The sequence below is a fragment of the Trachurus trachurus genome (genome assembly GCF_905171665.1).
Source record: "Trachurus trachurus genome assembly, chromosome: 2".
Classification (NCBI taxonomy): Eukaryota; Metazoa; Chordata; class Actinopteri; order Carangiformes; family Carangidae; genus Trachurus; species Trachurus trachurus.
Window position 1 is genome coordinate 2,950,997 of NC_139914.1, and position 56,411 is coordinate 3,007,407.

General features: G+C 44.0%; 3 protein-coding genes across 4 annotated transcripts; all 3 read right to left on the reverse strand.

The window, feature by feature from the left end:
• Nucleotides 1-1,141: 1,141 nt before the first annotated feature.
• Nucleotides 1,142-36,886, reverse strand: LOC310999635 (ATP-binding cassette sub-family C member 4-like). The gene is made up of 29 exons (XM_083990153.1): nt 36,763-36,886; nt 35,862-35,972; nt 35,142-35,262; nt 34,136-34,450; nt 32,958-33,121; nt 32,460-32,585; nt 30,320-30,569; nt 28,966-29,073; nt 28,790-28,879; nt 27,798-27,989; nt 27,619-27,713; nt 27,268-27,354; nt 26,623-26,719; nt 25,906-26,124; nt 24,886-25,023; nt 24,734-24,771; nt 24,508-24,626; nt 24,242-24,388; nt 20,220-20,299; nt 19,963-20,113; nt 19,105-19,224; nt 18,890-19,000; nt 10,131-10,231; nt 9,364-9,555; nt 9,091-9,246; nt 5,965-6,054; nt 5,080-5,252; nt 4,903-5,008; nt 1,142-1,648 (listed from the first exon to the last, which is right to left on the reverse strand). Exons 1-29 carry the CDS (start codon nt 36,837-36,839, stop codon nt 1,475-1,477), a joined length of 3,948 nt encoding a protein of 1,315 aa, XP_083846279.1. The 5' UTR covers nt 36,840-36,886; the 3' UTR covers nt 1,142-1,474.
• A 3,882-nt stretch (nt 36,887-40,768) lies between these two features.
• On the reverse strand, nt 40,769-51,235 carry timmdc1 (translocase of inner mitochondrial membrane domain containing 1). 2 transcript variants are annotated; one of them, XM_083984728.1, is made up of 8 exons: nt 51,176-51,224; nt 49,769-50,117; nt 47,924-48,089; nt 47,717-47,805; nt 45,705-45,772; nt 44,508-44,586; nt 41,612-41,722; nt 40,769-41,526 (listed from the first exon to the last, which is right to left on the reverse strand). In XM_083984728.1, the coding sequence occupies exons 2-8, from the start codon at nt 50,101-50,103 to the stop codon at nt 41,370-41,372; spliced, it is 1,005 nt and encodes a 334-aa protein (XP_083840854.1). In that variant the 5' UTR covers nt 50,104-50,117; nt 51,176-51,224; the 3' UTR covers nt 40,769-41,369. The 2 variants fall into 2 exon arrangements, with proteins under 2 accessions (XP_083840854.1, XP_083840853.1); XM_083984727.1 differs by having other exon boundaries at nt 40,813-41,526; nt 51,148-51,235.
• A 230-nt stretch (nt 51,236-51,465) lies between these two features.
• On the reverse strand, nt 51,466-56,097 carry poglut1 (protein O-glucosyltransferase 1). Its single transcript, XM_083985867.1, has 11 exons — nt 56,023-56,097; nt 55,486-55,576; nt 55,217-55,360; nt 54,976-55,111; nt 54,757-54,878; nt 54,577-54,636; nt 54,165-54,264; nt 53,945-54,003; nt 53,601-53,768; nt 53,435-53,491; nt 51,466-52,878 (listed from the first exon to the last, which is right to left on the reverse strand). The coding sequence occupies exons 1-11, from the start codon at nt 56,093-56,095 to the stop codon at nt 52,722-52,724; spliced, it is 1,167 nt and encodes a 388-aa protein (XP_083841993.1). The 5' UTR covers nt 56,096-56,097; the 3' UTR covers nt 51,466-52,721.
• Nucleotides 56,098-56,411: the final 314 nt, after the last annotated feature.

A 56,411-nucleotide genomic window follows, 5' to 3' on the forward strand; every position in this document is an offset into this window, starting at 1 on the left:
CTTTTTCTTAAGGGACCCATATTTTTACCATTGAAAACTTTGGTTTGATGAAAAATGAAAACAAGATAAGGAACATCATAACTTCTTTTACATGAAATACTTTATTATATTTGAGTAATTTAATAACAGCATGGAACAAACAATCAGGAGAACCTGTGTATGATTACAACATATTTCTTCAGAACTTGTACTTTTAAAAACATAATTGTGTTTTTAAAAGTACAAGTTCTGAAGAATATGTTGTAATTTTACACAGGTTTTTTCTCATTGTTCCATGCTGTTTTCCAAATTCATTGTGACTGATATTGCCCTGCTGTATATTACGTATTTAATGTTTTAAAACTGTTTCAATCATCTATTGATATAGGCTTATAATTTATTTGTTTATCTATTTAAATACACAAATAAATGTTTAATGTGGCCCTTGAATTTAGTTGATTTTATCACATATATGAATTAAATGCTTAGCCTACTCATTTATTTAACATTTTAATTACATTAAAATTATTAAACCCCTTAAAATCAAGAGGGCTTCGCGACCCCCCCTGGATCTTTGGCGCCCCCCAGGTTGGGAACCACTGGTCTAGAGGATAAGCTCCTGTCTAAGGACTCAGAGGTTGGAGGTTCAAAACCAACTCCAACCAAACCAACTCCTACTGCAGAGTGATTGTTGTATGTTGTTACTTTTTCATGTCATGAGTCAAACTGTTCTTCATCAACATGTTTGTCTTTGTCATTTTGCTCAAAAACAATATTATCAACAATGACGATCAAGTGACAGAAGAAAAGTACAAGACACACATATGTACATGAACAAAGATGCTCCTGAGACTGGATGACAGGAGGACAGCTGCATATACATTTACTATTATTCATTTATTAAAGGCCGCTTCTCGTCAGCACACATAACGGTGTCATATCTTCACTGTCCTATCTAACGGAGTCAAACATGTCCCCCAAAAAACTTTGAAAGAAAAAAAAACAAAACAAGACACTGAGTCAAAATGTAAAACTTTTATTTATAAACCAATGAAATGTGCTTCAGTCCATCTGTGTCTTCTAACTCAACAAATACTATCATCAACTTAACAAAAAAAAACATGGCAAAACATGACAGCTGGTGCCAGAGCAGGCATCGCCACAGACACTGGTTTCATTTGGTCTGCTGTGAAGAAAGACAAAGTCTAACTGAAGCTTTATAACTTGATTGTGGAAGGTTTGGGGGTGTGGACATGTCAACAGGAGTTTTCCTCTGCAATGAAGCAGTCCAATTAGTAGGAAGTAAGTGAATAATAAAGAAAGAAAATGAAGAAAGATAGTATTGAAGTAATAAATAAAGACAGAAAGTAAGTAAGAAGCAGAGGCAAGAGGGAGTAGAGGGGGAATGTACAAAAACAAAACGATGCTTATTGCGAGTTTGACATTAGTTGTAGTCACAGACTACTTACAGGTGCAGTGCTACACAGTAGACAAATCAGTCGCATCCTGCTGCTCTGTCAGGACTGGTGTGGTGCTGCCTGGCCGCCTCCAGCAGGGCTGCTGCCTCGGCCGGGCCCATCTGTTGCACCATCTTGTGGAGGGCGCCGTCTTTGTTCTGCAGAAGGGTGAAGGGGCGGTCTAATTCCTGGATGGTACCACTGTCCAGCACCTGGGAGCAGCAGAAAGAAGCGACAACAAGCATCAAGTTCACCGTTCAATATACAGATGGTAACAGACCAACACACTGAACTAAAGAACTAACACTGAACTATAGTTTGTTCACTTTGTACGTCACAATAAACCGGTATGTTAACCACTCGTTTTTAATATTGCCTTGTTGAGATTTATATTCTAGTAGTAGAGGATCTGTTATCAAATACCTATTAGGATTTTAGTTATATGATACGTTTCACTACACAACACTCACACCCTTCCGTGTTAAGAAGGTCACTGAGTGGTCTTCAGCCTGCTGTAGGAACCATTTTGGCTTTTATTTTGGTGTTTTATTTTGGTAAGCTTCTGTCAAAACAGGAAGTCATGTAACGCACAAGGGGCACAGGGGTTTATTTGAACAATTGGCAATCAGTGCCAGGTATTGCTGATCGAAGCACACAAGTTTTTGACCGTGCTGTGTCATGTCGTGCCTTAAAATAGACATTGGTTTGTTGTTTTATTAAGAAGTTGGATTTTGTGTAGTTTAAGATCATGAATAAAAACATATGTGTTCATCAGTGGAACCTTGTTTGGACATTATACGTTGATCAGCAACCATGACTTTCTTTTTATTTGGGTTTGGGAAGAGGACGGTCACTACATCTGCCATCCCTGAACTAAGATAGGTGTCAGATCCCTTAACAGCAGAATTCAATTCTTAAAAGGTAATAGAAAAAAAGGGAAAAAAATCTAGAGTGCTCAGAAGGTTCAAAACATGTGACGAAGGTGCTCTTTGGTGGAAACATTGGTCAAAAAAGGAAAATCCATGAACATTTTGCCTAGATTACTCTACAAATTTCAAATGATTCCAATCCTACTAAATAATAATACTATTAAGACAGTAAATAGTTGGTTACGAACATTTATCTGGAATCATAAGAGACCTCGACTTAAATTTGTAAAGTTGCAATCACCATCACATCAGGGAGGGTTGGCAGTTCCTAATATTAAATTATATCAGTTAGCCTGCCAATTTCGGTATTTGGTAGACTGGATTCGGAATGACCCGGACTCTGTCTGGATAGATATTGAAGCATTTAATCTGGGCAAGCCACTAGCGCTGACTAGTCTCCCTTTCATTCTGAATCGGAAAGATTCAGAGGTTTCAGATGGTAATTTAATTGTTAAACTCACTTTAAAGGCTTGGGATATGATTAAAAAATGGGAAAAGAGATCTAATGTGCTTTCGCCAATTACCCCGATACTAAGAAATACAGATTTCCCCCCAGGGATGACAGATAATGGGTTTTGTATGTGGGAAAATGCAGGTATCAAAACTTTGAAGGATCTATTTGAAGGTGATAGAATGATGTCATTTGACCAGTTGAGGATGAAATATAATCTACCTCGAACACATTTTTTTAGGTTCCTGCAAGTTAGAAGTTTTGTTCAGAATCGTGCCGGGCATACATTTAATTTGGAAATGTCACCAATTGAACATTTACTTAATAAAATACGCAGTAATCAGTGGCGGCCTTAGACATCCGGGGGCCCGTTTCAATATTTCATATGAGGCCCTACCCTGTTAAACATGAAATTATTTGCCAGCCATGTGCCCATGTGTCGCTGATGCTTTAAACCCTGAAAGGACGCAGTAAACGCACTATCCATGCATCCCAGGTACGCACAACACATTACTGTAAGTGTTAAAATCACTATCAGGGCAAGAAACCAGGACTTAGCAGAAAAACGAGGACTGAAGTTGGTTTTCATCAAAAAGCAAAATCATTATGTACATTTTCAGACAAACTACATGCTTTAACAATATTCTGAATTTAAATTGGCAACAAAAGTAATGAGAACAAAGTGCTCCGCGTTATTTCAGCACCACGACCACGGACAAGGAAGGGACGAGACATGCGGACAGACAGACGTCTACAGGCGCTGATCCTGTCGGTGCTGCGGTGCTGGAGCAGCAGACAGACAGCTGTCTCCTACATTATTACAATCTGTAAATAAGCTGCCAATAATATCACATTTTAGTTGTGCTCTCGCTGTGTTTTATTTCTCTGTTAAGTTAGGACGTACTCATAGATCGCCTTGGAGGCATTTTAACCCGAGGAAAAAAGAAAAGAGGAGGAAAGTGATTGACAGACGTCAATCATCAGGCTACGCAACTGGGCGCACGTCAGGAGAAAAGCAGGAAAAACAAAAGAAACGCTAAGAGAAAAGGAATAAAACTGCGAGAAGGAAAACGAGGGTCTATTGATAGTTTGCGGCCGTTTTCAAAGCCTACGTTGTTATTGATATTTCCTGCCGTGTTATTAATTAGGAGCGATTAGTGCCGTCGCGGTGTGGCACGATACGCACATCAGTGGTTGTAGAGCGGATCCGGGGTCGAGTGTGTGACCGCACGGTGGACAGAGCTGTTGGTGTGTGTGGTGGATGTAGGCCTGTGTGTGTATATAAGGTGAAACGTAACGTGAAAATTATTGTACTGTCTTTTACTTGGTGGCTGGCAGCTGGGGGCCCCCCTGGTGGCTGGGGCCCGTTTCAATTGAAACGGTTGAAACATAGGTAAGGCCGCCTATGGCAGTAATAGGTTTATAGCAAGACACTGCTATGATGCCCTTTATAAGTCCAGTAAAGCAAATGACTCAGCTTTGCAAATGTGGGCCCAAGATCTTGGAGTGGAGATAGATGAAGCTACAGGGATTGGTATATGGGAATGCGCTAGTAATATTTCTATATGTAATAGAGCAAAGGAACTGCAATTCAGGGTGCTACACCGTCTTCAGATATCATCTCAACTTTTACATAAAATGGACCCGAGAAAGTCAGATATGTGTGTTAAGTGTGTTAAGGAGATTGGCAGCTATATACATACTATATGGAGCTGTGACCATATTCAGGATTTTTGGGTAAAAATAGTCTCAAAGCTGAATCTAGTTTTCAATAAAGACATGGATCTGGATCCTTTATGCCTTCTTCTAGGAGCGCCACACCCACAAATCAAGGGGACTAATAGAAGAAAATTGCTGTATATATTAACATACGCTGCACGCAAAAGCATACTGTTAAAATGGATCTCAAATAAGCCACCAACACTCTCAGACTGGCATAAGATCATATTTCCTCCCCTACACATGTCAATGGCACAAAAACTACAACAATTTGTGTAAGAGACTTGTGCAGGATGCGTTTGATCCCTGTGCAGTGGCAGTGATCAGATCTGTTGGTTTTGTGGACGACATCGCTGAGACGACTCACCAGGATGCGGTCGCTGTCGATGATGGTGTTGAGGCGGTGAGCGATGGTGAGCACGGTGCACGCTCTGAACTTGTCCCGGATGGTTTTCTGGATCAGCTCGTCAGTCCTGCACACACACACAGAGTCAGTCAGCAGGAACAGAGACACCACATGGCTCCTGGTTCAGGTCGTCAGTACCTGGGGTCCACGTTGGCCGTGGCCTCGTCGATGACGAGGATGCGGTTCTTCCTCAGGACGGCTCTGGCCAGACACACCAGCTGCCTCTGCCCCACGCTGAAGTTAGAGCCTGACTCGGCCAGAACCGTCTCCAGCTTCCCCGGCAGCTCCTCCACCACCGACTTGAGCTGCACCTGCACACACACACACACAGACACACACACACAGAGGCTCAGCGAGGAGAAGATGAGGAGCTTTATATCAAAAATGAAAACCTATTTCTCTGCCTATTTACGATTCTCAACGATAAACTTTATTGTCCCGTTCAGGGAAATTTGTCTTGGACTCTGTACAGTAGCTGCGCCATAAATGCCTTGATGGCCACAATAACAAAAAACAATACACCTCAGCCATACCAACCCTATTTCACGGCCCTACCGGCAAAGAAAAATAAAATCCTTGAATTTCAGAGCGTTTACTGTAGATTAACTGTATCATCCCACTGTTTTACTGCTCTTTGTCCTCTACTAGGGATGTAACGATATCAAATTCTCACAGTATTACAATACCTCAGTAGCAAGCCCATGATATTTATTGCAGTATCGTAAGGCATCATGATATAAAAATCTCACTATGATAATACCACAGTAGTTCCACAGTACGATATGTATTCCACTATCCATAAGTCACCAACAAGAACATTTTGGTCAAAAATAAAATCTTATCTGCCTTTCTCAATCTCTCCCCTTAATCCTTACAGCACAACTTTTAAGACCCAGATATCAAAATTCAAGACTTTTTCAAGTCTTTTTAAGGTATTATTTCCAAATTCCTAAATTCAATGCTTTTAAGACTTTTAACGACCCCACGGCAACCCTGTCTTCATCACGCTGCCGGGACACCTGCCTCATCCAGAGCTCTCCACAGGTCTTCATCAGAGTGCTGGTCGAACGGGTCCAGGTTCTTCCTCACGGTGTCGGTGAACAGCACCGGGTCCTGAAGCACAGAGGAGGTCAGACACACACACACACGCTGCGTCTCAGTTCAACTCAAAACACAGAAAACATCAGAATTAAAATGGTAAAAAGAGTGGAGAATAATTGTGTCTGTAGCCAACACCACAATAACAAGCTGTCGGCACACACACACACACACAAAAAAAACCCACGACAGAATGTCCTGTGGAAATTTACAAGGGATTGTTGTGTCCTGGTGGTGAAGCGAGGCAGAACCACCGGAGCTGCCATATTTTGTCTATTGGTATGTGTTTGGGAACTATAAAGATAGTGAGCCTGAGAACATTTTCAGTTCTCTCACCCACTGACCGTGTGCTGTTCAGTTGTATGTGTGTGACTCTGTTCATGAATGTTTATTAAAACTCAAGAAAGACAGCCGACGTGTGAAGCTTTTCTTTTTAATACTTCACTTCTTTGCCACCACAAGACGTATCACAAACATTAACGGTGGTCGATATGGTGACAGGAAAGAGGAGAGGAGCTTTCCTAAATTTGAGTGTCTGATATCTGCGACCTGAAGGTATTGGTTGAGTGGGTGTGTAGAGATAGCTAAACGTCTTATGGATCTATTGTTCAGTTCTGTGAGGTTAGGTGAGGGAAGACCTAAGATTTTGGAGGCAAGGTGCGTGACGCGTGTTCATTTGGTCCGGTGATGGTGACTGAAAGCATGGTGTAGAAGCATAAGCACAGATAATATACAAAGTCAAGAATAATTTACTCCCTAATAATATTCAAAAAATGTTCAAGGAAAGAGAGAGGAGATATGAACTAAGAGGGAAACTTAAAGGTCCCATATTATGCTGTTTTTCAACTATTTCACGTGGTTCTAAGTTGTCCAAACATATAGTATTCCTAGTGTATTGTCCCCAAATCAATCTGCAGCTCTACATCTCAGTAATCTAAAAGTGGCTCTCCAGAGCTCTCCTGCGAACGAGCCGTTTCTGTGTCTGCACCTTGAAATGCAAATAAGATGTGTAAACCACGTCCACTCCACAGCTGTCATGGGGAGAGGGTGTGGTTTTCACTACAAGTACATGTGCCAGTGTTGACATTTGGACAGGGGTCGGGCATTGATTTCCGAAAAAAAATAAAAATAAAAATAATTCTGAGACTTTTTTTTACTGTGGCAGAGGAGAAACATGGAGAGACTCCTACTACCATCAGAAAGTTCTGTGTGAAACTGTCAAATAAAAAAAACAAGTGAAACTGAGGAGCGCAGCACAAACTGTGCACTGTTGTATGGACTGATGAGAAGTTACCGGAGAATATTGACGTGGTTTTGCGCCGGGAGAGGAGACTTCCTCGTTCAGATCTCTCATTCCGTGATGAGGACCGCTGCGCTGATGAGAAGCGGTATCATTCCAATATTCTCTGATCCGCGATTTCATTTTTAATGACAGGCAGCTGTTTTTCAGTCAATGATTCAAAAGGATCATCTGGCGGCCGCGGTACCGACTTCTCCTCCCGTATCTACCGCTTCATGTCAAATGACGGACGGGGAGAGAGAGAGCGTGCGTGTGTGGATTGGGGGGTGGGGGGGTCGCGACTGTCGCTGTTACGGAAATGTCTCAGCGGGCGGAGCTCACGTTTCTCCAGACTGGCCCAGGGGGAGTATAAGGAAGTACCGGGAGGTGGAGTCACTTGAGTTCAGCGCATCCTGACATCAAGTCTGCCAGCACTTCCAATTCGCCCGTTTGGAGACACGATCTCAAAAAAGTGTAGAAATCAATGAAGGGAGTGAACAGACTTTTTTCACCTCCAGGCGTCATAGAAAGGCCACGGGAACACATAGGACCACTACAAAACCTGTAGAAAGTGGATTTTGCATAATATGGGCCCTTTAACTTAAAACAACCAAGAATAAATACTACATTAAAGAGCATGTGTATTTCTGTGGTGGGAGTAAAACTGTGGAATATCTTGTCAGAGGATCTCAAACAATGCAAAAACATAACACAATTTAAAAATAGATTAAAACATAGTATGATAGAAAGCTATAAACAGGATTGAATAATTGGGTGTTGACTGCAACTGTAATGCTGTTAAATTGTCAATTTCTTTTATTTTACACACTTACTACACTTGTTAATTATTGGATAATTATTTCTTTCTATGACTCTGATTGCAACTATAATACTGTTTAAAGCAGAAGTAAGCGATCCGGTCGTTTTGGCTAATGCTGCGTTCCAGGCCGGCTTTTGAAACCGTAAATTACAGCTTCAAGTCACAACTTACGACTTTGTAGCGTTTCAGGCAACCCACTTGTGTTTTTCCGACCTGTTTTACCTGTAAAAGTCACTATAACGGCCACTCGTAACTTCCGACCCGTGAACTCGTACCGGATTGAACTGGTATGACTTCACAGGTCGGAAAAACACGAGTTACGAGTTTCCTTGAATGCACCATAACAGTCCTCGTCCCTACGTCACCACATTCACGGCGTTCCTTGGCTGCACACACAGCCCTGCATGCCGTTCTCTCTCCTCATTGGATAAAAACTGTAGGATACGATAAATGTTTTCTCCTCGGCTCAGAGCAGAGCAGAGTAACTGACAGACCCGTGTTTCGGTCCAAACACTCTATGTAAGTGATTGCTGTCGGAAGATATAACTATTTAAGACTTATATTAACACAAATATATCACTTACTTCTGCTTTAATTATCTATTTATTTTATTTTTGGCTACATTTGTTAATTACTGGATACTTGTTTCTTTCTGTGACTCTGAAATCATGAAGAGCTCTAATGGATTTAATGGAAAATTGAATTAAAGGGTAGGCATCTATAAGCTAGATAGCTTCAGCCTGCACCTTTTCGATCTATTTATGAACTAGTTGAACGAATGATGGTATTATGGAAGGTTGACGGACAGTGATTGATGCTCAACTGTAAATCATTTTGTGTTAAAGATCGAATAAACTACTACTACTATAATGCAGCAGTAGAGAAGGATTGGGTGAAGAACAAAAAAAAAAAGCCTGGGTCGGGTCTCGGGTGATACACGTCACATATCTACCTGAGGGATGATGGACATCTTCTGGCGCAGGTCGTGGAGGCCGATCTCTGAGGTCAGGACGCCGTCGATGCGGATCTCTCCCTGAGGCTCCGCCAGGCGGAACAGAGCCGAGACCAGGGAGCTTTTCCCCGCTCCCGTTCTCCCCACGATCCCGACCTGTTGGTGGAGGAACACAACACAACACACAACACACACACACAAGAGTTCAGTCATCACCTCCCGCCAGACAAAACCCCACAGCTCTGCGCTCGCCGCCGGCCCGACGCTCCTCACCTTCTCGTGGGGACGGAAGGTGGCGCTGACGTCTCTGAGCACCAGCGGTCCGTCGTCGCTGTAGGAGAAGTTCACCCTGTCGTAGGACACCAGCCCTCGGCTCGGCCAATCGGGAGACGGCCGCGTCTGGGTTTCCCACGGCGCTTCGCTCTTCAGCTCCGTGTACTCCACCACCCGCTCCACGGAGGTCATCTGAGGAGACAGCAGCGTCCGTGACTTCGTGACTTCTCAGACTGAACAGACTGAGTATAGAGAGCCTCAGCGGAAGCAGGAAGTAACGTCGCCATGGGACCTCAACTCGGAAAAAGTCTCCATGTAAGTGAACGGGAGTCAAAGTTTTATTTCGTGATCCGATTGAATTGTGTCATGGGAAAAAAATATGACCTCTACCTGTTTAAAACATCACGTTTCATGAAGACAAATCAGCAGTTTAGATAGATAGATAGATAGATAGATAGATAGATAGATAGATAGATAGATAGATAGATAGATAGATAGATAGATAGATAGATAGATAGATAGATAGATAGATAGATAGATAGATAGAAACAAACTGCTGATTTGTCTTCATGAAACGTGATGTTTTAAACAGGTAGAGGTCATATTTTTTTCCCATGGCACAATTCAATCGGATCACGAAATAAAACTTTGACTCCCGTTCACTTACATGGAGACTTTTTCCGAGTTGAGTTCCCATGGCGACCGTTACTTCCTGCTTCTGCTGAGGCTCTCTATTTGACAGCAGGTCGGGGGGCTCGGCTTCTCACCATGTTCTCCACCTCGGCGCTCTGCCGCACAGTCCACTGGAAGTTTCCTATCAGTGTCACAGCGTAGGTCAGCACCAGGCCCACCGCTCCGGCATCGAGTCCTGACACACACAAACACACAGACACACACACAGCGCTGCTTTTACCACAACGACTCCTTTCCCCAACATCCTCAGTGATAAACTCAGCCTCAATCAACAGAAAGGCTCAGAAATATCCTTAACCCTCCTGTTGTCCTCCTGGGTCAAGGAAGAAAGGAAGTAAGGAAGGACGGAGAGAAAGGAGGAAGGAAGGAAGGACAAAGGGAAAGATGGGAGGACAGTAGGAAGGGAAAAAGGAAGGAAAGATAGAAGGAAGGAGGGAACAGATTGGGTCAATTGAGTCAAAAAGGAAGGAAGAAGTAACGACGAAGTGAAGGAAGGAAGGATGGGAGGGAAAAAGGATTGTGGAAAGAAGGAAAGGAAAAGGAAGGAAAGAAAGATGGAGGGATGGAACAGAATGTCCAAGGAAGGAAGAAGAAGGAAGGAAGAAAGGAGGTAAGAAGGAAGGAAGCAAGGAAAGAAGGAAGGGCAAAAGGATTGTGGAAAGAAGGAAGAGAGAAAGGAAGTAAAGAAGGAAGGATAGAGGAACAGGAACATCAACATCATCACCACCGATCATTAGCGGTGGATGTTGGCCCTCATTTTGCAGCTAAAGAAGGAAAATTAATTTCCAGATCGGCGTCTTAACCAGAGTAGTTAAATAAAACTAGCAGTGAAAAAATAATTTAGTCAACTGAAATAAAAATGACAATCTTAGTTTTAGTTTCCTTAGAGATGTCTAAAGTTGCAGGAAGAAAACGCCACAGCTCAATATTGGACGACTTTGAGTAAGTGTAGTGGAGACACTAGGTGTATGCAGCTGGCACAGGGGTTATCACTGAGTTCACTTCGGTGTGTCGGCCAGAACACCACTTTAAGCCGAATCTTCAGAGACTGAATAAAGAGGAGGCCACTGACTGTTTCTGATCCTGTTTATTTCTCTTCTTACAGGCGATTGTTCTGTGGTTCTAAACATAAAATGACAAATAAATGAATGAGTAAATAATCATCAATAAATCAAACCACTTAGCTCGGATTCAGTAGCACTTAGCACTGACACAATTAAAGCTAGGTAAATAGCTTAGCTAACCAGAACTATCAGAGAAACATAATATGAACACAGTCATAAATCCCTCTTATAATTAACACAGTACACTGCGCAACAGCGCGCTGAATAACCAGCATGATAACGATCAATATAAACACGGGCATATCACGTGACACTCGTTACACTCGCTCGTTAATTAAGCTAGCGGACATTAGCGTCCACAACGGCCATAGCATGGCGAGTGCTACAATCACAACATACAGCTCAAATGTTCACAAATGCACTAGCATACATCCAACACTCTCATAACCCATCCAGACATACTTACATGCTTCATTCACGCACAGACAGTCGCCATAGCACGAACAGGTGGCCCGACAGTTACTCCTCACTCCTCACTCACTGCAGCCAGAAAACACCGTCACATGAACGAGTGCGGCCAATTACGTCATAATACCAGCAGGGGGCTCCTCTCGCACATCAACCATCTAGCGCTCTAACACATCATAACAACAACAAATACACAGTAACTTTGTGGCCTTTTCTACAGCCGCCCCCAAATGTACATAATACATTTGCTCATCAATAAAGGCAACAAAGTCTATGGCTAGGCCGTGGCCATAGGAGTAGAATTGTCCTCGTCTTCTCCAGACGGAAGTGCAGGGAGAACAACCAGCCTAGCAACCGGCCGGGTGTAAACCCTTTCTCTCACTTTCACATCCGCTGACCGAATGTGACCATCGGGGCTCGGATGAGTCTTGATCACTCTCCCTATGGGCCATAGGGCTCTGGGAAGGTGTGGATCAGCGATCATCACCACAGAGTCTTGAACAATGTCAGCTGGTGACGCCTGCCACTTCTGGCGGCCTTGAAGACTCGGCACGTAGAGTCGGATGAAACGGGCCCAGAAGTGATCCGCCAGAACTTGCGAGTGCTTCCAACGGCGGCGACTGATGAGCTCGTTCTCTGGGTAGACGACTTGAGGCAACGACCCATCCGGCCGCCCCATCAGAAGAACATTAGGAGTCACTGGGTCCGGGTCACTGGCATCGGAAGACACATATCCCAGGGGCTTGCTGTTGAGGATCCCCTCCACCTCCGTGAGCACTGTGTGAAGAACTTCTTCCGTGACTGGTTGAGCTCCCACGGTGACGTAGAGTGCACTCTTAACGGAGCGTATCTCCCGCTCCCACACCCCTCCGAAGTGGGGGGCTGCGGGGGGATTAAAGTGGAAGGCGATCTTCTGTGGTGCAAGGTGCTCCTTCAATGCAGGAGAGATCCCAGCGAAGGCCTCCCGGAGCTCCCTCTCTCCTCCCTTGAAGTTTGTCCCCTGATCGGAGAACAGCTCTGCAGGTGTTCCTCTGCGGGCGATGAACCGACGAAGGGCCATCAAGAAGGCGTCCGTATCAATGGCGGTCAGGAGGTCCAGGTGTACTGCCCTGGTGGTAAGGCACTTGAAGATGATTCCCCATCTCTTCTCCCGCCGCCGGCCTACCTTGACTTCGAAGGGCCCGAAGCAGTCCCTGTAGAATAGAAAGCAGGCTTGAAGAGCCGCAAACGGGCTGATGGAAGGTCTGCCATCTTTGGTACGGCTGGTTTGGCTCTCCAGCGGCGACAGTCTGCGCAGCCGTACTGGTGCCGCCGAACCGCCTCACGCCCTCGCAGAATCCAGAATGAGCGCCGAAGCTCTGCAAACACCCGCTCTGGACCTGGGTGATGGAGTTGAATGTCAACATCTTGAATCAGGAGCTTAGTAGCTGGATGGCTTGGGTCTAGGATGAGTGGATGAATAGCGGTCGGCTCCAGGTCCTCCGATCTACGGAGACGTCCTCCAACACAGATGAGCTCTCCACTCTCATCCAGCTCAGGCGATAGAGTGAGAAGTCGGCTGCTTCTTAAGACCGGCTTCCCTACCTTCAGCAAGCTGTACTCTTGTGGGAAACTATCCTTCTGGGCTCTACGGAGGATCAACCGCTCAGCCTGGCGATAATCTTCGGCAGTAGGACCACCTTTGGAGTCGGCCGCCCCATGAAGCTCCCGCGCTGTCGCCTCCAGCAGCTCCTTCCAGGAACTGTATTGGCTCAGGTCTGGAGCAGGCTGACTCGAGGCAACTGTAGTGACCCCACAGAAGGCAGATTTGCGCAGCTCTGATGCATCGTGGGCTTGGTCAACTGAGGGGTCCTCTGGCCATGAATCAGGACCCTGCAGGAGAAAGGAGGGTCCCTGACTCCATCTGTTGGGCTCAACCAGCTCTCTCAATCCTTTCCCTCGGGTCACATCATCAGCAGGGTTCCTGGCTGAGTCGACATATCTCCAAACCTGTCCGTCGGTCAACTCCTGAATCTCTGCCACGCGGGTGCCGACAAAGACCTTGAATCGGCAGGATTCGGACCTCAACCAGGTCAGCACCGTCGTCGAGTCTGACCACAGGATCATCTGGTCGATGCTGAGCGTGAGTTCTCTTCTTAGAACCTGTGCGAGCTGTGCCCCGGTAAGGGCAGCACAAAGTTCTAATCGGGGAATGGAGTGGGACCGCTTGGGAGCGACTCTGGAGCGAGCCATCAGGAAGGAGAGATGCACTCCGCCGTGCCTGTCAGTGGACCGGAGGTATGCGACTGAGCCATACGCTTCTTCAGAGGCGTCGCAAAATATGTGTACCTCTCTGTGAAGACTGCAGAGGTCCACTTCCTTAGGCAAGTATGGTCGGGGGAGGGTGACCTGTGGTAGGACGCTCAGTTCTTCCTCCCAGGCTTTCCACTTCTGCAAAAGCTCCTGGGGAAGCAGCGGGTCGTCCCAGCCCCGGTGCTTATCCCAAAGGTGCCGGACCAGTACCTTAGCCCGGGTGGTGTAGGGCAGGATGAACCCCAGCGGGTCATACTGACTCGCAAGAACCTTGTATATGTTGCGCATTGTGGGGACACCATAATCAACTTGGCGGTGCTTGTAGCCGAGGACGTCAGTGTGGAAAAGCCAGCTCAGCCCTAGCGTGGACTCCGGAGTGTCCGTCTTGTCCTGTGCTAGCCATAGCTCCACGCTAGGCGAGCGGCTTTCTTCAGGCAGGTGACCTATGACCCCTGGTTCATTGCTGGCCCATTGACGTAGCTCGAACCCAGCAGATGCCAAGAGGGTTCGCAACTTGTCAACCAGGTGCCTTGCTTCAGCGATGGTGGGCACGCTCTGGAGACAATTGTCCACATAGAAACATTTCTCGACAGAGATCCTCACATCTTCGTCTGGCTGGCTGTGGTCGTTGACGTGGCGCTGTAAGGCAAACGTGGCGCAGCACGGGCTACACGTCGTTCCGAACGGTAGTACCTGCCACTCATACACCGCAGGAGGCTCCTCTTGACTGATGTCACGCCAGACAAAGCGGAGGAGGGCACGGTCTTCTGAGAGGAGACGAACCTGATGGAACATGCCCTTGATGTCTCCACTAATTGCTACTGCATGTTCTCGGAAGCGTAGCAGGACTCCCAGAAGTGAGGCTCCCAAAGTCGGCCCAGGCAACAGGTAATCGTTGAGGCTCTGTCCGCGGTACTGGTGGGAACAGTTGAAGACCAGTCTGTTCTTGCCATTATGGCTGACCATATGGTGGGGGATATACCAAGCCTCTCGACCTTCCTCAGCTGGTGCTTCAGGACCACATTTGATGACGGAGCCTGCTTTAATCAGTTTCTCCATCTCCACTTTGTAGGCAGCAGCTTGTGCAGGATCTTTGGCCAGTCGCCGTTCCACGCCCCGCAGAGTGGGCATGACCGCTTCTTTGGTAGACTGGAGGAGAGGCATGTCCCTCCGGCGCAGCAGGGGGGTGGCATAACGGAGTATGTCGTCGACCTCTACTCTGGTGGTCTTGGTCTCCAGGATGCTGATGGCCTCCTGGTCTTGCTTTGAACGAGTGACGAGCTTCTCGCTCCTGAATGGGACGGTATCGACCTGCCATAGTCTCTCAACATGCCTCATCAACTCACTTTCTTGGGGGGCTACTGTCGTGAAGAAGCACTGCTGTGGTTGAGCGAGGTGGCGGACTACACTAGCAGGGCCCTGTAGGGTCCAACCCAGCTTCGTGTGGATGGCAGCAGGTCCTCCTGGAGGTCCCAACCTGACGGGTTCGACAGGGGTGATGAGGTGGGGATGATCACTCCCGATGAGCAGCGTAGGTTTCACGTTCATGAGGGTCCATATAGGAAGGCCAACGAGGTGCTTGTAAGTCTTCCTGAGCTGCTTCATGGGGTAGGTATGATCAGCCAGTCCGATGCGGGCGGTGGTGAATGCACCTGTAATCTTGAACTTGACCTTTGGCCTTGCAGGGGAAGAAATGGAGAACGACACTGATGCACCCTGGAGCGTCTGGACCTCTTGTCTGATGGTGCGTAGCGGTAAGTCCTCAGGGGATCCTTGAACTCCCAACTTCTCTGCAGCATCTGGCAGCAGCATGGTTCTCTCAGAACCGTCATCCAATATGGCGTAGGTGTGGAGTGTTCGGCGACCATAGTGAATGCAGACTCTCACGACTTTCAGCAGGACTCGGCTACCTTCTGCGGGTCGGTCCAGATACAGCACCTCTGTTGTGGCTCTCGTAGCATGGCTCGCTACCTCTGGTGCTGCTGTCGACGCCTTAGGTGGCTTCACGTTGACCTCATGCAGCACCTGCAGGTGTTTTCCCTGGCAGAGGCTACATGGCTTCTTCAGGTTGCACTGTGCAGCTTGATGTGACCGTGCACAGCGCCAGCACCTCTTGTTGCTCTTTATCCACTCTGTCAGCTGGTCCTTGGTCAGCCTGGAAACTGCTGAACACTGGCTGAGATAGTGCTCCTCATTATTGCAGAATGGACAGTAAGGCTTACTCTTGTTTCCTTTAAAGGAGCTGCCTGGGGTTTGAACCGCTGGTTTCTTCTCTGCGTTCCCACCATGGAGGACAGTAGTGGGCCGATAACTCTGACGACCATCCGGTCGGGGCACTGGCCTCTCCCTAGCCCCTCTCGCTGCTAACTGTCCTTCAGAGTCCTGACACCAGGACTCATACTTCAGCCACTCTGACAGATCAGGTAAGGTGTGAGTCCGCGAGCCTCGATGGAACATGCAGCGACGAAACTCAGCTCTCTGCTCAGGTGGTAACTTACTCAGCAGGCGAGCAACATGTGAGCCACACTGTAACTCTGCTTCTCCTTCAGAGCCTAATGTCCTCAACATCCCGACCAGCGACTGTACTTGGAGTGCAAACTTCTCGAACGCAGCAACATCTCCCCGCCTGATATCTGGTGAGTCCAACACAGCAGCAATACGCCTCAACGCGATCTGATGTGGTTGGCCGAATTTATCATTCAGTGCAGCCATCGTGTCGGAGAAGGGCGTTGGAGAGTTGAGGTAAGCGTCTGCTATCAACCGGGCCTCTTCTAGTTGCAGGTGATCGACCAGTACCTGATACTTAAACAGTTCTGAGGCGCCCGGGGGTAACAGGTTCTCTAATGAGAGCTTAAGACGAGCAAACTCACTTGGGTCACGATGAGAGAAGTTGCGAATGGTTGGGCGGGGTCCATAGTAGCTGGACTCAGGAACGTGGGAGGTCCTGACTGGAGGCAATGGTTGTGGCTGCATCCATGATCCACCAGGAAGCTGCTGGGAGTTGCGTCCCGGCTCACTCTTGACAGCACCGTACACTGCAGAATACTTGGGCTCAGCTGGAGGCAAACTAGACAGCGGTGGGGGATGAACTGGCTTAAACCAGGGACGGGGAGAGTAGGCAGGGTTGTCAGGCGGTCTTGTAGCAGGAGCGATGCCATATGTTGACCACTGAGCCTGGAGCAGGCTCTCAGGCGGCTTAGTGGGGGGCGATAAAGCCTCTTCTTTGATGTATGGAAGCTCAACGGTTGTCTGAACACTGTGATGTGGTGGCGGCGGGGGTGGCAAGTCAGCAGGTAACTGTCCCGTCGTCACTGAATCTGGCCACGGTGGTGGTGCAGGCCACTCATCCTCTTCAGCAGGTGGCGCAGGTGCAGCAGGTGTAGCTGGTGGCGGTGGCCACGTGGGTTCAGGCTGATACATATGAGGAGAAGAGGGGCTTTGTAGATTCTGAACAGCGTCCACTAACTGTCTCATCTCGGTTCGCAGTGCTCTGAGCTCCACCAGATCTGCTGACATGCGACGCTGGCTCTGCTGGAAGAGGTGTCTCTCTTGACATATGTCCTCTAATTCTACCTTCAGATCCTCTGGTGGGTGTCTGGGACGCAGCACTGGATATAGAAGAGGAGAGCGCTCATGGAACAGTTCCCCCAGCTCCCTCTCTGGTGACTGCAGGGGGGCTAGCTGATACTCTGTGATGTGCTGGGGGTCCTCAGCACCGTAGCACAAGTCCATCTCTTGAAGAACAGCATCCCGCCTCTGCCTGTGGCTCCGAGGGGGGGAACCATGGTCTCGGGTGAGGGGGGTCATCCTGGCCCTTCCCTCCTGATGATGAGCCTCTGCGTCCTCTCTGTATCTCTGGCTCATGTAGCCCAGATGATCCACATCATAGTCTGCGTAGTGGGCTGGGGGACGACGATGTCGTTTGGGGCGTGCACCACGAGCCTCATACTCTGAAGACTGATCCATCTCTGATGTGAACTCTGTGATCCGGCTCGAAGGACCATTAAATGTAGTGGAGACACTAGGTGTATGCAGCTGGCACAGGGGTTATCACTGAGTTCACTTCGGTGTGTCGGCCAGAACACCACTTTAAGCCGAATCTTCAGAGACTGAATAAAGAGGAGGCCACTGACTGTTTCTGATCCTGTTTATTTCTCTTCTTACAGGCGATTGTTCTGTGGTTCTAAACATAAAATGACAAATAAATGAATGAGTAAATAATCATCAATAAATCAAACCACTTAGCTCGGATTCAGTAGCACTTAGCACTGACACAATTAAAGCTAGGTAAATAGCTTAGCTAACCAGAACTATCAGAGAAACATAATATGAACACAGTCATAAATCCCTCTTATAATTAACACAGTACTCTGCGCAACAGCGCGCTGAATAACCAGCATGATAACGATCAATATAAACACGGGCATATCACGTGACACTCGTTACACTCGCTCGTTAATTAAGCTAGCGGACATTAGCGTCCACAACGGCCATAGCATGGCGAGTGCTACAATCACAACATACAGCTCAAATGTTCACAAATGCACTAGCATACATCCAACACTCTCATAACCCATCCAGACATACTTACATGCTTCATTCACGCACAGACAGTCGCCATAGCACGAACAGGTGGCCCGACAGTTACTCCTCACTCCTCACTCACTGCAGCCAGAAAACACCGTCACATGAACGAGTGCGGCCAATTACGTCATAATACCAGCAGGGGGCTCCTCTCGCACATCAACCATCTAGCGCTCTAACACATCATAACAACAACAAATACACAGTAACTTTGTGGCCTTTTCTACAGTAAGAGTTAATGTAACGTGATGAGTAACGACTGTCGGGAACATTTATGGGATGCAACTAAAAAGGGAAAAATCCCACAAATTTGGAAGTTCAAACTAAGACTAAATAAAAACTAAAAAACTAAATAAAACTAAAAACTACTTCTACATCCTGGTGAAGCCTTGTGCTCTGGGACCAGAAATAACAAAGCTCCTCACCGTCTCTGAGTAAGATGCAGCCAAACGTCGTTAAGGTGATGAACACGGAGCAAATGCTGTCGAGGCGAAGTGCAAACCAGCGGGACGTCATCAGGAACAGGAACCAGGCCTCTGAGAGCAGAAAGACACAGAGAGACAGAGAGAGAGTTGACTTTAGCAAAGGCTGCAGCTCAGCTCTGGACGTCCAAACAGCAGCTGAGAGAGCGGAGGAGAACCTGAGTGCCGGTCCTGGTGAGCATCGAAGTCTTTCTTCAACCTCTCCTCGGCTCTGAAGGCTCGGATGGTCCACAGGCCCTGAAGGGACGAAGACAGGTGGGAGAAGACGGGACTCCGAGCTGCAGGGACACGAGACGGACACAGTTTTTTTAAATATTCAAACCCGTTTAGCGGACGTTAAAGGGATAGTAGCATTTTTTTAAAGTGGGGTTGTATGATCTACAAATAGCCCCTAAGTACTTTAATTGCAGTAGAAGACTCTCTGCACTCCTCCCGTTAGCAACGCCAGCCCATAGCCCTGCCCAGAGATTTACAACATACAGTGTTGTGAACAGACCCAAAGAAACGGCCTATTTTCACGGCCTAAAAGAGGTTTTACCTGAAAAAAAAACACAGTTCCATTGTTCGCTATAATATAATTTTTTCCAGCCCTTCAAAGTGCAGGAAAAACACAGTTTTTATTTGGACCTAACCAACTCACGTATCCCTCCACCCAGGGTTAGCACCCGCCGATCAGCAGTTGGTTAGCTCCAAATAAAAACGGTGTTTTTCCTGCACTTTGAGGGGCTGGAAAAAATTATATTATAGCCAACAATGGAACTGTGTTTTTTTTTTCAGGTAAAACCTCTTTTAGGCCACGAAAATAGGCCGTTTCTTTGGGTCTGTTCACAACACTGTATGTTGTAAATCTCTGGGCAGGGCTATGGGCTGCCGTTGCTAACGGGAGGAGTGCAGAGAGTCTGCTACTGCAATTAAAGTACTTAGGGACTATTTGTAGATCATACAACCCCACTTTAAAAAAATGCTACTATCTGTTTAAACATTGTCGCCCTTTTCACGACGATGAATCCACGTACTGGTCGACTCCAGACGTTTGACATCTCGCGACGTGCTGAGGTAGAAGCGTCTCAAGTACAAGAAGAGTAAAAGCAGCGGGACGAGGGGGATGAGCATCAGAGGGATGACCGAGGCCGCCACCGCCACCACGCCCAGGTTCTGTAGAAATAACTAACACACAGGAAAGCACACTGTGAAAAACAAAAACAAAAAACGTCTGAAAGCAGAGAATAAATTAGGTAAAATGCCAAAAAAATAAAAATAAAAAATGTCTGACTTGGTAGAAGTCCACGAAGGTGATGGGCAGCATAGAGTCCATCTGACCGATGTCTTTGGAAAACCTGTTGAGGATTCTTCCTGCAGAGCAAAAGCAAGTGAGTCCAACACACAGCAGCCTCCGGCATCTGTACAAATATCCACCAGTTCATAAAAAGTCCAGTCAGTCCAAACAAATCCCGTCATTCCTGTCTCCTTTCCTGTCCTACACAAGGTCGGACATGCTTTCATTTTCTCCTCCTGTCTCCACTGCTGCTGTTAACGCATCAGTGGATGATGCGTCCACTGATGACAGCTGCTGATAACCAGCAGCATGTGATATGAACACCACACGCTGCATTACCTTTCCAAGCGTACTCACCTCAAAGAAATGTATCCTCTTTCTTCCTGTAAAAGGGATAGTTCAACATTTTGGCAAATTGGCCCATTGCTATAATCCCTATAGTCATAGCAGTAGGTTCGTTACCTACTGCTATGACTGCTATGACTGCTCCTGACACTGCTGTTTCTAGATTTAAAGAGCTTATTCCAGCAGAGCTTGGTGCCACATCCTGTAACCATATTATGGGCAGTTATGCTGATTTCACCCCCACACAGGTGGACTATCTTGTGGATAGCACTGCAGCAGCACTCCTTGGGACACTTGATGCTGTAGCTCCCCTGAAAAAGAAAGTTATCAATCAGAAAAGAATAGCTCCCTGGTACAGCCCAAATCTGCGCGCTCTGAAACAGAAGACCAGACAGCTGGAAAGGAAAACACATTCCAGCCAACATGAGGAAGACCGTCAAGCCTGGAAGGATAGTTTATTAATATATAAAAAAGAACTCCGTAATGCTAGAAGCAATTACTATTCATCTTTAATAGAAAAGAATAAGAACAACCCCAGGTTCCTTTTCAACACTGTGGCCAGGCTAACCAAGAACCATAGTGTCGTTGAGCCATCCATCCCTCCAACTCTCAGCAGTAACGACTTCCTAACTTTCTTTACCGAAAAGATAGTTAATATTAGAACGAAAATTGCTAGTAATGGACCACAGATTACGGTACCTATAGAAGCACCTCCCAGACTTGGTACACACTTGGACAGCTTCTCTCCCATCGACCTGTCAGACTTCTGCAATTACTTCTTCCAAGTCAGCCACATGTCTGCTGGATCCAGTCCCGACAAGACTACTTAAGGATGTCTTTCCCTTAATTAACATTTCTTTTCTGAACCAAATCAATCTTTCCTTAGCCACAGGCTACGTGCCACAGGCCTTCAAGGTGGCTGTCATTAACCCCTTACTTAAAAAACCTTCTCTTGACCCAGATGTCCTCGCCAACTATCGGCCTATATCCAACCTTCCTTACATCTCTAAGATCCTTGAGAAGATTGTCCTGGAGCAGCTACATGAACATCTGCACAGCAACGAGCTCTTTGAAGCTTTCCAATCTGGATTCAGAGAACACCATAGCACTGAAACAGCACTTGTCAAAGTCTCTAATGATCTTCTTATAGCTTCAGACAGAGGTCTCGTCTCTGTTCTTGTACTTTTGGACCTCAGTGCTGCATTCGACACCATCGACCACAGCATCCTGCTGCAGAGACTAGATCATGAAATAGGGATTAAAGGGCCCGCCCTGAAATGGTTTAAGTCATACTTATCTGACAGGTTTCAATTTGTTAATGTTAATAACGACCATTCAGAGTATAGCAGAGTTACGCATGGTGTACCGCAGGGTTCAGTCTTAGGGCCAATCCTCTTCATTCTTTACATGCTCCCATTAGGTGGCATCATCCGGAAGCATTCAATCAATTTTCACTGTTATGCAGATGATACGCAACTCTACTTGTCCATGGAGCCAGATGACAGAAGCCGGCTCATCAATCTGCAAGACTGTCTGAAAGACATTAGATCCTGGATGTCCTCTAACTTCTTGCTACTGAATTCAGATAAAACTGAGGTCATTGTGTTTGGACCTAAACATCTCAGGGACACTTTCTCTGATCAGATCGCTACTCTAGATGGCATCACCCTGACCCCGAGTACAACCGCGCGGAACCTTGGAGTCATTTTTGACCAGGACCTTTCCTTCAGCTCCCACATAAAACATGTGACTAGGACCGCCTTCTTCCATCTGCGCAGTATCACTAAGATTAGGAATATTCTCTCCCAGAGTGATGCTGAGAAACTAGTGCATGCATTTATCACTTCTAGGCTAGACTACTGCAACTCTCTCCTGTCAGGATGTCCGAAAAACTCTCTAAAGAGTCTCCAGCTGGTCCAGAATGCCGCAGCGAGAGTTTTGACAGGAGTTAGGAAGAGAGAGCACATCTCTCCCACCTTAGCTTCTCTCCACTGGCTTCCTGTAGGATTTAGAATAGACTTCAAAATCCTTCTGCTGACTTACAAGGCTCTTAATGATAAAGCTCCAACCTATCTGAAAGAACTAATCATTCCTTACTGTCCTACCAGAGCACTCCGCTCCCAGAACGCAGGTCTGTTAGTGACTCCCAGTATCTCTAAAAACAGACTGGGAGGTAGAGCCTTCAGTTACCGGGCTCCTTTACTGTGGAACCAGCTCTCTCCATGGGTCAAAGAGGCAGACACTCTAGCTACATTTAAGTCTAGACTTAAGACCTTCCTCTATGACAGGGCTTTTAGTTAGGGCTGGTTCAGGTAGCTCTGAACCATTTTATAGCTACGCTGCTATAGGCTTAGACTGCTGGGGACACATCTGGTCACACAGAGCCCTCTCCTTTCCTCTCCTCTCCCCTCCTCTCCTCTCCTCTCCTCAGTATATTTTTAAACTGTCATTTTCTGTTGTCATTTTCTGTTGCACTTTGTAGTTTGGCCTTGGTGTCTCGCACTCTCTCTCTGTGTTTCCGCAGATCCACCGGAGCTCCATCTCTCTGCACCAGCCGCCGCCTACATCGCCCCCCTCCCACCCCTTCCCCTGCCGTTAGACCGGCCTCCCCTCCCTTCCCATGGACCAGTCTGCCACCCAGTCCTCCCATCGAGCTGACCGGCTCTCCCTGCCCCCCCCCCTCCCCTCACTAGAGACTGCCTTCATCAACCCCTGCTAACATTTCCATATTCCGCACATTCTGTGACAAACTGTAAACTGTTTTCTTGTCTGTAACAACATCTATTGCACGTCTGTCCGTCCTGGGTGAGGGATCCCTCCTCTGTTGCTCACCCTGAGGTTTCTCCTGTTTTTCCCTGTTAAAAGGGTTTCCATGGAGTTTTTCCTCAGTCGATGTGAGGGTCTAAGGACAGAGGATGTTGTTACGATGCCATGTAAAGCCCTTTGAGACAAACTGTTTGTAAAAACGGGCTATACAAATAAAATTGCCTTGCCTTGCCTTGCCTTGCCTTTAATTGTCGGTGCAATATATTTTATCTATTTTCCTCCTTCAGCTGTTGTTAACATTTCCATGTTTCTCACATTCTCTGTTGTAAACTGTTTTCTTGTCTGTAACAACATCTATTGCACGTCTGTCCGTCCTGGGTGAGGGATCCCTCCTCTGTTGCTCACCCTGAGGTTTCTCTGATTTTTTCCTGTTAAAAGGGTTTTCTATGGAGTTTTTCCTCAGTTGATGTGAGGGTCTAAGGGCAGAGGATGTTGTTATGATGCCATGTAAAGCCCTTTGAGACAAACTGTTTGTAAAAACGGGCTATACAAATAAAATTGCCTTGCCTTGCCTTGCCTTGCCTTAAAACAGCGGAGCAGAGCCGTGAGCTGCTCAGAGCTATGGGATTTCTTGGTTGGATTTCTCTGCTCCGCCGTTCCAAAAATAGCTTACACAGACAATTAAAGGTAACAAACCTACTGCTAAGACTATAGGGATTTTGGCAATGAGCCAATTTGCCAAAATGTTGAACTATCCCTTTAACACAAGAAGCATTAGAAATATACTATATGAATAAAATATTGTGATCTATGCTGTATTGATTTTTTCTCCACCCTGGTGTCTTCCTGGCTCAGCTCAGGTTTTCAGAGTCACGACTCCTCAGTTCAAAGTTCATATAAAGTCTCACCTATGGGGTTGACATCAAAGAAGACGACGGGCGTGCGGATGATGGCGCTGAACATGCTGTTGTGCAGCGTTTGAGCGGCTCTGACCAGCCCGTGGAAGATCACCAAGCTCCTGGCGTAACCGAAGACCACGGCCACCGCTGTCAGAGCTGAAGTGAAAACAGCGGACAGTTCTTTAACACACGACCCGTGGACTTCTTTTCCAGAATGAGGGAATAAATTAGCTCCATAAAATACTATACTATTAAATATCTATACAGATGTTTACCTGAGTAAATGCTGAGGTAAAAGGTGAGGTTGGACTCTTGATCTGATGTGTGAGTCGCATTAAATCCATCTTTAATGCTGACGGCTGTGACCGTGCTGTTAAAGTACATCTCTCTGGCCCTGTCGGACAAAACATCGGACACTGAGTTAGGAAACAAGAAACATAAAAGAAGCATAAAACCAAAAGAGGCTCCTCCATCTACGTTCTACTGAAGTGAAGTGCTCACCAGTAGACCAGCCACCAGTCCTGCAGAATATACGCCGCCTGTGAATGGACAGAGTTCATGTAATCATCTTTTTTTTTTTTACTTTTGGCTACCTGGGTGTCATGTTGTTTAATTACACACGCTGAGTACTAATTTGAATGTTGGGTGCTTACCTCAGCGACCATGCTGAGCAGCACTATAACCAGTAAAACCAGAACGCTGCAGCCTGCGGTGAAGTATCTGAGATAAATGCGTCTGCCAACATCTCCCTCCGCACGCGCCTCCTCTGCCGCGCTACAAACCGTTTCAACCTGCAACACAAGTTGTCATTCATGATACACAGCAGTGGTGTAGTCTATGTGATACTCAGGTGTACTCAGTATACCCACTGAAAATGCATAAATATTTCAGTATACCCAGTACAACAAAACTATCTAACTAAAGTAAATGATGGTTCTCAAAGTGGGAGGGTTGACAAGCTGGTCCCCAACTTTTTCTTGAAATTGTACCACTTTTTCTTAGAATTTTTTTACTTTTTTTTTTTTCTCAGGAATTTTATCACTTTTTAAATTATTGTTTGACTTTTTTTTTTTTTTTTTTTTGAAATTTTACCACTTTTCCTAGAATTATTTTAAGAAATTTTACCAGTTTCTTCTCAATTTTTCTTTTTTTACATTTTTGTATTTTTTTCAAGAAAATGTACCCCTTTTTGTATTATTGAGAAATTTTACCACTTTTTTTCTAAAAATGTTTGCAAAATCTTACCACTTTTCTTTTAGAATTCTTTTGAGAAATTTTACTATTTTTTAATCAATTTAATTTTTTTTATTTTTGTAGAAATGTTACCACTTTTTTCTAAAAAAAATCTTAAACTTTTCTTTGTTTATTTAAAAAAAAAAAATCTTTCACTTTTCCAAGAAATCTCTCTAAAATCTTTCAAAAATGTACGCCTAATTTAAACGTACATTGATTGTTTGTGTATTTCTGGTGCTTGCTTCAAAGTTTTGTCCAATGGGGGTCCGCGTCTTGTGTCTGTTTTGGGGTCCTTGATGTAAAAAAGTTTGAGAACCGTATGAACAGTTTACCCACCTAAAAAGCAGCGTACCCACTACAAAAAATTAGACTACACCACTGATCCACTGTCAGCCAGAGAAAAATGAAACCTGAGTTGCTCGTTGTGAGGATGTACCTACAGGAAGCTGGTCTGTGCCGTTGCTCTCCGGCGGGAGGAGGCTGCTGTGGGAGCCGTGGGAGCCGTGTGATCGATGCGTCCTCTGGCTGTGTAAGGACCGTTCCTCTGGGTCGGTCGACTGGGACAGTCGCTCCTGCTCCTCGTTGCTCCTCAGCAGAGACACCGCGTCCAGACCGGAGGAGCACAGCTCGCTGTAGCTGCCCTGAGCCATGACGTGACCCTGAGACACACAGGGAGAAACACGGGAGTGCAGAGAGCTTTTAAGGGATAGTTCTACATTTTGGCCCATTGCCATAATCCCTATAGTCATAGCAGTAGGTTCGTTACCTTTAATTGTCGGTGCAAGCTATTTTTAGAACGGCGGAGCAGAGCCGTGAGCTGCTCAGAGCTACGCCACGGAGGCTCATGGGATTTCTTGGTTTCCCTCATCAAACTGAAAACTATGAAAACTACTATTCCCTTTTGCTGCTGTGTGGACCTGCTTTTTATGTATCTAGCTCTGTTGATTTTGACGCCTCTGGTGTGTTTCTGAGGATCATTAATATTGTCCGTATTTTTGGAGTCACCTTTAATCTTCACATTCTCCACTTCAAGCTGAACAGAAACTCTAAACGCCACAGCTCAGCTCACTGACTGACTCCCCACATGTGCCCTCTGCAGCAAACTCAATGCTCCGTCTTTCTGACTGAGTTTGGATCTTTCAGTCTGTCACACTGACCTCCTTCAGCACCATGATGTGGTCAGCGGCCCTGAGATGCTGCAGCTGGTGGGTGACCAGGACACGACACTTGTTTTCCAGCAGGCCACAGATGCACCTGAGGGGCGAACACAGGAGCCGTGTTATTCCCAGTCGGCCTCTGGAAACATGACGCACTGACTGACGGCTGTACATCTGCTGCTTAAAGGTGCATTGTGTAGGAATTCCTCCCATCTAGCGTTGTGGTTGTATATCTCAGGCAACTCAATTGTATTTTTCATGCTGCATTCACGTGAAATTGGGCAGACGGCAGACGGACGACAGCCGCTGCAGGTAACGGCATAAACAAGCCTCTACGTATGTAAACAAGTGGTCCGTCGGCACGAGGCAAAACAGTACACGGCGATGTGGTATTGTTTACCTGACCCACCCCAGCTTACCCGCTCCATGGAGATATGAATGATATGAACGGCTCATTCAGAGCTGAAAGGAACACTTCACTTTGTTGATGGGGGGATTACTGGTTAATGAAAAACAGACTTTTGAACCAAATAATCGATTTTCGTGAATAGATAACAGGAGAAGTTACACAATGTCCCTTTAAGTGGCGCGACGAGCCATCATCATCATCATCATCACACATCGACACAACCGGTGACCACTCACTGTTCAAAAAGATGTTTCCCGACCTCGGCATCCACAGCGCTCAAGGGGTCATCCAGGAGGTAGATATCTGCATCCTGATACACAGCCCTGCAACACACACACACACACACACACACACACACACACACACACACACACACACACACACACACACACACACACACACACACACACACACACACACACACACACACACACACACACACACACACACACACACACACACACACACACACACACACACACACACACACACACACACACACACGTAATGCGGAACAAATTAATGTAGAAAAAGACTGTAATATAAAATGTATATGTTATATTCTCACTGCAAGTCGCTCTTCCTACCTGGCCAGGTTGACACGAGCTTTCTGTCCGCCACTGAGTGTGGCCCCTCGGTCTCCGATCGGGGTCAGGTCTCCGTCTGGGAGCAGCTCCATGTCCTGTCCTCAAACACAGAGAAGGGTTACGACAAAAACAACATTTGTGCACGTAAAAAAAAAAAAAGACAAGAAAACACCTCTGACCTTCTTCAGAGCACAGGCCCTCAGGACTCGCTCGTACTTCTGGGGGTTCAGCTGCTTCCCAAACAGGATGTTGCTGCGGATGGTTCCCGGGAACACCCAGGGCTGCTGGGATGCGTAGACCAGCTGACCTTTGACCTCCAGCAGTCCCGTGTCGTGGGGCAGCTCGCCCAGGATGGCGCTCAGCAGCGAGGACTGGTGGCAACACGGATGTTACGAACATGACAGTGGCCACGTGAAAAGTTTCTCCATTAGCCTGAAGCTACTTAACTACTTCAAACAGGTGTAATGTTGAGAGGATACGGATCTTTTTTTTCCAGAAATGGCAACACTTTATATTAAAGGGATAGTTCACCCAAAATTCAAATTGCACTTTTATCTACTCCCCCTCATGTCGACTAAGGGCTGGGAGAAGTTTCAGAGTCCTCCGTGGCTTCTCTGAGTTACAGGGGGTCTTGGCGTAGCAGTGCATGTCCATATAACGGTTGCAAATGGATACCAACTGTCTTTGTAACAAAAAGACACACCAAAAAACATCCAAATACACACACACACACATGCTGCTCGTATGTAATGTCCGTCTTGTATTGAAGCCCCGAAATGCAAAATTGTCCTGAAAAAAATTAAATAAGTCTATATTTCAAGCTTGTTTGTAGCGGAAGCTCCTCTTCCTGGTCCGTCCAAATCTCGCGAGAGGTATTTGGATGTTTTTTGGTGTGTCTTTTTGTTACGAAGAAAAGTGGTATCCATTTGCAACCGTCATATGGACATGCACTGCTACGCCAAGACCCCCTGTAACTCAGAGAAGCCACGGAGGACTCTGAAACTTCTCCCAGCCCTTAGTCCACATGAGGATGAGTAGATAATGAGGGCAATTTGAATTTTCGGTGAACTATCCCTTTAATATATATGTATTTCTGTGATTGTAAGCATCATATTGTTTCTTTTCAATAAAAACATTTGGGAAAAACAAACAAAAAAACAGGTGTAATGACCTTTCCAGCGCCCACCGGTCCGATTACAGCCAGGAGCTGGTGTGGCTTCACCGTGACAGAGACGCTCTGGAGAGAGGGAGCGTCCAAATTCTGACAGAAAAACAAGCAAAGCACACGTATTTAGATTTAACCTGTCACTCTGAGGATTACGCATGAGTGAGAGTTTAAATATTCACCTTGTCCCAGTAGCAGGTCAACTTCTCAATCTCAATGGAGCTCTCCTTCTCCTCCTCATCGGGCAGCGTCAATGTTTTTCTTACCACGACATCCAGCAGGAGGAAATTCTAGGAAAAACAAACATTCCTTAGAAACCTAGACAGAGCAGCGTGGTTGTTTTTTAACTTTCTACACTGACTAACTCTACTGCTCACTGTGTCAAGAGTCCCGGGAGCTGAGTCATGTTTAACTCCCACACAGCAGCAAGCACTGAATGTTGGCATAAAGAAATATTAATAAACTAAAATATTACACTGTCAATGTAACATTTCCGCTCGTATTCCAACAAGTAGTGTCTATGTTGATACCTAGATTTACTGTATTAATAATTTTAAGAATAAAAAACCATATGAGTGTAGTTTTTCATCCTAGACCTGGTTGATAGGATATTTTCCTCCACATAAGCTGGTGCTGACTATCCCCTTGTGTCACTTTCAGCAGAACTTAATGAATAAAGAAAAATTAAAAGCATCTAAAACAAACAAAAAACACAAAGATATGCACACAGTTTTTGTGTTCAAAGTGCAGTACAGCAGCTCCTGTCAGACATCACAGGCTTTGTTATAGTTTACTGTAAAGATAAACTAGGACCAAGGTTTATATGGTTATATACTGTTTATTTTCTAGGAACTCACTGTGCAGTAAGAAACATGTGAGCAGAAATAGTTCTAGGAAGTGCTTAGGTAAGTGTGTTAATAATTGAAAAATATGAGGTCAGCCATTTTCCACTTCATCGCCCAGATTAATGTATTTCTGTGGCGGGAGTAAAACTGTGGAATAGCACATAACACAATTTAAAAATAGATTAAAACATAATATGATAGAAAGCTATAAACAGGATTGAATAATTGATTGCAACTGTAATGCTGTTAAATTACTTCTTTCTTTTATTTTTTTGGCTACACTTGTTAATTATTGGATAATTATTTCTTTCTATGACTCTGATTGCAACTGTAATACTGTTTAATTATCTATTTTATTTTATTTTTGGCTACATTTGTTAATTATGGGATACTTGTTTCTTTCTATGACTCTGAAATCATGAAGAGCTCTAATGGATTTAATGGAAAATTGAATTAAAGGGTCGGCATCTATACGCTAGATAGCTTCAGTCTGCACCTTTTCTATCATTTATGAACTAGTTGAACGAATGATGGTATTAAAAAGGTTGACTGACTGTGATTGATGCTCAACTGTAAATAATTTTGTGTTAAAGATCGAATAAACTACTACTACTCCTACTACTACTACTAAAAATGTTTACCTGCTTCGTTTCATATCAGAAATACTCTGTGATTGAATTGATAAAAGTACCAGAATCCTCTGCACGCTGACGGCCGTCTCCGACAGCTTCTCCACCGCCAGAGGGAAGAAGAGCGTGACGGTGAGCTTGATGGTGCCGTAGAGGGACACGGTGACGAACACGCTGCTGGCGGTGATGCTGTTGCCGAGCAGAGCGTAGACGGTGAAGGTGATGTAGACCATGATCTTGCTGCTGGCGAAGAAGGACGCCATGTTGAGTCCTCGCAGGTAGGAGCTGTTCAGTATCTGACCGATTTCTTTCCTGGGGACGGACGACAACATACAGAGAGAAGTGAGTTTGGTGACATGAAGCTGCAGGTTTCGTTTTTGCAGTTTGTACGTAGATGACTGAGTAGCATTATGAACACTCTGCTTGTACTTACATCGCTACAAACTACTGCAAAGTTCTCCATGAAATAAAGAGTTTCAAACTCAAGTATTATGTTGAAATCAGAAAAAAGCTCCCGCACACCGTCTCACTCCCAATTAATTTATTAAAGCAACGTTTCGGTCAAAACTATGACCCTCATCAGGCACATGGAAAACATTTCAAACATGATTCATATACATACAGCTCTGGAAAAAATGAAGAGACCACTCCCAAAATGATCAGTTTCTCTGGTTTTACTATTTATAGGTAGCTATGTGTTTGAGTAAAATTAAATTATTATTTTTTTGTTTTATTCTATCAACTACCGACAACATTTCTACCAAAATTGGAAAAAAAAAAAATGTCATTTAGAGCTTTTATTGGCTAATGACTAAACTAGTCTAAATAACAATAAATATCAAGTCTTTTCAGACCTTGAATAATAATAATAATGCAAAGAAAACATGTTCATATTTATTCCTAAACAACACAGCAAGAATATTTTGACATGACATGTAGAGATGCTTTTAAGAAACATTTGTGAAAGTGGTCTCTTATTTGTTTCGGAAAAAACAAAGAGACCACTTTCACAAATGTTTCTTCAAAGCATCTCTACATGTATGACAGTCATTCTTTTCTTTTCTTTTCTTTTTTAAACACCAACACAAACACAACTCCTTCTACTTAATGAGACATGATGAGGTCATCACCTGAACCACATCTGGTTTTATAGGAAGATTATAAATAAAAACCACTGCTGGGATTAAACATTGACATTATCCCACAAAAACTGATTTATAAACTCTTCCTGAGTTAAAATATTCTTGCTGTGTTGTTTAGGAATAAATATGAACATGTTTTCTTTGCATTATTATTATTCAAGGTCTGAAAAGACTTGATATTTTTTGTTATTTAGACTAGTTTAGTCATTTTCAGCCAATAAAAGCTCTAAATGACAATATTTTTATTTCAATTTTGGTAGAAATGTTGTCAGTATTTGATAGAATAAAACAAAAACAAAAAAAATTTAATTTTACTCAAACCTATAAATAGTAAAACCAGAGAAACTGATCATTTTGGGAGTGGTCTCTTCATTTTTTCCAGAGCTGTATGTATATGAATCATGTTTGAAATGTTTTCCATATGCCTGATGAAGGCCATAGTTTTGACCGAAACGTTGCTTTAATAAATTAATTGAGAGTGAGACGGTGTGCAGGAGCTTTTTTGGGTTATGCCCTCCTCCTCCTACGCACCTGCATCTTCAGGTGAGCTGAGACCCTTCACTTGCTTTTGAAACTCAAGTATTATAAAACACAGTTGGAGCATGACTGAAACTACATTTTTATCTTTTATCTTTCCTGTGTGAGACTGTCAGAGCACACCTGGGTGCCGGGCCGGCTCAGATGTAGCCGTGTTATATTAAATGTGGAGCTACAGTATGTGAAATATTCCACCCAGACCTCTGAGAGGCCTTAGTGCATTCCTCTGTTCACATGAAGAGTCCTCGGGCACACAGATAAAAGGTCAGCTTGCATGGGAGATTCACTGAGGGTATTCTTTTCTTTGAGTTGACTTATTACCCCAACACAGTCATTCCTATTCAAGCTCCTAGTTGATGTGTAACTGAAGATGCGTTAAAGTGACACCAAGGTTTATTATGGCAGACCTTCAAGCTGTAGCATGTTGTAAAAGGTGTTTCTTTTTAACCTTCATTGATAACTCAGTCAACGCCACAATAAAGTCTTATCTGTTCCTCATGATAGATATTTATTTGATCCTCACCGTCTGACCTCTGTGACCAGAGCGGAGAACGGTTTCTCCCAGGCGTACATCTTGATGATCCGGATGCCGGACACCACTTCGTTCATGATACGAATTCTGTTGTCAGTGTAGACCACCGTTTTGCTCCTGCAACACAAAAGAAAAGAAAAGAAATGAAAAGCCTGCTTATATCCCTACATCAACCAACCAACAAAGCTGCAGGAAATATGGCCTCCACAGTCTCATCTTCCTGCGTTATAACATCAGAAGGTGTATTTTACGTAATATTGAACACATTACATGTAATATTATGACTTTATTCTCGTAAAGCTATGTCTTTTTTTTTGTAAAGCCATTGAAGTCTGTGAAAAAAATGTTTTCTAGTCGTAGTTTTGCAGAACATTATGTAAAAAATGTCATCACTTGTGCCACACAGTTATTAGTGGATGAATTTAAACCCCTTACAATACAAACATAAATCGATCAATAATCCAATGTTATTTGAAAAAAAAGGACTACCTGAAGATGCCAAAGAGCTTCCCAAACCAGGTCTGCACCGGGATCATGAGGGCGACCACCGCCACGCCCGCCAGACACGTCGCCCCGATCTCGTACCACAGGAAAACGACGATCACGGCGGCTTGTAGAGGCCCCACCCACAGGTAGTGCAGATTGAGCGTGATCTACGGAGACGATGTGATATATTGAACCCTGGTACGTTAAATCTTCTGTTTGGTGTGAGGATGACAGGATGAACGTGAGTTATGGTGAAAGCCTGTAGGATAACATCTGAGAAACATGTGTCGTACCTAACTACTTAACTGCCTTAATTGGTGAGATCGCCAGAGGCTTTAGAAGTCAGTATGAGATAGTAATTAACCTCTGGACCAGAGGTGTAATCTTTCATTAATATTTGAGTATACCCACTACGGCAAAACTATCTAACTATTTGTTTATTTATAGGTTCCCCATGAGCTGATGTCATGACATTAGCTATTCTTCCTGGGGTCCCCAATACAATTTTTTTTAAAACATAGTACATACTCACATTCATCGCTGTTACATATTACAGTAACACCTCATCATATACACAAACAGCAAATATAAAATATATTATAATGTACAAAGATACATCATACATCACATTACAGTACCACAACAGTTCAACCCACAAATACATTCCTATAATACGTTATATATTTCTTACTCATTGAATTTTCAATTTATTTAAATAGTCTTTTACTACCTTTTTAAAAATATGTTTTGAGTTAATATTTTTGACATTATTAGATAATGTGTTCCATCCTATAATGGCTCTGTATATTACAGTATGTTTTAAAAAGTTTATTCTTGGTTTAGGTGCCAGTAAATGATCATATCTTGATTGTCTGGTTGGATATTTATTGACATTTCTGGTGAACACTATCTGATCTGAGAAATATTGTGTTTTTTTTTTACTGTTAATCAAATTCCTCATAAAAGTTAGGAGACTTAATTTTAGTCTGTCTTCAACCAGAAGCCATGATAAATTCCGATGCATTTTTAAGATATTTGCATGCAGTGAACAATTGAGAGCAATCCTAGCTGCACTATAGTTTCTATGTGATACAGGTATGAACAGTGCACCCACCTAAAAAGCAGTAAACCCACTACAACAAATCAGACGGCACCATCACTGCGTGTTTTTTTTGTGTTACCTCATCAAAGCGATTCACATCATTTGAGAGGAGGTTGACGATTTGTCCGGTGGTGGTTTGTCCCATGGATTCGCTGCTGAGCCCCAGAGCCTTCCTGTATATCATGTGACACATGGCCACCCGCATCTTCATGCCCGTTCTCTGGACGTGGTAGTAGTAGAGATGCTGCAGGATCGTCAGGCTGAAGGTGGACAGCGACATCGCGGCGGCGTAGACGAACACCATGCAAAGACCCCTCCGGTCGTCTGGGTCGTAATTCTCAAAGTACATGATGATTTTCCCCAGAAGAAGCGGCTGGATCACTTTGATGGCCTCCTTTAAGATGGAGAAACACAATGAGATCTGTCAGAAGCCTGAAACTGACGAACAAGAAGTGAATTCGACTTCTCTGACTGTCTAAACCACCTAACACAATGAATTTATGTGAAAACATGTTAAAGGGATAGTTCACCCAAAATTCAAATTTCATATATAATATCCATATAATGGTTGTGAATGGTGCTCACTTTTCTTCGTCCAAAAAGACACACCAAAAAACATCCAAATACCTCCATAGTGCTCGTCTGTAATGTCCCTCTTGTATTGAAGCCCCAACATGAGATATTGTTCCGAAAAAAATTAAATAAGTCTATATTTTAAGCTTGTTTGTAGCGGAAGCTCCCAGTGTCTCAGTTCACTGCTCTTCCTGTGTCGGTGCAAATCCGGCGGAACAATTTCTCATGTTGGGGCTTCAATACAAGAGGGACATTACAGACGAGCACTATGGAGGTATTGGATGTTTTTTGGTGTGTCTTTTTGGATGAAGAAAAGTGAGCCCCATTCACAACCGTCATATGGACATGCAGTGCTGCACCGAGCCCCGCTGTAACTCCGAGAAGGCACAAAGGACTCAGAAACTTCTCCCAGCCCTTAGTCCACATGAGGATGAGTAGATAATGAGTGAAATTTGAATTTTGGGTGAACTATCCCTTTAAAGAAAACACACAGGTAAGTCTGCAGAACATACCAGGGAAAACACAAACAGGCCAGCCACTGCGTACGACCTCCCATAGCACTGAACGAGCACTCTGGTCAGGTTTGGTTTGCGTAGTTCCTTTGTGGCCTTTCTGACCTCAAGGTCCCAGAGTCTGGAACAAACCACAGACAACAACACATCGACTCCAGCTGTCAAACAAGAAACACTTTGTTGACTGTGGGAAAAAACATTTCACGTGTTACATTTTCTGTGCAGCGCTTCAGGATGTGACTGAACATAGGAAGCAACATGTGTCGTACCTAACTACTTAATTGCCTTATTTGGTGAGATCGCCAGAGGCTTTAGAAGTCAGTATGAGATAGTAATTATCAGTGGTGGACAGTAACTGACACGTTGGAAGACTCTTGTCATCTACAAACCTGCACCACGGTGTAAAACTAATTCAATTTGGTTTAATCTGATCAGTTAGTCTTGTCATTTTGTTTTCTCGGCCTCTGAATCTTCTTCACACGGTCCAATCACTCACTTATGACGACAACAATTCCCACAGATGAACAAACTGAACAAAGTCGGAGGAACTCACTCATCCGTTTTTGGGTTTTTTTTCAATGCAAGGCTGTTCAAAATAGCAAAAATTGTGTCTTTTGAGGATACACCCTGTTATTTGCAGCAGGAGTGGATCTTCCTCCTGTTTCTGCTTTGTTAAATGTCTGTCGTCATGGTGACTCATGATGACACATTGCGCATTACCTTTGCAGCTGCTTTCCAAGAATCTCAGAGCGATCCTCTGGAGGAACGCTGTACATGTCACTTTCCTCCAGCCTCCGCTTGCGGCCGAGGCGGAGCAGCGGACTCAACCAGCTGAAAGGGAGAGGTTGATCCGGTTACACAGGGTGAAACAATAACATAACACAAACTCAAACTGTGACCACTGAGAGGCAATTATGCAACATGTGTGTTGAGCTTTTAATTAATGATTCACCTTAATTACGCTTGAAGAGAAAGATGGAAATAAGATTATCCAATTGTGTACTTGTCTTGTGTGTATGATACAGTAATGATCGGCCTCATCAGGGACAATGATGTGTTTCTATGAAGGAGGAGATCCTGATGATAAGAGCTTTCAATGGCAATAACACTTTGCATGTTACTACTGTGGATAATGTCAGCTATAAACAGTGCTTTCGTCTTATCTTAAACTGCATCTATGCATCTGTATGAACTCATCCCACAGCAGCTTGTCTACAGTGACTCCTACTTTGTCTTTATGTGCATGCCATTGTTATTTGCATGAAGAGACACAATCAATCAAACTTGAGGCAGTGTCACTTGGGGGGTGGGCTGGCTCTACAACTGCTGCTTGTTGTAGAAACAGCTGATTAAAATAAATAAATGATAATAAGTTAACAGTAAACGTCGCAACAGATGGTTCACGTTTTAAGAACCAAGTCCCTAATTAACAAGCCACGTTTTAACAGCTTCAATAAAGCAGCTTTGTACTTTGATGTGTGCAGCCAGCCAGCCAGCAGCCCTGTCATCGTAGATTTGATGTATTCACGGACAGGCGGACATTTAAATTATGTGGCACCCCGCGTGTTTTATCTCCACGCCGCGTAATCCAATAGGCTACTGCAATAATTCAATCACTTACCACAGAAAGAGCCGTGAAACGCAGCCTGCATTTGCCAGCGGGTTGTGTTTGCCGTCTGCCTTGGTGGAGGTCTTCATAGTTTTGACTTTTCTTTTTTTCAGGCTGCTGCCAGCGTCCGGTCCAGCACCGCTCCGGAGACACACACAACTGTCCGTGCGCTCCGCCGCGCTGCGCTACGACGCCTCCATTTACCACATGTGTGTGTTAGGTAACACCGTGGGGGGGGAACGGGCCAATAAAAGTTTGTTGGAGTGACGATCTGTGTGGAGCTGTCTGCACCCGGACTCTGCAAGTGAAAGCGCATTTTCCTCCTCATTGTGACGTGTGGAGCCTGGATACTTCAGCTGTGGGGGGAGTCAGCTCATTAACAAGTATCTGCTTCAAAGTCTTATTAGTGGGCTGTATACACGCTTTAATATGTTTATTGCACTGTATTGTTAAAGCATTGCTACTACTATTAATGCCATTACTGCAACGATCAATATCAATATTGTTATAGTTCCTTGCATCTTGCATCAAAAAACCGTGTGAACTTGTGTAAACTTATATGCTGTGAAAGTTCATTAGCCAATGTCTCTCTCTTGGAAGTTATCATTACTTTGTTGACTTATTTCCTGAGCAGCACTTGAAGGCAGCGTCTGCACAACATTTTATCCCCACGCCCAGCCATAAACGCACTAATCACGTGCAATAAGCTATGGTAAAGAGCACAGTCACGTGGAGTGGAGCCAGATTCCTCTTTCTAGGGACACAGTGCGTTTACATAATCGATTTTGGCGTCTAATCAGACTTCCGTCCATGTCCAAGTTTACATGCAACACGCTTCATTTCTCTGGATGGATCAGTTTGCGTCTGGATGATGAGAAGTGAAGTGGGTCACAGCAGCAGGTCTGTTACACTGGTGTCATATGACCACTGCTACACAACAAGAGGGTGGCCTGACCTTTGACCCAGAGAATTCATGGAATCTGACTGAACAAATTTCCGTATGGGTACATTTGGCAATGTCAGCAAATTCATATTAACAGTGGTGGACAGTAACGGAGTAAATTTACTTGAGTACTGTACTTAAGTACATATCCAGATGATTTGTACTTTACTTGAGTATTAGATTTCTTTGGTACTTATTACTCTGACTTGAATACATTTCCAAGACAAATATTTTTACTTTTACTCGAGTTAATTTCTAGGAAGGCTGAAAAATAACCTTTTTTCTAAAATACTATTGGACAAAACGTGAAAATAACAATTGCTGTCCTCTTATGATCCCATTCATTTTATTTGTTGTTATAGTGTTTCTGCAGCTTTATAGAACATTGTGGTTCTAAAAGCAGCACATCAGTGCAGGCGGTTTCAAAGAGTTCATTCTCAGAAACAAGAGTTAAAAGGTCCTTAAATTCATTTAGGAAAAAAATATAGTAATTCGGAAAAAAAAATCTTATTTTGGGGAAAAAGCGGAAACTCAAAAGTACCAGCCTGAGTGTGGTCTGTAGGGGTCCGCAGATATGGAATGGGCTGGATGGGTTCATTAAATATTCACAGTCCTTTTCTGCCTTTAAAAAAAATGTTAGAAAGAAACTCCTGTCCTCCTACGTATAATATATCTTCTGCCACAATCATGTATTTGCCTAATCATGTACTTTTTATTATATTACCTCTGCAAGAATCATATATCTCATATTAGCATATACTATTTATAATGTAACCTCCGCCAGGATCATGTTTCGCCTAGAATCACGTATCTTGTCTTGTTTAAGTAATTACAATATAACCATTGTCAGAATCATGTACCTCTTGGAAACAATACTGTTTATGAGTATGGGGTGTGGGAGGGTGTGGGAGGGTGGGGTGGGGGGGTTGTGGGATAGAGCATGTCCTTGTTGTTTGTTATTGATTGTTGGGTCCCCTATTTATAAGCAGTTTCTGCTTCCCTGGGGTTCCCTTTCATGTACATCTGTCGTAATTGTAAATCTGTAATATATTCTCTCCTGCAAAGTACATGAATAAAAATATCTGAATCTGAATCTGAATCTGATTGATGTGAAAAATAAGAAATGTACTCTTACTCTTACTTTACTCTTACTCTTACTTTTACTTAAAGTAAATTTAAAAGCATGTACTTTTGAATACTTAAAGCAGAAGTAAGCGATCCGGTCGTTCTTGTCAGCCGGTGGAGTTAGCAGCCCCCGCCCTCGTCATGGTTCTATTGGTCCTCGTCCCTACGTCACCACATTCACGCGCATCCCTTGGCTGCACACACAGAGAGGACCGCCCCTTTATGCCGTTCTCTCTCCTCATTGGATAAAGCTTGTAGGATACAAGGAAGTATAGAAGAAGTTTTCTCCTCGGCTCAGAGCAGAGCAGAGTGACTGACAGACCCGTGTTTCAGACCAAACTCTCTATGTAAGTGATGTCGGAAGATAGAACTATTTAAGACTTATATTAACACAAATATTCCCCTTACTTCTGCTTTAAGTACCTTTAAAAGCAAGTACTTTTTTACTCTTACTCGAGTAACATGTCAACTGAGCTACTTTTACTTGTAACAGAGTAAATTTTGACCTCTGTCCATCTCTGTTAATTGGTGAATTAAACTTAGGACGAAACATAATCAACTACCTGTTATTATACAAGGACTTTTCTGTGAAAGGGAAAGTGCCAAGAAGAGATATGACCTTCGGGGTCAACATAAACTGGCACAGCAGATCACAAGAACAACCCTTAAATCTATGTGTGTCTCAGTTTGTGGAGTAATTATGTGGAATAGTTTGGCCGAAAACATTAGAAATAGTAAAAGTAAGTGCAGTTTGAATAGAAATCTTGGTGCAAACAGCTCCACACACATGTCAAATATAATCTAAATGGGATTTAAAACGGATTTGATGCAGAACCGGTTTATATTTGATCAAGCAGTGTTGACACTTTTTATTTGAATTCATCGTTTGTCATGTGTGAACACATTTTGTAGATGCAGGAAGTATAGAAGCGCCACAGATGAATGTTGAATTATTTGGTTTACATTATTGAAAACTGTTTTATTTGTAAGCCAGAGGGATCATTGTGGTACTACATGTTGTCTTATTCAGTGTGTATTTGTAGCTCCACTGAGCCACCAGCAGAGGGCTCACAGCCCCATTAAATATGACACTAGCCTTTTAACTATCTCATTTAAAGAGGATGACAACCATTGACATTTTTACGGATTCTTAATTGTATTGTACAAGTGGTGCATCATCTCTTGTGTTATATGTATGTCTGCGTCTATGACTGTATCTATGTATTGTGTTTTTGTTTTGTGTTTTCCTTGATGGACTCGGAATAATAGACATTTTTGACTTAATGTTTGGACTGCAGGAAGAATAGCTATGTTAATGTGCTGGTGCTGATGGAGATCCAATAAATGAAATGAAATGAGGCTCCATGGTTTAAACCATTTAGAAATTACATTAACTTGTATCTACTGCATTTGCTTGTATTGTTTCATTTGTGTTTTATTTGGTGAAGGTTTAATATTAAACATTTTGCATGTCATTATAGGTACGTCTTATCTTTAACAGTTATAATGTAATTTCACACCTTACCTGCAGTAATATACAACTTGAAATAAACATCATTTAACACCAAAAAATCAAGAGTTTACCTGAGGTAACTGTAACTGTCACTGCTGCATCTCTTCAGTCCTTTTCTATTGGCTGTCCATCTGCACGTCAGCAGTCGCTGCTGCATCCTCGGCCACAGCTGTGTCTGTGCCACATCTTGTTTACACCAGGGGCCAAGAGTGTGTGTGACCTAGTTACTGAAAAGCCCAAGAGGCAAAGTAAAAAAAAAAAGCACACTTCACATTACAAATATGGGGGGAAGCTGTTTCTTTATAGACATCGATTGACATTTGTTGCTGTGGTGCACAAAAAGAATGATGTGCACCGACTATAATAAACATCGGTTTCTATTCCTGTAAAGACCTCATCAGACCACATCTCTGCAGGACAGTGTGAGTCATGAGCTTTAATCGACAGAACATTTTGTCCTTTACCCAACAAAGCTAGACACTAGAAGACACAAACACAATCAAACACATGTAGTGAACAAACCAGAACAGACGATTTGGGCATCAACGAGTCAAAATAAAGACGGTTTTATTCGCTTGTCTCACCAACAAAGGTAACGTGATTTTGACTTTCGATCCAAATCAGCTGTCGCTCAGTGTTAGAAACGGCAACAAACATTTAGATTCACATCGTATGACAGTGTGTTTTCTGTGGAAGGAAGTCGATATGGGATGAGCACGTTATCTTGATTGGATGCTGCACATGAAACAGCCGTTTTTCTACCTGTACACTGTCAGTTCTTCAAGATTTACACAGCTTGCATGAGGTAAAATACAAAACATACAACTCTGCTTTGCAAAGGAGCGTGCATGAGCTTTTTCTTTTTCTAGCATCGCCCCGTTCTGTCTGTCTGTCTGTCTCTCACAACCACCTTCCTGAGCAGCAGCAGTTTGTGATGTGAAGCCGTTTTCTTTCAGTGTTTGTGATAGAGTCCAGTGGGGCAAAGACGCGACATGTTCATCCCACCTCAGTGTCCAGCAGAAAGCAGACAGCTCGCCGTTAGCTGCTCGAGTCCTGAGTATCTGCTGCTGCTGCATCGTTCTGTGGTAAACTGAGCAGCTCCTGGATCCTCTCCATGTCCTTGTTGGCCTCCTCTGCCTGACAGCTGACATTCAGATCTCCTATCAGCTCGTCCGTCAACTGCAAACGGGCCGTCCTGAGCAGAAAGGAGGGGCTCGTTTATGAAAATTGATTTTTCTTTTTTTTTCTAGCATGTAAAATAAAATGAAAATCTAACTTACCACTCTGCAAGTCTGAGCTCATACAGCTCCCTGCGCTCCCTCCTCCTCCTCTCTCGGACCGTTTCTCCAGTCAGAGACTGCATGCTCATGATCAATGCACCGGTGGGAATCCTGCACGGAACAGTTTATCATCAATACCACGTACATAAATGTCATGCAATCATAAATATAACATTTTAAAGGGATAGTAGCATTTTTTTAAAAAGTGGGGTTGTATGATCTACAAATAGCCCCTAAGTACTTTAATTGCAGTAGAAGACCCTCTGCACTCCTCCCGTTAGCAACGCCAGCCCATAGCCCTGCCCAGAGATTTACAACATACAGTGTTGTGAACAGACTCAAAGAAAAAGCCTATTTTCGTGGCCTAAAAGAGGTTTTACCTAAAAAAAATACACAGTTCCATTGTTCGCTATAATATAATTTTTTCCAGCCCTTCAAAGTGCAGAAAAAAGCAGTTTTTATTTGGAGCTAACCAACTGCTGATCGGCGGGCGCTAACCCTGGGCGGAGGGATACGTGAGTTGGTTAGGTCCAAATAAAAACTGCGTTTTTCCTGCACTTTGAAGGGCTGGAAAAAATTATATTATAGTGAACAATGGAACCGTTTCTTTGGGTCTGTTCACAACACTGTATATTGTAAATCTCTGGGCAGGGCTATTATGGGCTGGCGTTGTTAACGGGAGGAGTGCAGAGAGTCTTCTACTGCAATTAAAGTACTTAGGGGCTATTTGTAGATCATACAACCCCACTTTAAAAAAAAAATGCTACTATCCCTTTAAGGTGTGCATAATGTGCAATCAAACATTTACAGAGACGCAGCCGCAGCGTGAGTTTATTATATCGAATTCCTGAAACTCTTTGAAGTGTTACACAATCCGTTTTGTAACTGTTCTGTTACAACAGCTACTTTCGTTGCACAAATCCTCCCAGCTGTTTGTCTTTTACACAACTGTTACATGTTAGGTGGCAAACTTCCTCCTCCTCCTCCAAGTCCCACCTCCACCGTGAGCCTGGGTGGGGAGGGAGGGGTTAGGGTGATTCTGGGGTGAGATCTGGAGCGTGATGTGCTTTCCGATTTAGCTGCCTGCTTTCTTTTTTTTTTGCCCCCCCTCTTTGCACCTGGCGGAGTCGGGGGCTGAGGCTGTTTGCACACATCAAACGCTCCAGGTGGCTGGTCACTGAGGCAGACAGGGAGAGTGAGAGCTGCAGGAGGAGGAGGAGGGGGGGGGAGGGGGGGGGGGGGGGCAGTATAGAGCCAACAGGAGAGCGGACTAATCTGAGCCAACACAGAGCTGATGACCAGAGACAAGAAACCAGCCCCTCCAGTCTGTTACACCATCAAATACCTCACACTCAATCTCCATTATACGATCACATTCAAATCTGCTCCTGGCTCTGTGTGTGTGTGTGTGTGTGTGTGTGTGTGTGTGTGTGTGTGTGTGTGTGCTCAGCTGAAAGTGGCCAGAGAGGCGAGTGAAAAGTGGGACAGAGAGAAGAAGAAGAAGAAGAAGGGGGGGAAGCAGCACAAGTCCAGATCAGACCATGGTAGATGGAGATGAGAGGCTGGAATAACAGAGATGGTAGAAATGAAGAGGGTTGCAGCTGCTGCCTTGGCCTGCCTCCTTGCTCTCGTACCCAGAACACGGCCCTCTGTGGCGCACATGAGTCCCTCTGGCACCGCGCAGTCAGAGGTGGAGAGGGGGGGAGGAGGAGCGGAGGAGGAGGGGAGGAGGAGGGGAGGAGGGGAGGAGGGGAAGAGGGGGTTCAGCTGGGCGACAGAGGGTCGCTGGGAGGGGTGCAGCTGGCTGCCAGAGCGCTCACCGCTCTCAAGCACACGGGCACACGGATAGTCAACACGCACGGGAGAACACGCATGTCTGTTAAAAGCAGAAATGAGCAGCGGCTCCGGACAAAGTGACGGGATGGACACAGTGATCAGTGGCCGTTCAGAAAAAGCAGAAATCTTCGCTCATCTATTTCCTTGGCAGGTGCGTCGGAGGGTGACGATTAAAGGGATAGTTAAACATTTTGGAAAACTGGCCCATTGCCATAATCCCTATAGTCATAGCAGTAGGTTCGTTACCTTTAATTGTCGGTGCAAGCTGTTTTTAGAACGGCGGAGCAGAGCCGTGAGCTGCTCAGAGCTACGCTACGGAGGCTCATGGGGTTTCCCAATCAAACTCATCAAAATACACAATCCAACAACTCCACAACGCTCTGGTGGACAAGTTGTGACCTGCACATTCACCACGCTATGAGATAATAACAGAACGTTACCAGAGTTGTTTTAGAGGGAAATACAGAGACTGCTTGATGAAAAACTGTCCCTGAAGGCAACGCGCATCAGTGGTTTAGCATGAATTTCCCTCTAAAACAACTCTGTGTGGTAACGTTGTGTTATTATCTCATAGCGTGGTGAATGTGCAGGTCACAACTTGTCCACCAGAGCGTTGTGGAGTTGTTGGATTGTGTATTTGATGAGTTTGATGAGGGAAACCTAGAAATCCCATGAGCCTCCGTAGCGTAGCTCTGAGCAGCTCACGGCTCTGCTCCGCCGTTCTAAAAATATCTTGCACCGACAAATAACGGTAACGAAACTACTGCTATGACTATAGGGATTATGGCAATGGGCCAATTGCCAAAATCTTGAACTATCCCTTTAAGTCCAAATCAAACAAAGAAGAGTTCCCGCACACATAGCCAACTTGCAGAATTTATTGCGATGTTTCGGTCGCAAAAAAGTTAAAAACATTTCTAGAAAAGAGTGGTAAAAATTCTAAAAAAAAAAATCTAGAAAAGTGGTAAAATTAAAAAAAAAAAGAATAATTCTCAAAAAAAAAAAAGTTAAACAATTCTAGAAAAATTGGTAAAATTCAGGAAGCAGAGGCCAACCTCACCCCAGCACGGCTCCGATGATCGTCCCCGCCACCACGCCTCCGAGGCCCAGGTTCAGTCTGAACAGGCCTCCAGTGACAGCTGCACACACACACACACACACACACACACACACACACACACACTTTTACTGATATCATTCATAACTCAATTGGCTGCCATGTGTTGTACTACATCTTACAAATGTCATCGGGTTAACCAGGGTTGTACAAGTTTTATTACTATTGACAGGAGTAAAGAAATCTGTCATTTCATTTCCATCCTTTACAGTATTTATTCAGGGAAGCAGCCAACTGAGAGCAGACTCTGACGCCCTGACTACAAGATTAAAAACTATAAAATATAATCATGAAATTGGCAATAAAATAAAGCAATAAAACAATGTCAGATATTAAAGCACGTTGAGCAGACACAAGGAGAAACAGCACATACAGTAATGAATAGCCACAGCATCAGGGAAGGCAGGTACAATTATTATAAAAGTTACCAGACAGAGTTGTTTTAGAGGGAAATTCATGCAAAACTGCTGATGTGCGTTCCCGTCGGGAGCAGTTTTTCATCAAGCAGTCTCTGTATTTACCTCTACAACAACTCTGTCTGGTAACGTTGTGTTATTATCTCATAGTGTGGTGAATGTGCAGGTCACAACTTGTCCACCAGAGCGTTGTGGAGTTGTTGGATTGTGTATTTTGATGAGTTTGATGAGGGAAACCAAGAAATCCCATGAGCCTCCGTAGCGTAGCTCTGAGCAGCTCACAGCTCTGCTCCGCCGTTCTAAAAACAGCTTGCACCGACTATTAAAGGTAACGAACCTACTGCTATGACTATAGGGATTATGGTGATGGGCCAATTTGCCAAAATGTTTAACTATCCCTTTACCTGTTTCAGTTTGAGAGGGTCCTGCTGTCACAGAAACTAAAAGCTTTCTTTCCTCCCTCAGTGTGGTAACGATGCTGAGAGTCTTGATGCATGATGGGAGCTTCCCAATCAGTGCTTTGTAAATAAACAAGAGGCCATGTTGCTCTCTGACCAACCCACTTTTTTTTTTTTAATACAAGTCGCTTTGTTTATCCAGTTTGTCGCCATAAAAACTGTCAGTACTCAATTTATAGACTCAAGCTGTGACACACACCCAGTTTCCCTGAAAAAAAACACAACACATAGTGTGTTATTAGGCTTTGTGGCTTGGTGTGACTCACCTCCAGCTGCAGCATAATGACTGACGGCGTACTTGTCCCTGTAGACAGACAGTCCTGTGCTGACTGAACTAGAGAGAGGACAGACAGAGGAGAACCATCACTGGAAATAACAAACAACAATCAAATACATCAATACAAGACTTACTCTAATATTAATGACCGTCTGCTCAGCTGCATTACAGAAACAATTAGATGGTTAGAGCTAAAAAAAAACAAAACATTCTGCACTAAGTGGTTACCACAGAGCTTATACAAACTGTTCCCATCGGACTCACAATTACACAAGATGTTCATAACAGTTTAGTCTGAGCTGGTTAAAGCAAAACTTTAACTGCATGAAACTTCAGAAATTCCTTTTTCCCTTCCTTCTATCCCTCCATTCATCCTTACTTCTTTTTCCTTCCTCTTTTGATCCAATTGACCTGATCTGTTCCCTATATAATACCTCCATCTTTCTTTCCTTCCCTTTTCCCTTCCTTCTTTCCTCCCTTCTTCCTTCCTTGAACGAATCTGTTCCCTCCCTCCATCTTTCTTTACTTCCCTTTTCCCTTCCTTCTTTCCACAATCCTTTTTCCCTTCCTTCCTTCCTTCTTCTTCCTTCCTTGAGTGAATCTGTTCCCTCCTTTCATCTTTCTTTCTTTCCTTCCTTCCTTCCTTCTTACTTTTTGACCCAATCTGTTCCCTCCCTCCTTCTATCTTTCCTTCCTTTTTCCCTTCCTTCCTTCTTCCTTGAACGAATCTGTTCCCTCCCTCCATCTTTCTTTACTTCCCTTTTCCCTTCCTTCTTTCCACAATCTTTTTTCCCTCCCTTCCTTACTTCTTCTTCCTTCCTTGAGCGAATCTGTTCCCTCCTTAAAAATATCTTGCACCGACAAATAACGGTAACGAACCTACTGCTATGACTATATGGCAATGGGCCAATTGCCAAAATGTTGAACTATCCCTTTAAGTCCAAATCAAACAAAGAAGAGTTCCCACACACATAGCCAACTTGCAGAATTTATTGCGATGTTTCGGTCGCAAAAAAGTTAAAACAATTTCTAGAAAAGAGTGGTAAAAATTCTCAAAAAAAAAATCTAGAAAAGTGGTAAAAAAAAAAAAAAAAGAATAATTCTCAAAAAAAAAAAGTTAAACAATTCTAGAAAAATTGGTAAAATTCAGGAAGCAGAGGCCAACCTCACCCCAGCACGGCATCCTTTCATCTTTCTTTCTTTCCTTCCTTCCTTCCTTCTTACTTTTTGACCCAATCTGCTCCCTCCCTCCTTCTATCTTTCCTTCCTTTTTCCCTTCCTTCCTTCTTCCTTGAACGAATCTGTTCCCTCCCTCCATCTTTCTTTACTTCCCTTTTCCCTTCCTTCTTTCCACAATCTTTTTTCCCTCCCTTCCTTACTTCTTCTTCCTTCCTTGAGCGAATCTGTTCCCTCCCGCTCCCCCCATCTTTCTTTCTTTCTTTCTTTCTTTCCTTCCTTCCTTCCTTCTTACTATTTGACCCAATCTGTTCCCTCCCTCCTTCTATCTTTCCTTCCCTTTTCCCTTCCTTCTTTCCTCCCTTCCTTCCTTCCCTTCGTCCTTCCTTCTTCTTTCCTTGAACGAATCTGTTCCCTCCCTCCATCTCTCTTTCCTTCCTTCCCTTCCTTCCTTCCTTCCTTCCTTCCTCCCTTCCTCCCTTCCTTCCTTCCCTTCGTCCTTCCTTCTTCCTTACTTTTTGACCCAATCTGTTCCCTCCCTCCTTCTATCTTTCCTTCCCTTTTCCCTTCCTCCTTCCTTCTTCTTTCCTTGAACGAATCTGTTCCCTCCCTCCATCTCTCTTTCCTTCCTTCCCTTCCTTCCTTCCCTTCGTCCTTCCTTCTTCCTTACTTTTTGACCCAATCTGTTCCCTCCCTCCTTCTATCTTTCCTTCCTTTTTCCCTTCCTTCTTTCCTCCCATCTTTCCCTTTGTCCTTCCTTCCTTTCTTCCTTGAGTCGGTATTTCATGTGACACACGACGACACATGCCGGTTTCTGTTGCTTACTTGAACAAGGTGACGAACGCAGCCACTCTCCAGCTCCATCTCCAGCCGTATCTCACAAACCCTCGGATCGCTGCGTTGTGTGCCGATCGCTCAAGGAGTCAAACAGAAATAGAAATATTAAAATACCGCTGTCATTAGGTATTAATATGACAGTTCTCATTATAAATCATATAGTATCATAAAATCTGCCTTGAACCACAACCTTACCACTGCTTCCACACGGCTGCTGTACATCTCCGCCTGGCTGAGCTGGATGTACCTCTGCCTGGCGTGGCGTGCAGCCGGCAGGCCGCCGTAGATCAGGCCTGCTACCGCGGCAACGACGCCGCTCTTCATCACGTTGGTCAGCTCCTCTGGGTAACTCTGGCTCACTCTGCAGGGACACACAACAACAACAGCATGTCATTCGTGATGCATTTAAAACACGGAGGAAAAAGCTGTGGTAAATTAATATATATACCATGCAGTTTGTGTAACTTGACACAGAAGAAACAGGAAAATGCACAAATAGTTTAGAGTTTTATTCTATATTGTTACGGTTGTGAAGTTAACATGTCACCTGGGTGGTGATGGAGTCTGTGAAACTGACACTGTTTTCTTTAATCTTCCAATAACTGTCATGATTAATAACAACTGATATCTTTGCATTTTCGCTTGCAAAATGAACAAGTTTGTTGTTTTGTTGATAGTTTAAAGGGATAGTTCAACATTTTGGCAAATTGGCCCATTGCCATTGTAATGGTAAATTTGAATATTCCTTTGTTTTAATCACTTGAGCTGTCCCCACACCCTGCTTCCCCCAAGATATCAGATCTCCTTTTGTTTGTTACCCATTTGTGTATTTTAATCTCTAGACCTTGTAATTGTAATTTCAACCTCTTTGTAAAATACCCAACCTCCCACCTTCTCACCAAGATACCAGACTTTTAATTGTAATTGTAAACTCAATTCCTTTGTATTTCAAGTACCTAAGACACACAACCTCTCACTTTCTCATCAATATTCAAACCATTTGGTATTTTAAATTGTGTTGACTAGACCTCTTAACTTCTCACCTAAACACAATACCCTACAGGATATGGAACACACCTAGGGGGCGTTCCTAAGGTATAAATGTTTGGTCTCCCCATTTCTCTTTACCATCACCGCTTGGGTGAGGATTGACCTTTCTTTGCAAGGAAATAAAAACATGTTGGCCGGCAGAAGGTCTCTATTTCATTATTCACCAACAGCAAGCAACTAAGAATTTCCACGACACCATATTCGCTATAGTCATAGCAGTAGGTTCGTTACCTTTAATTGTCAACCCTATGAGATAATAACAGAACGTTACCAGACAGAGTTGTTTTAGAGGGAAATGCAGAGACTGCTTGCTGAAAAACTGTCCCTGAAGGAGTTGTGGAGTTGTTGGATTGTGTATTTGATGAGTTTGATGAGGGAAACCAAGAAATCCCATGAGCCTCCATAGCGTAGCTCTGAGCAGCTCACGGCTCTGCTCCGCCGTTCTAAAAATAGCTTGCACCGACAATTAAAGGTAACAAACCTACTGCTATGACTATAGGGATTATGCCAATGGGCCAATTTGCCAAAACGTTGAACTATCCCTTTAATGATCAGCTAATCAATCGGTGAAGTGAAGTGAGATCAAGTGGATGCAGAAACTGTTCATGAGATTTAAAGCAGAAGTAAGCGATCCGGTGGTTTTGGCTAACTTCCTGTCAGCAGATGGAGTTAACAGTCCCCGCCCTCGTCCCTACGTCACCACATTCACGCGCATCCCTTGGCTGCACACACAGAGAGGACCGCCCCTTTATGCCGTTCTCTCTCCTCATTGGATAAAGGTTGTAGGATACAAGGAAAGTTTTCTCCTCGGCTTACAGCAGAGCAGAGTGACTGACAGACCCGTGTTTCAGACCAAACACTCTATATAAGTGATTGCTGTCGGAATATACAGTATAACTATTTAAGACTTATATTAACACAAACATTACGCTTACTTCTGCTTTAAGTTTTAAAGAAAGCAAGGTGAAACAAAAGTTTGAAAACACCAACTCTTTATCGAAGAGATCCTTGATGCGGTCCCATCCTGTGTCTGGGAATTCTGGCTTGCCCATCCTGCTTGGCAAGGTGCTCAGAGCGGAGACGGGCGCAGGAGCAGGACTGGTGGAGGAGGAGGAGGAAGAGGAGGAGGAAGAGGAGGGCATCTGTGCAGGCTGGGCAGCAGCCACATCAGCTGCATGGACCCTGGGGAACAGGAAGCAGAAGGAAGGCGGCCTGGCGCCCTGGATGAGGCTCTGCAGCAGGCCAGCGCTCGCCGGGCCCCCGGGGGCCGAGTCTGCCTGCCATCTTTGCGAGGCGAAGCCTGTTCCGGGCCGCTCTGGACGCATCACGCTTCAGCTGGCTGCAGCGGCAGAGAAGCAGAAACACATGGCCACGGGTTGGGATGATGTTGCACTCACTGCCTCAACTTAAGCTCCATCCTCAAAACAAATAGCCTTCGGGCGAGTGAAATCCTGGCAGGGCCACACAGGCTGTTAGACTCAGCAGCTGTTAAATGGTGCAGTCTTATCAAAACACACACAAGCAGATTCTCGGGGAAAACGCTTCTTTCTTAACCTCAGAATACATTATTATATTTCTGTGCTGCTGCTGCTGTCCACAGGTCGTCTGAGTGGGACATGCTGGCTGGTCCCAGGTCTGAGGTTAAGAGAAATGGTGGCTTTTACTAAAGCTGTGTGACTTGGGAAATGCCACCTAATAAACATAAGAATATAACTGTGAATATATTTAAGATGAAAGAATGAATTAAAACAAATTCAACAAATGTCAGTCAATTTTTCCATCTCATATGTAATATTTACTTTTAACAGACATGTAATATATGATATTATTTCAAAATATAGTTGTTGTACCCTCCACATTTTGCAGACACAATTAATATGAATGGGATGACGTCTAATTATGATCAGTGACCAAAACCTGCTGCTTGTAGCTTCTTAAATAGCGTGAAAATAACCTGAAATTCGCATTTGTCAATAATGAAGCCATTTCACTGACTGATAAAGTAAAGTGTCTGAAAATACAATAAACCCTCCTGTCATTTATGAACTAATCTGTGACAAGGCAGTCCTTCTCTGCGACATATACACCACTTTTATACACTCTTATTGCATACTATTGTCGCATTGTGCAAACATAAAGCTAATAAATTGTATTAGTGTGTTTAAATGCATTTGTCTGTCAAAAATTGGGAAGATAAATGTAAGTATTCACCTTGTCCGATAACGGAACCCTTAGCATTAGCTGTTTACATGCTATTAGCTTCTATGACATTTAACCGTTTAGCAGCGGGTTTCCTCTATAAACTGCCTTAGTCCTGGTTAAAATAAATGATAAATCATTGATATCTCGTGTTTACAGTTCACTCTCACCTCTGTCCTTCTCCTGTCTGCTTCTCACCTGTGACTTTCCGACAGTGCGTCCACCGGCATCTCCTCTGACCTTTGACCCCGGCTGCAGCTGCAGCAGCTCGGCCGCCGAGCCGACAGCGCCGCCTGCAGCTGGAGGACTGAGCAAATCGCACTCAAATTTGTGCAAAAAAAAAAAAGTAGAGATGTCAAAAAATGAAAACTTTATGAACCAAAATTTATTGGTATATTAAAAAAAAAAAAAAAAAGCTGCCTAAGCAGTGACAACAATTTGAACGCCACATTATCAGGCATAAAATCACAGCTTATTGGTCAAATCAACGTTTCTTTTTCTTTTTTTTTCAACAACAGGGCAACTTCACCACAGGGAACCAGACTGCAAATCAATGACATGACCTTACATTAGACAAAAATGTGCTTGCTCGCAGTACAATACGAATATTACAACATATTCAGCATCATCCTGTATCAGTAGACTTTTTCTCTAAAAGGTAACAACAACAACAGTCTTTATGAAACTAATGCAAGTCATTATATTGCTAACTGTTGGCACTTTGTGTGAAATGAAATGTTTGTCCGAAGTATAAAACAATGTTATTGCATCCTTTGTATCAACAAGTAGATCTTTACAGTACATGGGTATGTATGTCGGTGCTCTGGACCTCGGTAACAGGCTGCTGGAGTTGCTCCAGTTGTCCAGCAGAGGGCAATGTAACAAAACAAAAAAAAGAGATTCAAATCAAAACATCTTCAAATTAAAAAAAAAAAAAAAAAAAACTACCATCTTATCTAAAATGTTCAACATGACCACTTTTCTCCGCCAAGAAAAAATATTCAAGCTACTTCATGACTTGTGCAGACATGGACCTAAACCATTAGATCAGAGTTGATCAAGGAACGCTGACAAACACGGTTCAGATGATGAAAAAATAAAAATATGTAGTGGATACGACCAGCTCCTCCCAACATAATACCATACTGCAAAACAATTTCCTATCATTTAAAATTAGACTTGTAGGTTGATGCACGGCCAACTGGGAAATGTTTGTTTGTAGTGACTGTCAACATTTTTCTTTAAGGAAGGCACTGAACTTTTCCTACCCCACATCCTTAGTACAATTCAAAACAACAAACTGCATGTATCCTGGCTGGGTATGCGTAACTTGATTCATGGTAGTTATTATGGTGAATAAACACTGAACCAGAAGATGATCGGTAAAGATCTGAAGATGTAAGTGGCACCTGAAGTTATGGCAGTGAAACCAGGGTCAACTCTCTCTATCTCTCTCTCTATAAACTCTGAAAAACCTCTGAAATGTGTAAGACTTAGTTACGCCTCATGTAACCGTTACTCCTCCTCTACATTAGACTAAAACACTGATCTCATTTAAAATACATGTGAAAAGCACGAGTCAAAGCTTCAGACTTTTCATTAGCTAAAAAAAAAAAAAAAAGGTGGGGTGTTATTGTGACAAAACTGGAACGCAGACAATTAAATGTTGTGGACTGGTTTACATTCATCATCATGTAGAGGTTTCTCTTCAATACATCCACCCTGGTGCTGCAGAGTGACAGTCCTATAGCTCCGTCCTGCCGGGTCTGTGGACGACCTGGTTGTAGCTGCTCTTCCTTTTGGGTTTGTAGGTGAGGAGTTGGCTGAACTCGGTGAGGAGTCTCTCCCAGTAGCAGGACACGTCCCGCATCCTCAGGTGGTCCAGGATGAACTCGTTCCCCCTGGAGGAGGAGGAAGAGGAGCAGAGAGTCAAGTTCAGCCAACGCACGGTTCCCATTGAAGGGATAGTTCACCCAAAATTGAAATTTCACTCATTATCTACTCACCCTCATGTGGACTAAGGGCTGGGAGAAGTTTCAGAGTCCTCCGTGGCTTCTCTGAGTTACAGGGGGTCTCGGCGTAGCAGTGCATGTCCATATGACGGTTGCAAATGGATACCAACTGTCTTCGTAACAAAAAGACACACCAAAAAACATCCAAATACCTCTTCAATACCGCTTCAATACAAGACGGACATTACATACGAGCAGCATGGAGGTATTTGGATGTTTTTTGGTGTGTCTTTTTGTTACGAAGACAGTTGGTATCCATTTGCAACCGTTATGTGGACATGCACTGCTACGCCGAGACCCCCTGTAACTCAGAGAAGCCACAGAGGACTCTGAAACTTCTCCCAGCCCTTAGTCGACATGAGGGTGAGTAGATAATGAGTGAAATTTCAATTTTGGGTGAACTATCCCTTTAAAAATCCAGTCGTAACAAAAAACCCTCCATTACCTTGTGGCGATCTCCTGTGCGACGGCATCATTGTCTTTGACAAACTGCAGAAGTTCCCTGAGGTCACAGAGAGTGTGAACAGTTTCATTTCGTGAGAACTGCAACGTCGGAATCGATAAATGAATGAATGAATGAATGAATGAAGGAAGCGTGGAGGAGGAGCTACCTGACGTCGGAGAGATCCTGCTTGACTGGGATGTAGTGGACCCAGGGCTTCAGCTGAGGGTAGAAGAACTCCTGCCACTCGTCGCCGACGTGAAACACCAGAGAGCCACAGAGGAAGAGATGTTTCAAGCGGAAGCTGGCTGCCACTCCCCGGAAGTTAAATAAATACCTGGAAAAGGAAGAAGGTTTTTGCGAAAAGGTGAAATTTGAGCTGATTCTCTTCAAGCAATAATGCAACTAACAATAAGTCGTTTTTAATTGTTTATGCATGACAGAACCGTTCCATTCGTCTACATTTCTTCTTGAAATAAACAAAAAACGAAAAGCAAAAAGAGTCCAACTTACTTGTATTTGCAGTGATCGACAAGTGGGATTTCCTTGGCTGGAGGTTTCCCTAGTGTGTCCTGTGACGGAAGCACATGTCAAGGTAAATGTCTGACACCCTGGAGGCTTTAAAGTCATGTTGAGGTTGTAAAAATGACTGACACAGAGAGAGTGGATTATCTTATAGCTTTATAATTATTATGAATTAATTTAACTATGGTTTAAGACCAATGAGACTGACCTTCTCAGACTTCCAGGCCTGGTTCTTTGTGTACTCTGCATCCACCAGATCAGGAGCTTCTCTGGACAGGAGGATCAGAGGGTCTCGCTCTGGACTGGTCCTAAGAAAAAAGCAGGGGAAAAAAAAAGAAAACTGTGTGTAAATCAGCTCGAAAACAATTCAGGGGTGAAATCTCGATCTGCTGCAAAGCCAAAAGCAAGGCGCTGTTTGACAGGTGAGGATGCATTGAGAGCATTTCTTCTGCTCAAGGCACAGTGATACAAACGGTCCCTACAGAGTCTAGAGCTGGCAACATTTATAAATTGTCACCTCGTGTAACTTTGCCACCAACTGCAATAAGGCGATAAGAGGAAAGTGGTATAAAGAATAGTCAGTGACCAATATGAAAACAGATTACTGACAGGAGACTCACCGTGAGCCTCTGAAGAATCCTCTGGACTCCTTCTTCTTCCACGGCCACTGAGCTGCAGACCTGACGGAGCACATCAGACGGACAGGACACACTGAAGTCACGCGCTAAATTAAATTTTAAAGCAGTTTAAAACAAAAAGGTATTGAGAAACAAAGGGAACATGAAAATGGTCAACTTTACTTTTTCAGGTCATCCCTCATCAGATCCCATCTCCCCAGTCCAGTTGGGTAGATCGGCCACACCGCAGGCCCGCCCTCCCAAAACGTCCACGCCGGGTACATGATGTCCTGGTAGTCTGAGGTCTGCACAAAACCAAACATACACATGCAAAAACCCGTTATTACATTTAATAATAAACATGTGTGTATGTGCGTGTTAAAGCACCACCCATAGTCTGACCTTACTGAAAGAGAAAACAGGGAGGGTGGGCTGCACCCAGCTGGGGACTTGGGGGTAATCCCTGACGTTAACCACCATCTCCAAGTCAGGTAAGCTGTCGATCACCTCCAGGATGAAATGCTCCACGCCGCTGCACCTGCAGACAGAGAACCGGCTTTAGGCAAAGCAAAGCAAAGCAATCACAGCTGCAGACATATAGATTTTTAAGTATTGACTTTTCGGTTTAAACTTTAACTTTTACCTTGCAGGGAACATGCAGTTGTGTTCTCGGTACAACTTGTGACCGATGACCTGGTAGTGGGTGCCCACCCCTCTTTGCACAGTTGCAGCCATGACTTCCTCAGAGATCCCACCTTTAAAGGGCCGCAAGTCATGTTGCAGGACACTGAAACAGAAATAAGTCTCCTTATAATATCTTCAAGACGAATAAAAAACCATTTATTACTTATTAACTAAGCATTAGCTCAGTAAAGTATATAATAACAGCTGATATTCTTGCATCACACGCACCTTAAATGGCAGCTGCAGTTGACAGAGTTGCATGAAGTGTAACCTTTAACAGCACCAGATATGTTTTCTCTTATTTTCTTCCACTCTTTGCCTGTGACACATAAAACAAATGACAAATTAAGACATCAGTGAATGTTCACTTTGTGCCTAAACATTGTATCACATCTGTCATATCCTCAGATGACACCTAATGTCCTTTACGTTATATTAGTGTGAGCTAATTAGCAGTTAGCTGACCTGTAGGTAAAAGTACCGGAAAAAGACTGAATATTAACATCTTATATCTTATCTTTACATTGCTACTGTTAACATAGGTGCTAACTTTTAACCGCAACTCATCCCAAAGTTAGAAACCAGGTTCAACTGTGTTAGCTCGGATGCTAACCAGTTAGCTTTGTCCAGGGATGATGAATGACTCCCGACATCAAAAGTTACCTCAGTTATTATCTCTCTCAAATAAAAACGCACCAAAGTCTCACTTTTTCACCCCCGAAACGACTTCAGAGAGTCGTATTTGTTGAAAGAATAATGAATTACCTGCAGCACCGACCACACTTAAATGACAAAGTTGGAGGAGTATTAAAAGCCTCCACAGCTGAAGGTGCTCCATTTTATCTGCTATCCTCTAGCAGCGTCTGAGGGGAAACAAAGCAGCGATCTGCGATCTGTTAATCATGTCTGGACCCGGCTATTACGGTATGCGCACAACGATTTTTCTTTTTTTTTTTTTATCCAATTTTTATTGAGTACAAGTGCAATTACACAAACAATACAAATAATTAAACAGGAGCCAGGGGTAGTTTTCAAATATAGGCATTAAATAATGAGCACAAATGAAAAGTTTTAGCAGCTTTTTTGTTGTTAGAGTCAGATATTTCCTTTTCAAAAGCTATAAATAAGGGCTTTGAGGCGCACAACGAAATTCA

What these genes read in the sequence shown, in the direction of transcription:
- LOC310999635 (XM_083990153.1), bottom strand. Translation starts at nt 36,839, where the DNA reads ATGAAGACCTCCACCAAGGCAGACGGCAAACACAACCCGCTGGCAAAT. An exon ending in GCTCGTGTCAACCTGGCCAG is followed by an intron (nt 27,355 to 27,618) that starts GTAGGAAGAGCG and finishes TGTGTGTTGCAG; the next exon opens with GGCTGTGTATCAGGATGCAG. An exon ending in CCTTCGTGGACTTCTACCAA is followed by an intron (nt 20,114 to 20,219) that starts GTCAGACATTTT and finishes CCTGTGTGTTAG; the next exon opens with TTATTTCTACAGAACCTGGG.
- timmdc1 (XM_083984728.1), bottom strand. Translation starts at nt 50,103, where the DNA reads ATGCGTCCAGAGCGGCCCGGAACAGGCTTCGCCTCGCAAAGATGGCAG. An exon ending in GCGTTCGTCACCTTGTTCAA is followed by an intron (nt 45,773 to 47,716) that starts GTAAGCAACAGA and finishes TCCTCTCTCTAG; the next exon opens with TTCAGTCAGCACAGGACTGT. An exon ending in ATCATCGGAGCCGTGCTGGG is followed by an intron (nt 41,723 to 44,507) that starts GTGAGGTTGGCC and finishes TGTTCCGTGCAG; the next exon opens with GATTCCCACCGGTGCATTGA.
- poglut1 (XM_083985867.1), bottom strand. Translation starts at nt 56,095, where the DNA reads ATGGAGCACCTTCAGCTGTGGAGGCTTTTAATACTCCTCCAACTTTGT. An exon ending in AACTGCATGTTCCCTGCAAG is followed by an intron (nt 55,112 to 55,216) that starts GTAAAAGTTAAA and finishes CTCTGTCTGCAG; the next exon opens with GTGCAGCGGCGTGGAGCATT. An exon ending in GCACAGGAGATCGCCACAAG is followed by an intron (nt 52,879 to 53,434) that starts GTAATGGAGGGT and finishes CTCCTCCTCCAG; the next exon opens with GGGGAACGAGTTCATCCTGG.